Below are 72,089 nucleotides of genomic sequence, written 5' to 3'. Positions count from 1 at the left end.
TACCACGTGGATAGGTGAGAGCGGTCTCCCTGAAGATGTCAGACAAATCATAATTAATGAAAGATATCAAAGTACCCCAAAGACTCTTGATTGACAGGGCAATTATGATAAGTACTGAAGTAAGCACTTCGAGTTACTTCTATAATGAGGTTATTACTCATTATAATATCAAAGCCAACAGAACGTGTTTTATAACCCATCATATCATTAATGCTACACACGCTTTCTGGGTTTTTGTTTTAACTCCAAAAAGTTCTCTGTTTCACCAGTTCTATAATCCAAACTTGGCTGTGAGAAACGACACCATGGGTGGAAATAGGAGAAGATATGAGCCAAGCAATTGCAAGGAGTGGAAACAAAAAGATGAGGTGTGGGAAATTTTGAAGAAGGGTGGTCTTTCGAGCTTCATTGAGAGACTCCATGGTTGTGATGGAAAGATAACTAGCTTCTTCTGCAAAAATTGGAAGAAGGGCATGCTTAAAATGGGCAATCAACTGGTGGAAATTGACGAAGATTTAATAGCTAAAGCTATGGGTCTCAAAAGGGAGGGCTGCAACTTCTACAGAGACAAGAAGGTTAGCAGGGAAGCCATTGAAAGGTACTCGGTCACTGAGAAAGAGAAGAAAAGACTAGTAAAGTTGAGTAAAACCTATTACCCACCTAGGGCTTTTGCAAAACCCTAGCGGGAAATTCTCTTTGTTTTAATGAGGTATATAACTCTAGATGGTAGGTTTATGAAAGTATATGGGTATCATTTTGTCCTGTTAAATCATTTTAGGCATAATGATAAGGTGAATTTCCCTTACTTCTTGCTCTGTTCTATGAATGCCTCCCTAAAAGGCTATAAAGAAAATCCTCGGGGTGATACTACAATGCACCAGGGACTTATGGTCCTCATTTATGACCATTTAAAGGCCAGTAAAATCAATCGGATGCAGCTCTCTATGGATTCGGAAGAAGAAATGTTTGATTCTGATTTCTTAGAGGAGGAAGAATCAGACAATGATTCCTCGACTGATAATGAGGAAAGCTCTGATGACTCAGAGTATGAAAGTAGTAAGAAGAGGAAATCAAGACCCTCTTCTTCTAAGAGAAAAAAACCTCAAAGCAAACCCTTGATTAGTATTTCTTTAGAAGAAGAGTACTCTGATTTCCCTGAGGAGAAGAAGAACCCTAAGGGGGTGCTGAAGGAAAAAAGTAAGAACCAAGCCCAGACCAGGAAGAAGCAAAAGAAAATAGAGGAGACTGGCAAAGATTCGAAGGAGACTGGAAAGGAATCGAAAGATGACAAGCAAACAAGGACCTTGGAAGCTGAACACAGCCTAGAAATGGAGACAATTGAGGAGACTCTCAGGGCCGCCGACACTATTTTTGCCCTTCATATCTCTAAAGATGAACAGATAACCCCTAGAAAAGTGACTTCCTCTCCTAGCCCTCCTCCCGAGGGCTTGAATGGTTTTATGAAAACCATAGAATGGCTTATTGATGGGAATAAGAAAACTGCAGATGAGTACAAAAAACTCTGCAACAGAGTCCTGATCCTGGAGACCATTAACATTGGAGAGGGGAACACTATGGCCGATTATATCGAGGATCTGAAGAACACAATTGCTAAAGCGGAAGACGTGAGAGATGCCTTTAATCCCCGGTTTGAGAAAATTGAAAAGGAGATACAGGACAGAAAAAACCTGGAGGAAACTAGTGAAAAAACACTCTCGGACATAGTCGCCAAAGTGGACAAGATAGAGGAGTGTCTCAAGAACATTGTGGAGCAGAGCCTTAGCATTTTGAAAATCTCAGCCAACAACACCCATACCCTCATCAACAAGCTTGATGATGAAAAGGAAACCTAGGAAATTGATCTGGATGCAGAAGGAACATGGGAAGCCCAAGGTCCCAGAACCCGCACCCGTGGGAAGAGGAAGGAAAAGAAAGTGAATAAGGACCTGGAGGAGCTAAAAGTAGTTGGGGTGACATATGATGAGCTGGTGAGAAAGGCAAAGGATCTGCTAAAGAAAATTACTATGTAGTGTCAACTTCGATTCTTTGTTGTTTTTTGTTGTTTAGCTATTTTTTCTGTTCGCTAGTCTTTTGACTAGTCGCTTTGTATATGGACTCTATTTTCTCAGCTTTCTTTATAACTATGTTGTAATGGTTTCGGGTCCTTAAAACCTATTTTTCAATCAATCAGAACATCATTACTTAGATACAACAATAGTAAAGATATGTGCAACATTGGTTATTATTGATATATGTTATTCCCCTACTTATACTAATGTCCATTTTATTTCACATAACATAAGAAAGTAATCATTTCAATCCATAGAATATTAATCATGAATTATGGCATCTTTAACACTTATAACATATTAGGTCCATTTTAATACCCAAATATCAAATGTTCCTAAGAAAATAATCATAACACATATAATATTTAACACATCCCTAAAATATAGCTGGTACCATTTAAATTATATAAATAACATAAATCACCTTTACATTTCAAGTGCATCCCATACAAAGTTCACAATACAAATATATGTTATCCACTACAACTAGAATGTCATGAATAATATCTAGTTTACACATTACAATGTTGATATCTCATGAACATAAAGAATAGATCACATCTGGTCCAAGAATTTATAGCACAAGAATTGAGAAGATGAAGAAACATCCTTCATGCACGCGAACAACAATGAGACATCAATCTCATGACAATCTGTATCAATTTTCTCCTACCAATTGATACACATTACAAGTTTGTAGTATTATTTTGGGATATTTTAGGTTTGATTTGAATAATGTGGACATTTGTTCTATGGTTAAATTTTAATTATGATTATGATGCTTATGTGGATTGGTCTCATGTTGAGAATATTTTATTTGGAAAGAAAAATAAATAGAAATACAATGTAGTTTAGTCGATATTCAGTATCAGCAGGTAGAATGAACAATGGCTTGTGCAAGGATGAAGTGTGTTGTTTTTTTTAATAAATGGGGGATGAGGCAAATGTAATTACCTTTGCATCTTATGATGATTATAAGTCCATGATACCTCAATTACAAAGCTAATATTTTATACTAATGGTTTCGATTGAGTGTGATTTGATCTTAGATTTGAAAGAAGCAGGCAACTCAAAATTAAACTCATAACCAAGAGGTAAGTACTTCAATTACATGATATGGAAATAGTTGACATTTAGTTCATTCTTTCTATTATAATTGTAGTTGCTTCTATATGTGCATCATATGGTATAAAAATTCTCTTAATGTGAGTAAAGATAAGAAATTTAGGTGAAAAATGTAAATCAAATACTTGATGCTACTTCCAAGGTTCAAATGGATTTTGTGAATGAGGATGTATAATTTTAATAACATTGCATGAAAGATTATTTAATTATTCTTCTAAAGTCTAATATAACCTAAGGTGGAAGTGAAAAATGCAACATGGGCTAATTTCTATACAATATTAATATGGAATGAACAAATATTTCTTTTTTTGAATGGATAGAGTATAGTGATTTATCTATGATAAACGAAGTAGATGGAATAGTATTTTCTTTACATGATGATTATGAATTTATTTTGATTTGCTATGGTATGATCTTAGACCCAGAAGAGTCAAATGGTAGGAAATATACTTTATGATCATGAGGTAATACAATATGCACACTTTAACATTCATGAAATCTCCCATGTATGGTTCAATGCAATTCCTTACAAGCTTTGAAAAGAGACTAAGATAAATTCACTAGAATATAATTCTAGGAACCAATTTGTATGTACATCTCAAAAATATAGGTATTTCAAGCATTATTGTGTTGTGTCGTAATTTAGGAATTCATGAGCCCAACCACAAATTTATTCACCTTTCATTGAATGCCAAGTTGTAGTAAGTAAATTTTCTAAACGCTTACTTGGTTGTGTGTGTTTGTGTGTGTGTTGGGTAGAGTAGTGCATAATAATAGCATTTAGAGATGTTCAAATATTTTTAGAAATTTCCACACTAATGCTATTCGGTAGTTACAATAGTTAACACTGGAAGTTATACAAAAGATTCAGGGCATGCAAATGGGAGAGGGGGCTAAGAAAGAAGACGCATGAAGGGTTCTGTAGAGTCATCTCAGAGTTGTTTTGAAACCAAGAAATAAAAAAAAAATCCATTTATAAGAAGGAGATTGCATTTTTTTTTGCAGGGGTGGAGGGACACAAACATTCGATCGAAGGAAGGAAGGCTGAATGGAGAGTGATCAAGCACACCCTTGATTGGAATTCCGATTTGGTTCAAAGGAGACACCAATTTAGGCAACCAGTTTTGTTAAAGGCATTGAATTGTTGGATAGAAAAGAGGCGTACCTTTTAGGGCTTTCGCTGCTCTATTGCGAAGAACACAGGAAGTTGTAGCTAAGGAGTTAACTTACCCTGCCATAGCCAGACTAAGAGGAAGTAGCAAAAGAATTGGGAAAAGTAGCTTTAAAAGCAGTAAAACTGGTGGGAGAGTCATACTGGATATTCTTGGGATTGTCTATGGTAGCGTATGCCCTGGAGAGATGTGTAACGATAACTTCCAATCTGTTGGAGTGTAAGGAGTGATTGGAGAAATTGTTCATCTAGCAAAAGATGTGGAGAAGCTGTGACAAACAATTCCTCCCGACAATGAATGAATATGTTGTGTCGTACAAGTAATAGTAGAGGGTACATTCTTGTGTTGTGATTACAACACTCAATGAAAGCTATCAAGGTTGGTAAATCTTTCTTACTTTCTCTCACCTCTTACACTTCCACAGAGATTTGATCTTTGTAGTAGTCAATTTCTATAAATGGTTTACGTTTTTTTTTTGTTCACTGATTGCGTACTTGGTATGCTTTCTTTCAAAAGAGACTGAAAAACTATCTTAAGGGAGAATGTTCTATGTCAATTGATTGCTTCATGGTATTAACCAATTGATTTTATGAATTAATCAATCAACATAAATTGACTTGTTCCTTTGTTAATTGATCATTGAAATCGATATGTAAACCATTTTAATGTTATCCCTTTTTAATTGCTAAACATTCTTTAGTTACTGTTTATTGCATCGGATTTCATTAACCGATTGGTGCTCTAGTAAACCTACTCTTTACTTGGTCTCTTTTAGTTGTTTAGCGTTTGTGCTAGCTCAGCCGATTGTTCTTCTACCCATATGCTTCTTAGTATGGTCGGTAAGTTTTCCTTTTTGTTGATCGATTGAATTATCAGCATACGTCCTATGTACCTTGTTGTTTTACCCTTTTTCGGTGTTCTACTATTTTCTATTTTTTGTTGCGTATCTCTATGGGAATGTATTCATTTCTTTCGATACTGCAGTTGTCTCCCCTAATTGCACTGCAAATTTCATTGGTTAATATCTCAATTTTCATAGTTCTTTCCTCACTGTCTTATTGGCATGTTTTCTTGCTTCGTTTTAGTCAGACTCTTTTACCTATGTGCATTCTTGTTTAATCGATGGGTATGATCGATATGTAATGATCGACGAATACCATCGATTTTCTTTGATTGACTGACTATTGATTTGGTGTGAAATGTCATGTTCACTGACTTGTGTATTTTGACACCAAACCTTATTCAAGTCTGGCCTACATTCTTGTTTCTTAGGTGGCCAAAATTAAGGAACTTATGGGATAGATGAATTAGGGGAATCTTATATGATTGATAGTTATTTTAAGAAATCTTGAGAGCTAATGTTAATAAGCAAAGGTTGATGTATTAGTTGTGTTAATGCTTTAAGGTAAAGTAAAAGTGCCAATGAAAGGATGAATGAATGGTCAAAGTGTTAATGTAAGGGATTAGTGTATTAATGCACATGATATATCGACCTTAGGAAGCTATGTGAAGCTGTCATGCCCAAAATTTATGGCAAAAACGGAACAATTTTTTTTTAAAACATACTAATTTAATTAACAAGTTCACTCTCGTGACAAGCGTTAATGAAATTTCCATTATTAAATTCGAGCTAATTCTGAAACGAACTAAGCATCGATAAAATTGTTTAATTTTAATTGCGGAAAAACTAACTGGTATAATTCTATCTCCAAGAGATACCTAGTCATTAGGTTTATTAAATTAATCATGCTAAAGGAAAATAGGAGGGGAAATTTAATTTAACCTCCAATATGTCTATATAGCCTAATCAACCATTTATAATTTCTCTTTATTATTTATTCCAAATAAAAACCAGGATTTTATAAATATATATATATATATATATATATTTGTATATACATATATATATATATTTATAATTTAAATACTTACCCAAAATTATGATCAAAATTCATATATATACATATATATATACCCATATATATATATGGATACATATATAAATATATATTTTACATAAATGACAAATATTTTAATTCTAATTCAAAGGCCATTTTAACTTCCTAAATACTATTCTATATTTTTTTTCCCAACCCTAATTAGGGTTCTAATTTCTCACATATATATTATCTAAACTAATTAACATATTTATTTTTAAAACCAAAACTGCCCTAGCCCCATCCGGGCTAGGGTTTAACCCATATATTTTTTTTTTTAACAGTCAATATTCTTGCTGGGCTGAGAACCCCAAAGTCGGCCATGTTTTTTTTTGTTGTAGGCTGCGGAGGAAAGGGAGGCGGGTTGGCCGCGCGCCACTGTGTGAGCGCACAGTGGGCGCTGCGGCTCCACTGTGTGCCCACATAGTGGGTGCCGCTAGCGGCTCCCCACTGTGTGGCCACACAGTGGCGCCCGTGGCTGTCCACTGTGTGCCCACACAGTGGGAGCCGAAAGCGGCTCCACTGTGTGTGTACACAGTGGGAGCCGAAAGCGGCTCCACTATGTGTGCACACAGTGGGCGCCGCGTGGCCCTCCACTGTGCGTACACACAGTGGGGTCCGCGAGGGCACAAACACATTCTCCCTTTTTTTTTAATTTAATTTTTTTTTTAAATATATAATATATAAATATATATATATATATATATAAATATAAATTTATATATATCTATATATATATATATTTATATTTATATAAATTTATATCCACAGTTAAAAATGGTGAAAATATTTCAATATGAATATATATATTTTTTTAAAAGAGATTTACATGCGAATTTTTTTTAAAACTATTATAATAAAGGGAAAAACATTAAGTTTAATAAAATATATATATATATATATATAAAATAAGCTTTTTAAATCAATGATAACTGAAAAAACAATTTAGAATACTTTTTAAAAAAGATACAATATACTTTTCTGGAAATAAAAGAATTTCATTGATTTTTTTTTTTTCTAATAAAATATTTACATAAAACATTTTTTTCTTCCACTAAATTACTTAAAATCTTTCAGCATAAATAAACTTCTATGTTGCCACAAGTAAAAATACAGATAAAATTTAGTTGAAATCTATTCTTATATTTCTTTCCATAATACAAGAAGCTTTTGCATGCAACACAAATTAGCTTTTCTTTTATCTAAAACCAGAAGTAGAAATAACAAGCTTTTCTATTTTTTTTTAAAACAACTCTAAGAAATTCTACCAATTTTCAGGATGTTTCTCTGAATAGTCACAACAATAAAACTTCAAATCTACTTTCACAAATTACAACTTGCTTCTCTTTACTATGAATGAGGCATATTTCTATAACAACTTTAAACAAACATCTGCAACTGAATTTAAGTATCTTCCATAATAATCTTCAGTGTCTTTTCATGGTTCCTATTCTCTTTCCTCTGATTTTCCTGCATAATCGAACACACAAATATGACCACGGAGTGCTCACCTCCCAGCCTAGGCTAACTGGTAGCCACCCCCAAGCTCGGAGAACCAATTCCTAGACGGGTAACAAACAGGCAAACACATAGAAAGCATTGCATACAGATTCTTTTCAGACACATTCCCAACTTGGCTTTCACAGCACCACACTTTGGTGATGAACATTTTCAAAGGGTGGTAGTGGACCAATACCCTGAGGAGAACTGCAAGTATGAAATAAACAAGAAGCCACCTCATGGCACAATAAAAATATCAAGAATCTCAACCCCTTATTCCTTATGCCCCCCAAAGGCATTCTAGCCTTATATCCCTCCTTATGACCCCCATTGCACAAACAGGCCATGCAGCAAGGGTCACACAAAGATCCCTTGTGATCGCTCTCAAAAGAGAGTCTCTCTCTCGAGGGCTGTCACTGCTACCACCCTCAAGATCCTCTTCTCTCCCAAGAGTAAGAGATCTTGAGAAAACTCCCAAAACACAACATTTTCATAAAGCAAAAATACCAAGAGATTTTCAGATATAAACTTTCAAGAACATAGATTTCTTGTACAAACAACTTCCATACATAAACAAGAAGAAGACATTACAAATAATAATTGAAACCAACCTTAATTTGCCCAAAGGTTATTATGATATCTGATGAAGAGCTGCCCAATCCACAAATCTTTTTCCTTCTACCCTTATTCAATTTCTCTATTCCATAACATTATTTTCTTTCCAAATTTTCATCTGTCTCCAAAAATGGGGAGTGGGTGATTACCCTGCTATTCCCAAAAATCCTCCTTAAGAAGCTCACTCTCTGAGTTCTCACAGGATTCTAAAAAAAACAAAAAGAAGAAAGAAAGCAAAAATGCAAAAAGACTCTCCTTCCAAAAGGAAAAATCTTGATTTGATTTAACTTCAATTTTCAATTTTCGCTCAACTCAAAAAAACCAATTTTTAAAGCGTTAAAAACATCATTATAAAGTAGAAACTTGCCTAAAATTACCCCTAACCCCTAGGTATACCTTATGGGCTTTAGGAAACCCTATTAAACTACCCCTAGGTGTTCATTTAACCCATTTTAAACCCCTCTGAAGTTTATTTTCGGGTCAAACATAAGTTGACCACTCCAAATATTATATTCCCAAAGTATTTATGACAACACATTAATTTATTAAGAAAACTATAATTAAACACTTTCCCACCAAGAGACAAAATAAAACATTTAAATTAAATACACACGTGTCAAGTGACACAAATTAAACACTTTTACAAAAAATAAAACATGAAATTGTCTCTTGAGGTTTTTACACATTAAATTTAATTAACCCTTAACACTCATGCAGCATATACTGATACGAATAAAATACAACACAAACGGGGTGTTGTCTCTCCAAATAGACAAACCCTGGCTTACGAACATACATAAGTCTAGGTTTGATTCTCCGTAATTTTCCATGGTCACATGGTAAATTTCCTGCGCATCTCAATTTACACATTAGTACTTCCAAATATCCAAATATAATATAATTCAATAATATAACACTACACATCATTACTTGCATACAATTTTCATCTGCACAGATTGAATACATCTTTATCAAGCAAATTCACATAAGCAAATTTCATCCCAATTCACAAAAACTAAACATACATCATAGTTCTATATTCAGAGTAAAGGCCTGCAAATTCAATAATGACATCTATCATTGCAATATCATTCTATCTAATAATCATGTAGTGTTCTATCTCATAAAGCATGTAAGTAAATCATCAAATCATAGAAATGTTATCCAAATCCTGAAATCATATAAGTTCTAAGTCTCAAAATGCATCAAAATAAAGTATCCATAATAATCTAAAATATAAAATCCACTGAATGTCAGACTGAGTCGAGGTGAGGCCTCACAAAAGCTATCATGTTGAAGTAATAGAGTTAACATTAACTATAAATCGAGAGATGTGAAGTGAATGGTTATCAAGTTGAATGTCTCTACATTCTCTTTATTGATGTGATGTGTTCTCTGTATGTTAAGGTTAACTTGTATGATATGGAACTAAGGGGACTATTGATGGGTGACTAGTGTGTTTAAATTGAAAGTTGACTAATATTGAAATATATATGAACTTAACGCAATCTTCTTATTGTGGATTATATTATTGTTTGGTTGGAATAAATATTCTTGCCTTGGATAAAATGATAGAACATATAGAATGCTTGAGTTGAGATAATTACAAGGTTCTTGGAAGGCATTTATTGATTTTCATTGTGTTGTGCATTCTAGCTTGGCTTAAGTGGACACTTGTGCAAAATTTTGAGGAGTATTTGATATAATTTTCTTTTATGTATATATTATAGATTTGTTAATATTCATTAAGTATCGCATAGTAGTTCCTTCTAATTTCCACCAAAGTCGACTAGATATTGGTTGGGAGCATGTTAGTATTTTCACAATATCTTGATGTGCAAATGGGTCCTTTGATGATGCAATAGAGCCCAATGGAATGGGAAGCATCTAGTGGATTAGTATCCTTGTGATCTTTTTAAATATTGATTTTAGAACACATTATTTCTTACCCTCATTTAAAAATTGTAAATTGTATTAACACATTGATCTTACTCAATCTATTCTTTCACATACAATGTTTGGGAAGGTAAATGTTATGGCATCGTCTTATATGAGTAAATCACCCAAACTTGGTAGAGGAATCATATAGTCATTTTATTTATGTCCGTATAAAGTTCATGTCAAAACAAGTAGGAGGACATTAGTTTTCATGAGGATTATGGTCATTAGAGAATGTTATGGATCCCATTGAGTAACAATTAGGATATTGTGGTCGGGTGGTTAAGCAAGTAGGGATTTTTAACTGAAACTGTAATTCTTTCAAATAATTGTAAGGGATAGTAGAGATCTACTTATAATGTAATAGGGATGCTTGCATCTTGGTTATAAGAAGTTGTTATGTCATAGATGTTTTGATGGTATAATAACAAATTTAAAATATACATTGGCATATATTTTCTTTGTAGTCTTAAACAATTCATTGGTGGTTTGTTTTTAGCATATCGATTGATATTATATTAATGCATAGTCCTTGGATTAATTAACTTTGGTCATCGATTAGAAGTGCACTAGACTATAGGAAATCATGAACTCTATGATAGGGTTTCAGTATGGTCAGCAACTTGATGTTTAATAGTATTGCATGCTCGACATTACGTATTCTCAGTTGTTTTGTTGAGCACTGCATCCCATTGAACTTGCGGAGAACCCACACCAAATAGTCTCTTGTAAAGAATGATTCAAATTCCAAGCAATTATTATAATACTATTAGCAGTAACAATTATCATGAATAGTAATGATTTTATGGTGAATAATAAGACTTGAATAGTTGTAAAATGAGCCAAACCCTTGTTTATATCTAGGTATTCATCTCTATCTCACCTTAGTGGGTGGCAGACGATGAGAGATCTGTTTGGGGAAACTGAACCCTAGAAAGGGTTGCGTACCCACTCTTATTCCATCATATTAGATGGGTTTTTAGTTGTTTTCATGAACTACGATGTCTCTGCGCATTCACATAGGCAAGGCCATCTGTGATGAGCCCCTGAGACATTAGGTCTAACCCTTAGGTCATGCTCCTTTTGGGTCTCCATTGATCTGACTGTCCCTTTCCATTTGTACATATATCTTAATTGTCGTTATAAAATCAATAATCATCTATTGTATGATTGAATTGGTTAAAGTATTAGTATGATTTGTGGTGGAAATCACCTATTCTAATATATGCTATTGTGTATCTAGAAAAGTGGACAAATTTGTGGATGCAGGTCTTAGGAGTAAAGGAGTTGGATGATGATGGACTGGTGAGAGAAACTCGTGAACGAAGAAGGTAAGGAATTAGATACTTGCTATAATATACCCGTGTTGAATTTTTTTTACAAATGTGTTATGTGGTTCAAAATTCTAAAAAAAATATTAATAAGTTGAATCCATAAGTTGGACTGGGTTATTACATGTGGTATCAAAGCGAAGGTTCAAGTCTAGGCCTTGAGCTCACTTCAACTTAAGAAATTTTGGAGAGTTATTCAGGATAGTAGTTGGAAGTAGTAGGGATAAATTGCTATATTTTAAGGATTGAATGATAAATTCAAAACTTTGAGAAGACCTAGATGGTAATTAAAAAAAAATGGAAGAGGGAAGAGTACCACCACTACAAGGCGTCATAGGGAAAGTAGCAGTAAATAAGACCAAAGAGACTAATGAGTCAAGAGATAAAGCAGTAGTCAACATATGGTACCAACTCCATGGAACAACAAATGCAAGACCTTAGAGGAAAACAAAAAAAAAAATGAGTAATTAAAAGCAGGAACTTGGAAAGCGATTAAGTAAATGAAGATAATGATACCTATCTAAGAATTCAAAGAAAACACTCGAGAAATACTTATAATGGAGAAAGGGAAATTCATATAGCACGAATGTGATTTCAAGGAGAAACAATAACTCTAACAAGAATCACAACATAGTTCATTTAACCAAATCAAGAGGATAGACAATGCTAATTAGAAGATTAAGATTAATTTAATGCATACTCAGAAGGAATCCCGTATGGATTCACTTGAATTCTCGAGGCTTTAGGCCAAATTCCGAGGCAGAACTCAAGTTTTCTTAAATATACTCCTAAAGACGGCAACCTCGGTGCATTCCTAGTAGGGGAGTGTATTCTTTAGAGAGTGGCTCAGGACCCGGATGGTCCCGATGAGTCTAAAGTCTCTGGCCAGAGCATATCCTATTCTTATGAATAGATGCCTACCCTATTTGGGTAGATGCCTATCCTAAATTGGATAGATGAAACCCCTATCCCATATGGACAGATGCCTAACTCACATGGTTAGATGCTCATCTCGGTTGGATGGATGCGTATCCTATTTGGATAGATGTTCCTGAGTATACGATTGAATCAAACACAATTGGAAGTAAGTGAGAATAAGAGATCAATGTTGTTTAATTTTGGATTAAGATAAGCAGTTATTTCAAAGAGATTGACTATTGCAAGGAGACAAAATAGATTCAAACAATTTCATGATAGACTTGTTCTTTTCATGGCTACATTAGATAGGTGCATCGGGATGATGCATAATTTAAGGGGGGGAGTATGTCACGACCATCTATATCAAGTTTCGCCTACCAATTGATATGCATTACAAGTTTGTAGTATTATTTTGGGATATTTTAGGTTTGATTTGAATAATGTGGACATTTGTTCTATGGTTAAATTTTAATTATGATTATGATGCTTATGTGGATTGGTCTCATGTTGAGAATATTTTATTTGGAAAGAAAAATAAATAGAAATACAATGTAGTTTAGTTGATATTCAGTATCAGCAGGTAGAATGAACAATGGCTTGTGCAAGGATGAAGTGTGTTGTTTTTTTTAATAAATGGGGGATGAGGCAAATGTAATTACCTTTGCATCTTATGATGATTATAAGTCCATGATACCTCAATTACAAAGCTAATATTTTATACTAATGGTTTCGATTGAGTGTGATTTGATCTTAGATTTGAAAGAAGCAGGCGACTCAAAATTAAACTCATAACCAAGAGGTAAGTAATTCAATTACATGATATGGACATAGTTGACATTTAGTTCATTCTTTCTATTATAATTGTAGTTGCTTCTATATGTGCATCATATGGTATTAAAATTCTCTTAATGTGAGTAAAGATAAGAAATTTAGGTGAAATTTGTAAATCAAATACTTGATGCTACTTCCAAGGCTCAAATGGATTCTGTGAATGAGGATGTATAATTTTAATAACATTGCATGAAAGATTATTTAATTATTCTTCTAAAGTCTAATATAACCTAAGGTGGAAGTGAAAAATGCAACATGGGCTAATTTCTATACAATATTAATATGGAATGAAAAAATATTTCTTTTTTTGAATGGATAGAGTATAGTGATTTATCTATGATAAACGAAGTAGATGGAATATTATTTTCTTTACATGATGATTATGAGTCTATTTTGATTTGCTATGGTATGATCTTAGACCCGAAAGAGTCAAGTGGTAGGAAATACACTTTATGATAATGAGGTAATACGATATGCACACTTTAACATTGATGAAATCTCCCATGTATGGTTCAATGCAATTCTTTACAAGCTTTGCAAAGAGACTAAGATAAATTCACTAGAATATAATTCCAGGAACCAATTTGTATGTACATCTCAAAAATATAGGTATTTCAAGCATTATTGTGTTGTATCATAATTTAGGAATTCATGAGCCCAACCGCAAATTTATTCACCTTTCATTGAATGCCAAGTTGTAGTAAGTAAATTGTCTAAACGCTTACTTGGTTGTGTGTGTTTGTGTGTGTTGGGTAGAGTAGTGCATAATAATAGCATTTAGAGATGTTCAAATATTGTTAGAAATTTCCACACTAATGCTATTTGGTGGTTACAATACTTAACACTGGAAGTTATAGAAAAGATTCAGGGCATGCAAATGGGAGAGGGGGCTATGAAAGAAGATGCATGAAGGGTGCTGTAGAGTCATCTCAGAGTTGTTTTGAAACCAAGAAATAAAAAATAAATCTATTTTTAAGAAGCAGTTTGCATTTTTTTTGCAGGGGGGGAGGGACACAAACATTCAATTGAACGAAGGAAGGCTGAATGGAGAGTGATCAAGTGCACCCTTAATTGGGCTTCCGATTTGGTTCAAAGGAGACACCAATTTAGGCAACCAGTTTTGTTAAAGGCGTCGACTTGTTGGATAGAAAAGAGGCGTACCTTTTAGGCCTTTTTCTGCTCTGTTGCGAAGAACACAAGAAGCTATAGCTAAGGAGTTAACTTACCCTACCATAGCCGGAATAAGAGGAAGTAGCGAAAGAATTGGGAAAAGTAACTTTAAAAGCAGTAAAACTAGTGGGAGAGTCTTACTGGATATTCCTGGGATTGTCTATGGCAGCATATGCCCTGGAGAGATGTGTAATAGTGACTTCCAATCTATTGGAGTGCAAGGAGCAATTGGAGAAATTGTTCAACTAGCAAAAGACGTGGAGAAGCTAGGATGAACAATTCCTCGCGACAATGAAAGAATATGTTGTGTCGTGCAAGTAATAGTAGAGGGTATAGTATTGTGTTGTGATTACAGCACTCAAGGAAAGCTATCAAGGTTTGTAAATCTTTCTTACTTTCTCTCGCCTCTTACACTTCCACAAAGATTTGATCTTTGTAGGAGTCGATTTCTATAAATGGTTTACTTTTTTTTTTTTTGTTTACTGATTGCGTATTCGGTATGCTTTCTTTCAAAAGAGACTGAAATACTGTCTTAAGGGAGAATGTTCTGTGTCAATCGATTGCTTCATGGTATTAACCAATTGATTTTATGAATTAATCAATCAACATAAATTGACTTGTTCCTTTGTTAATTGATCATTGAAATCGATATGTAAACCATTTTAATGTTATCCCTTTTTAATTGTTAAACATTCTTTAGTTACTATTTATTGCATCGGATTTCATTAACCGATTGGTACTCAAGTAAACCCACTCTTTACTTGGTCTCTTTTAGTTGTTTAGCATTTGTGCTAGCTCAACCGATTGTTCTTCTACCTATATGCTTCTTAGTATGGTCGGTAAGTTTTCCTTTTTGTTGATCGATTGAATTATCAGCATACGTCCTATGTACCTTGTTGTTTTACCCTTTTTTGGTGTTCTACTATTTTCTATTTTCTGTTGCGTATCTCTATGGGAATGTATTCATTTCTTCCGATACTACAGTTGTCTCCCTTAATCGCTCTGCGAATTTCATTGGTTAATATCTCAAATTTCATAGTGCTTTCCTCACTGTCTTATTGGCATGTTTTCTTGCTTTGTTGTAGTCAGACTCTTTTACCTATGCGCATTCTTGTTTAATCGATGGGTATGATTGATATGTAATGATCGACCAAAACCATCAATTTTCTTTGGTTGACTGACTATTGATTCGGTGTGAAATGTCATGTTCGCTGACTTGTGTATTTTGACACCAAACCTTGTTCGGGTCTGGCCTACATTCTTGTTTCTTAGGTGGCCAAAATTAAGGAACTTATGGGATAGATGAATTAGGGGAATCTTTTATGATTGATAGTTATTTTAAGAAATCTCGAGAGCTAATGTTAATAAGAAAAGGTTGATGTATTAGTTGTGTTAATGCTTTAAGGTAAAGTAAAAGTGTCAATGAAAGGATGAATGAATGGTCAAAGTGTTAATGTAAGGGATTAGTGTATTAATTCACATGATATAACGACCTTAGGAAGCTATGTGAAGCTATCATGTTGAAGTAATAGAGTTAACATTAACTACAGACTGAGGGACATGAAGTGAATGGTTATCAAGTTGAATGTGTCTGCATTCTCTTTATTGATGTGATGTGTTCTCTGTATGCTAAGGTTAACTTGTATGATATGGAACTAAGGGGACTATTGATGGGTGACTAGTGTGTTTAAATTCAAAGTTGACTAATATTGAAATATAGATGAACTTAACACAATCTTCTTATTGTGGATTATATTATTGTTTGGTTTGAATAAATATTCTTGCCTTGGATAAAATGATAGAACATATAGAATGCTTGAGTTGAGATAATTACAAGGTTCTTGGAAGGTATTTATTGATTTTCATTGTGTTGTGCAATTTAGCTTGGCTTAAGTGGACACTTGTGCAAAATTTTGAGGAGTATTTGATATAATTTTCTTTTATGTATATATTATAGATTTGTTAATATTCATTAAGTATCGCATAGTAGTTCCTTCTAATTTCCACCAAAGTCGACTAGATATTGGTTGGGTGAATGTTAGTATTTTCACAATATCTTGATGTGCAAATGGGTCCTTTGATGATGCAATAGAGCCCAATGGAATGGGAAGTATATAGTGGATTAGTATCCTTATGATCTTTTTAAATATTTATTTTAGAACATATTATTTCTTACCCTCATTTAAAAATTGTAAATTGTATTAACACTTTGATCTTACTCAGTCTATTCTTTCACATACAATGTTTGGGAAGGTAAATGTTATGGCATTGTCTTATATGAGTTAATCACCCAAACTTGGTAGAGGAATCATATAGTCATTTTATTTATGTCCGTATAAATTTCATGTCGAAACAATTAGGAGGACATTAGTTTTCATGAGGATTATGGTCATTAGAGAATGTTATGGATCCCATTGAGTAACAATTAGGATATTGTGGTTGGGTGGTTAAGCAAGTAGGGATTTTTAACTGAAACTACAATGCTTTCAAATAATTGTAAGGGATAGTAGAGATCTACTTATAATGTAATAGGGATGCTTGTATCTTGGTTATAAGAAGTTGTTATGTCATAGATGTTTTGATGGTATACTAACCAATTTAAAATATACATTGGCAAATATTTTCTTTGTAGTCTTAAACAATTAATTGGTGGTTTGTTTTAGCATATCGATTGATATTATATTAATGCATAGTCCTTGGATTAATTAACTTTGGTCATCAATTAGAAGTGCACTAGACTATAGGAAATCATGAACTCTATGATAGGGTCTCCGTATGGTCAGAAACTTGATGTTTACTAGTATTGCATGCTCGACATGTACGTATTCTTAGTTGTTTTTTTGATCACTACATCCCATTGAACTTGTGGAGAACCCACACCAAATAGTCTCTTGTAAAGAATGATTCAAATTCCAAGCAATTATTATAATATTATTAGTAGTAACAATTATCATGAATAGTAATGATTTTATGGTGAGTAATAAGACTTGAATAGTTGTAAAATGAGCCAAACCCTTGTCTATATCTAGGTATTCATCTCTGTCTCACCCTAGTGGGTGGCAACCGATGAGAGATCTGTCTGGGGAAACTGAACCCTAGAAAGGGTTGCGTACCCACTCTTATTCCATCATATTAGATGGGTTTTTAGTTGTTTTCATGAACTATGATGTCTCTGCGCATTCATGTAGGCAAGGCCATCTGTGATGAGCCCTCGAGACATTAGGTCTAACCCTTAGGTCATGCTCCTTTTGGGTCTCCATTGATTTGACTGTACCTTTCCATTTGTACATATATCTTAATTGTCGTTATAAAATCAATAATCATCTATTGTATGATTGAATTGGTTAAATTATTATTATGATTTGTTGTGGAAATCATGTATTCTAATATATGCTATTATGTATCTAGACAAGTACACAAATTTGTGGATGCAGGTCTTAGGAGTAAAGGAGTTGCATGATGATGGATTGGTGAGAGAAAATCATGAACAAAGAAGGTATGGAATTAGATACTTGCTATAATATACCAGTGCTAAATTTTTTTTACAAATTTGTTGTGGTTCAAAATTCTAAACAAAATATTAATATGTTGAATCCATAAGTTGGACTGGGTTATTACAATCAACCACCCGACCATGTGGAACCAAAATGTCCACCCCTCATGCACCAAAAAATGACATAAAGCCCCACACACACACTTGACCCAGGTTGACACCTAATCATCCAAGGGAATACAAATATACATAAGGGATAGACACATATAGGAACTGAAGCACAACAAGGCATAGGCTTAATTACAAAATATAAACTCACCAAAGGCTTCTATACAAAATAGATTTTAAGGCCCTAGGAAAAACATAGGAAAGAGTGTCATCACATGCCATCAATATTGGTTTCCTTCGTAGTCTATCCCCTCTTTGAACTCCAGATCTCGATTCCCATTTGATGCACATGCAAAAATGAACAATCCTTCCATGGAGGCAAGGAAGTCAATCTTCCATATAGGCCTTCCCAATCTCATCCTAAGTCTAAACAAGCACTCCAGGCCATGAGATCCCATCCTCTATCTATATGAGCACATGAGGTATGTCTGAGGCACCAACAACTATCTTATTAATGTGTGTAAAACCCAACCAAATTATTTTAATTTAATATTATCACTTGATTAACCAACTCTCAAACAGATTCCCTGGCACCCACTTGAGAGCCCCAACACCCACTTGAGATCCACTCCCCCTAATATGCTTCTAAAACTTAGGGTACAACAAGAGGACCACAAAAATATATAAATAATCATTAGATAACTATCGCATGAAACAAAGATCTCATAAACTAAAATAGGACTTACATAAGAGCCCAATCAACATAAGAGTTAAGTCTCGTATCAACATCATAAGCATAGCCACTGATCCATTATAGTCAAACATGGGATTGGGCCTATATAAACTAATCTAGTTAAAAAACACATACATGATAATATGAAACATCATATAATCATAAACCATTGGTTCCATCACATAAATTGAACCATAGGATCACTTCTGACCCACAAATCTTCCCTTTAACCAATGGCTCACAAAGCATCATCATGAAATCAAAATAAATGAAAAATCACATGCAAAAAAAATGAGACACATGAATCCATAAAAAATAATAATTAATTCTCTGGAAATGTACAACGGAGAGTTACAAACCCAAAACCAAGCCTTTAGACCAACTTGGACACTCAAATTGATCAGAAGAGCAAAAATAGTGTACTTTTGCCACATGAACTGGTGCATAAGTTAAGTAATTTTATTCTTTTGAAACTTTCCTTAGTGAATTTTCAACTTATTTTGGGATTTTTCACTCTTTATTAGCACATGTTTCAGACAAAATTAGGACTGCAAACTTGGGTTGACTTAGGGCTCAAATCCCGACACCTAGATGTCCAAAAGTGCAAAATATAATGAAGACCCATTTGAGATGGGTGAGTTTACTACTAAAAAATGTAATAATATCACACTAATGACAAAAAATTAATTCAGAACACATCAAACACTGAAAATATCCCCTTAAATTAGTGAAACTGGAGCACCTAAAATAACCATTCTACAAAACGCAAAATGGAAACCCAAAATATTTCCAAAGCACTTAAAACATTATAAAAGAATAGAATAAATATTTATTTTCCTTTTCTTGAAGAAAAATTACATTTTTAGTGGTAAAATCAAGAACTTGAACCTAGAAAATGAAGAATAGGACTTTGAAGACAAAGTTGAGCAAGCTTCACATGAACAAAAATACAACATGAACTAGAAAGCCTCCCAAATAAAATTCCACATGAAATAAAAGCATTCAAAAATAAATCCATGAAACCTCCTTATAATTTCTTCACCGATTCCCATCTCCAATTTTCATCATTATTCACTTTCAAAACACATTCAAATCGAAACCTCTCTCCAAAAATCTAGAATTTTCTAAAAACCACTCTCCTAAAACAAACCATATGTCTAATTTCCCAAAAACTACTCTCAAAATCACCAAAAATACATGCAAAACCAAAAAACCATCATTTTCTCTCGAATGAGAACCCAAATAGCAACTTCCCATGCAAACACAACACCAGTCTCCTAATCCACATTTGAAAGAAAAAGATAATAATAATTAATTACCAAAACACAACTCCAAATAACCAATAAAAATAATAATAATAATTAAATCCATAAATAAATAAGAATGCAATAATAATATAATTTCATAAGATAATACCAATACAATTATTATAAATCATTATAATAAATAAACATGAACCGCATCTCCTAAATAGTGAATAATTACAAAGCTAATCATAAACCTAACTTAAATAATTAATCCAGAGTATAGAATCAACATCATCATAATAATCATAATCAATTTGTTGGCAAGAGACATTGTAAAAGTCATCCGGTGTTGTCATTGATGGCAACTCATGTTAGTAATTCCATTTGTAGTTCATGATTTGCTTCTATCGAAAGTCAAATTGAGTTTTGGATAGGTCCACTGAGATAGAACAAGACATCCAATAGAGTACAGTATTTTGGTTGGCGTTTCATTTCAGTTAAATATTTTGTGTTGCGGAGCTAGAGGATGTTAGTCATATGTTTGGAGTACATTATTACAGGACCCTAGCCTCTGGTGTTGATTCTTGACTAAGTTGGAAGATCTGATGTACAAGTTTTCAGGATGAATAGTATGGTATGACCGACATGTATGGAAAATCATTGTGTGGATTATGTGGATTGATTTTGGTGATCATTTCTATGTTTGAGGATGTTTTTCCAACATCTGAGAAGTGTGTGGACAATTTTTTTTGGTCCACATATGTTTTGGAGTTCAAATTGAGCTAACTATGTATGCATGTTTCATTTGTATGTTATGCATTCTTGAAGCCGACATGTAGAATACCTACTTTGATTTTGCAGATATTAAAGATCGATGGATATGATCATTTTTTGTATTTGTGGATGTGTGGAAAGTGTTAGTGATCAACTTTGCATAGTTTCACATGCACAAATGGAATATTTCTACTTTGGAATAAAGCAAAACAACAAAACATAGCAGTGTAGCAGAGCAACAAGAGAATAAGTGTTTAGTGCTTAACTGGAACCATACCCTAGCTTTTGTAGATGCTATTTTTTAGTTAAGACATTCCAATTATCTTTTGTAAAATATTTTGTAAGGCAGTGAGCCTTCTGGGGTTGTTTCCCTTCTTTATTTTGAGCAGTGAGATCTAGGCAGTGTGCCTGAATGCATGTGCATTCCTATTGTAATATTTATATACTTCTAACAAGGTATATTTATATTGTGGGTCTCAATTCCATTGTGGTTTTTCCCTTAACCAGGTTTTCTTCGTATAAATCTTGGTGTTTGGTGTTGTTGTTGATTGCTTTGTGTTTTTGCATTTCTCTTTTGTTCATTTACATTAAGTGGTTGAAAGAACATGTTAAGAATGTTAAAAATTGCATGACACTTATTCACCCTCCCCTCTAAGTGTTACTTGATTCCAAAAATTGGTATTAGAGCCTAGCCCCTCAAAAGAAGCCTAATAGCTTGAGGAGGATCTAGGAAGGTGACTCAATGGATTCTCGTAGTCTTCAACATCAGCTTATTATGGCACTTGAGGATCTTGGTTAATCCCAAGCAAAGGTCCGACAGATGAAAGAAAATCTTAGAGATGATGAAAACTTCATCCAGTCATTGAAAGATCAATTGAACAAGTCAAGAGAGAAGAGAAAGGAACTTATTGATAAGCTAAGGGTAAAAGTACAAAGCTATGTCACACTTTTATAAACGAAATGGTCAATGCTGATTCAAATTTTTATAGTAAATCAATAGAAATTGAAATATATGTTTTGAATTTTGAAATGATGTAAACTAATAAAATTTATATTCTTTTATCTATTTTATGTTTGTAATTTTAACAAAATTTTAAAAAATTATTTGAATGTAGTTTTTTATAAGTAAACACCATAATTTAGTTGCTGATAAAATGTGGAAATTGAAGTTACACAAGCCACCACACTTTAATTAGTAATTTTACTTTTTTTTAATCAATTTTTTTTTGTATATTGATAACTTGAAACTTTAGTGCATGGATATATTTTTTACTATTTTTTATAAATATATTTTTTAATAAATTTGAAAAGTTGCATGTGCTAAAATATAACTCTTTCCAATTACCACCAGCTTTTTTCTTAATAATTTATTCAAATTAGAAAATAATTATATCATTTTGACATAGATTTCTTTCTCTACTACATCATATTTTTTTCACAATTTTAAAACAAATTTTAGTATTTTTCCTTGACAAGATAATCAACCTTATATTTTAGTGTTGATGGCCTACTTTCAATAAAAATATACTATAAAATATAAAAAGTAATTAAAATATTAAAAGATATATATTTTTGAAAAATTCACTTATAGATCTATAAAAGCGTATTTTTACATTTCAAAAAAAATATTATTTTTAAGAGTAAGAGTTGTTAAAACATCGAGTTTTTTAATTTTTAATTTTTTTTGTAGTTAGACCCAAAGTGGTATAAAATATACATTTAGTACACACTTCCAATTGGAAAAGTTGTGTTCCACATATAACTTAGCTATAATGAATCTATATAGTGATGAAATTATAAGCCACTGAGAGGGGGGTGAATCAGTGAAAGTAAAAACAATACAAATCTGATTATCAATTTCACCAACTTAAAACTCAATAGGCATATAAGAAATAACACCAACTATGCAATCACCACATAAAGAATAAACCACATGACACAAGAGTTTATACGTGGAAAGCCCAAATGGGAAAAACCATGGTGGGAGTTAGTACCCAGAAAGATCCACTATCTACAGTATAGAGATCTTATTGGTTAAGGTCTACAACACTCGGTTAGGGGAACACCCTATTATAAGCGTCTAAGCTCGGTTAAAAGCTTTACAATAAGGCCTATGAGGACCAACCCTATTAGGAGCTACCTAGGTTACTGGTATTTTTAAACACAAGTTAATGTGTCACCTGGTTAAAGGATTTAATGATCAAACTTGTTAGGATCCGACTGCACCCTATTAGGAGTGACCTTGTAAGAGGATTTTCTTGCTGCAACTATTAGGGAGACAAAAAGTACAAATAATCTTAGTATAACACCTTCAGTGTCTGATAAGATCCGCTTCAAAATATTAAAACATCACATAAACTTCATCTCTCAACTCCTCTGATCACCACACTATTAGAAATACAAAATTTGTTATATGAATCTCTCAAACTTTCAAGCTCATACTCATATATCCCTTCATACCTCATCACACATCTTAAAAAAATTATTAGGTCGACTAGAACCTTGAAACAGTTCCCTAGGTTCAATGTAACTATACATTATTGCAATACATGCCTTAGTTATGTCGCCCACTGACATAACAAAACAAATTTTGTGTCGTTTTACCGATCTGAGTGATTTTCATCACTAACGGTTAAGTCTCACTCAGAATACCTACTTTTTCAATCAAATCATGTTCACCTGATCAAATTAGCACTTGCAGTCACAAACATAACTTCATTTACCAGTCTTCATTGCTATTGTAAAACCGCATCATCTCATTCTTCATAGATTTCTTATACTGGTTGTCTGAATAAAATAGTATCTGTCTTTTACTGGTTAAAGTCCTAATTACCGATTCTGATAAAACTGTCTCTACTTACCAAGTAAGCCTTATTGGTTGACCTATAGGACTTATGACTGTAAAAACATAGTTTCCATCAATGAAAACATACAACATAGTTATCATACAACATTCTAATCAAACATGTACTGGTTGCATCAAGCAAACAAACAATTACCGGTTAAGATCAAATGATCAAAGGCCAACAATATCCCCCTTTGGCATTGATGGCAACACTTAGAGAAAACAAAATAAAATTTGTCAACTAAGTGTGCAATACAAAAACTGACTATATGACATGTACTCCCCCTTTGCATTGCATACAAAATTTTGACTAGCTCTTAACTATTAACTATTACTCCCCCTTTACATTGCATACAAAATTTTCACTGATTCTTAACTATTAACTATTACTCCCCCTTTGACAACAATGCCAAATAAAGAAGTAAAATACATGAAAGATATATACATTACATCAAAATTTACATCAGAGCATATATATATAAGAGTCAAAGTTTTTACAAAGCAATTTTAGAAAAAGTGTCACTGAAATGAAACTTCAACTGTTTGAGATCATTATCCCATGTCTCTAACAGTGTTCTGGTAATCTCAACATGTGTCTTTATCTGCCCAGCTAATTCCTCCATTGCATCAACTGTGCTCATCTTAGGTGTATCCAAAATAGCCTTTGACTCCTTGTATGCTCGTTGTAAAATTTCCACTTTAGGAACTAGTTGAGTCTGGAGCTCCTTCAATGATCTAACCCGTTTGACCTGCTCATGTTCATACATCTCCAGTTTGTGATGTAAGTCTACAACGATTCTACCAAAATGAATAAATGAGTTGTTTAGGGGTCTAAAAGTTTCACTCAAGATTTCAAGTTCTTTCTCAGCATCTTCCCTTTTCTCCTTCAAGTTAGCACAAAACAGTGAAAATTTGAAATAGTAGCCAAAATATTTCCTCTGGTTTCTAGTGCATTCTTCAACAAGTCTTTATTAACCATGAGTGCTACCTTACCTTTATCTATCTTAGACATCATATGTTTTATCCTTTTCTTCTTGTAATCCTTTTCAACTAATATGTATGTTGCATCTTCAAAAGTCTTGAGTTGATCTCCGACATCGGTAACTAACTATCCAAGTTTGTCAATGGGAGTGACAAAAATTTTAGTATTAGTCTCTGGTAGGAGACTAGACAAAATATCAACTACTATCTTGATTGTCTTTGCCTCTCTCTGATGTTCCTTCATTCTCTTCTTTTGAGCTCTAGATTACATTGCTATTGCAATCTCCATCAATTGAGAAGATCTCATATTGTCCATATCAATAGGTCCTTTAATGCTCACCGAGTCATCATCATCATCATCAATTATTTTCTTCTCTTGTCTCCTTTTTCTCTACCTTTTCTTTCTCTATTTTCTCCTTCTCGGTCTTATCTTCTTCTGTCTTCTCTTCCTTAGTGGTGTCCTTGACCGGTGGTGGTTGTGTTTCCACATTTTGTTCATTCAATGGTATTTCCTTATCAGTCTTTTCCTTTTGACTGTCATCAACATTTATGCTTACCAATGGAATTTGACTATTAGTAGGCTGTGTGTTCACCGCTGGCTCATCAGAGCTCTTTTCTTCAGTTTGCTTCTCCACTTGTTCCTCTTGTTGCTCATGTTGTTCAAACATTTGAACATCAACATCAAATACATCTATATTATCAATAATATTATCAACATTATCTCCGGTGTTATCATTAGGAATGAATATTAGTTCAATATCAATCAGATCATCTTGCATATACTTGTTATCCAGTTCAAAATATGTGATCTTAACACCTTTAGGAAGTTCTTCTAATTTAACTTTATAGAACTACCTTCCTCAACTTGTTCATCTTTTTCTTCATCTAGGATGAGACCTAAAGCCTTCTTGATCAAAATCTCAGTCTCCTTCTGGACTGATTTGGTCTCTCTATTAACATTCTTGTTAATCTCTTTTTGCATCTTAATGATGCCTTTGCATTAACCTTTATCTATTCAATTTCTTCTTCACTTGCTTCTAGTTGCAGGTACTAAAAGATATAATCAAAGAATTCTTTGTCTTGGCTAATGGAAGCCTACCACCTTGCATCAATAAGACTATACAAAGAATTTGGAATCTACCCTTGTATCTCAATAAGGGCTCTTCTAAATTTATTCATATTGAAGATGACTGCATCTTCAATCTCTCTTTGTTGACTTTTAGATAAATGAATAAACAATGTTTTCAAACCTTTTTATATTCCATAAACCTTAATTATTTGAACCATTCTATTGAAAGAGTCTTCTAATTAAATGGTTTCTTAGGTGACTTGTCCTTACTGGTTTCCTTAAGCTTCTTAACACTTGTTCTAAGTGCTCTTTTGTCCTCATATAATTTAGTAGGCTCTTCATCATTTGTTGGTTTGTGGGCTTGTTGCTTCTTCCTCTTTCTAGTTTGAACTGGTGCAACATGTGGATCAACAACTTTCTTCTTTGTCCAGAACTAAATTTTACAAGGTTTACCTCTTTGTGATTCAATCAGTTTGTCTTCTTCCATCTTCTTCTTTGTTGCCTTGGCTTTTGCAGCTCTAGTCTTACCGGTAGGGTTACTGGTAGGGGTACTGGTAGGTACACTAGACGCTTCACCTTTCTCTGTTGTGTACTTTTCCCTAGATGATTCTATCTTCTCTTTTGTAAATCCTTCCTACTCAACAAATGCTTCCACCTCCTTCCTTATTTTCTTAGTAATCACTAGTCTCTACAACTCAAAGTAGACTTGTAGTGATTTTTCTTTGTAAGTCCAAAATCTCTCTGCAGTGGTATCCGTTGGTTGTTCTAACATATGGTTAACATAAGCAATGACTAGATCCTTGTCTACCTCATATCCCATAGGTAATACCATTGTGGTTCTAGGGATAACTTCTTCCATCATACAGGTGTTTGTATCTACCATAAAACATATTGTCTTCTCATACCGGTTGACTAATTCTGCCGGTATATGCTCTCTAGCATGCATTTTTCTTGAAATTCCTTGAACTAACCCCATGAAATATTATCAAAATTGTCCTTCAACATCCTAATGTTGTTCAATCCCAAAATAAATTGTCCAAATTTGAATCTCAGCTTCTTATCTTTCTTCACAGCTTCTAGATTCACCATCAGTTGACTTCTTAGTGCCTCAACCAAATCATAGTCAACGTTCTATTTTACCATCCGGTAGGCAGTATGAATAGCTGTTGTCGGTATGTTGTTCATTATGCTTAAATAATAAATCCTGTACCCGATTAGTATAGAGGTATATTTCATAGCTGGATCATTGATGTTGTTTACTGTCATGGCTCTACCATCCCATCTTGATCCTATCAACTTCTCAACATCATTCTTGGGTATTGATCTAAGTAAGGGTACTTCACCTGTTGAGCATAATCTGGTTACTTCATGAATGAATTCCTTGGTTATTTTATGCGGTCAATCCAACCACATAAATTGATCATGAATGCGACTCAAAACAAATCTGACTAACTCATTATCAAAATCATTAATCAAGTTAACTGCATGATGAAACCCTTTCTAGATGACACTCTTAAAGTATTCTTTTAGTATGCCCTTGTTATCACACAATGATATATATTGTTCAGAAATAACTGATACACCCATGTCCTCTAGTTTGCAGTGATAAAAAGATCTGACATCTTTGACATGCAAAACTCCATACGATACACTAGATAGGGCATCGACAGGGTTTGTTTCCTTTGATTTGAAAGGATGTCATTTAAACTCTGGTCATGGCCTCTCGGTCGCATCAACAAGTTGTAGAGTATCCATACTAAAATATGTGAAAATTTAAATAAAAGAGTAAGATTCACTGATAAATACCTTTCCTGCTTCTAAGCTAGGGTTTCACATTGTCAAAACCTTCAATACTCAATCACCGATACAAAATGCACTTCTGATCACCTCTGGTCTCTTCTAAACATGTTGAATGTTGCAATCACAAACTTTCCTCTGCTCTGTTCACTTGCCAAATTCTCTCAAGATCACAGTGAGAGAAATGAAATTCAAAATGTTCTTTTTATTTGCTTTCAAACTACTACATTAAATGCTTTAACCGACAAAACCTTAAAATGCCTTAAACCACTCTTAAGCATATTACCGGTTGCTAAAACTTAATGATATTTACCTGTTATGAATCTAAAAGACAAAAAAATCAAAATGCATCAAAATATGCAGATTTAACTTATGGTACTTCATCCAGGGGTTCATCTCAAGATTTGGCAATAAGCTTACCCCAAGTTGTAGAAACAACTTAGTTTGTCAGCGATGGATTCTTCATACTAGGTGAAGAATTTGATTCCTTAGATGGTTTGTCATCACTCTTCTTGTTCTAGGTTCTATTCATCTCAGCTCTAGTTTCTTCAATATCAACTTTCTGCTTTCCTTTCTAGTCTGCAGGATGATTCACTGGTTGATTCTTCTGTCCTTATTCTATAGTTCATTGCCACATGTTCAAAGTTGTTGCAGATTGAACAAATCACATTTATTCTTTTCTCCATCTCATAAGGACTAGACCGATTAACATGGGGTCTTTGCCAATTTGTGTTTCTTGTTGGCAACTGACACTCTATTGGTTGGTTTCACTATATTGTCATTGATGGAAACATGGCATTGTGTTCTGGCTTCATGTTTTGATTATATGGTGTACCGGTAGGCACTACACAGATACTACACCGGCACCAGCAGGACAAAAAGATTTCTTTTGTCATAGGCAATGCAGGTCGACATGGTTTAGTAAAGTTTATTGGTATTAGAGGCCAACATATCTTGGATCTGGCATCGACAATTGATTTTAATGTTTATGCATTTATGTTACTTGGCCGACATGTAATTTGATATTGTATATATCTTTGTAAGCCAGCATAAGGCATGTAAAGTTGTATAGGGTATATAGGTCAGTTTGATAGATCATTTTGATATAACAAAATTGAGAGATATGAGATAGGAGATTATAGATATGTGAATGTAATATGATGCAAAATATATCAGAGAGATCATATATGTGAGGAAATTCTTGTAAGGGTTATTGAAGAGACAAAGACTGATTAGAGATTCTAGTGGACTTGAATTTGAGCAAGGACAAAGTTCTGGTACTGCTAATGAAGATCAAAACCATAAGGCACCGGTATGGCAATTTAATACTTATAAATTCAATGGTAGATGTTTTGTTTGCAATAGATTTGGTCACATGGCTAGGCAATGTAGAAACTGTCATGCTCTGTGATGTGTACCTGTACCTACAAACACAATGCACTCAATAAATCATTACAAGCAATGGTTAGTGAATTAAATCAATGAAAGATAAAACCATAGCTAAGCGATCTATCACCTCCTACTAAATGCGAGTATGAATTTTGCTCTCTGATCTGGTTATGCAAATTCCAGTGACTTGACAACACTTAAATGGAGGATTTAAATGATGAAAATGCATGATCTAGCAAGAATAGCATGATTAAGCTATATGATTTCATGATTATTCTAGAAGATAAGCTAGAATGAAGATGAAATTAAGCTAAAATTGAACATGATAACAATGCTTGAAATGATAAACTATAAGCTAGATGCCTATAGTAACAATGCTTAAGATGAGATGAAATTGGGACCCAAACATGATATGAATTTTTGGTACCCTTTGTGCTCCAAAATGAGGTCTATTTATAGGATTTCCCAAGGCTAGGGGTGAGGTGGCAGGAATCAATGGTCAATGTCACAACCCTCCTTTATCACCTTTTGATTTAAATACAAACTCTATTATATTTCTTTTGGATAAACTATTGAATGAATATTGTAAAGGAATAAAAATAATAAATCACACACACACATGGAAAATATATATATATATTTTTAATTGGTTATTTAAATTTCCTCATCCAAATTAAGGCACATGTTGTAGGAAGAATAAGAAGCTTCTAGAGGCTTCTCCACCACCTTGCATGTAACCCCTCCCACTAAGTCTAATCAATTTGCATGAAGGCCAAATTGGGAGAGAATCTCTTTTTTTTAATTAAAAATTAGGTAGTGGAATTTCGAATTTTTTTTCTTATAAAAGATGTACAAGCTTCAAAAAGAGGTGTTGGCTATTCCATAAGAAATTCTTCAAGTAAAATTTTCCTTTGTAGTCAATTTTCATTTTCAGCTAAGATTTTTGTTTGGGAGGACTTCTCTTCAAGTTTGGAGGATCAAGGAAGATTCATAGAGGATTCTACACCATTTTCAATCACCCAGGTTCTTTCAAATTTAGTTTTCGTGCATCTTATTTTTGTTGCAAATTAGATTTGATTAAATTGTTTAGGAAATTAGAATCATTTGATGAGAATGAGATTCAATTGTTTTCAGATTCTTGATAAGAAATTAGATCCATTAGTTTTAAATTTTTGATAGGAATTAGATTCATTTGTAAAAAGAAAAAAAATTTAGATCAAAGTTAATATATTGTTGAAATTAGTTGAAATCTGTTTGTAGTGGATGAGTTGAAGAATTAAAATATTGTCTTTCAATTTCTTGCTGTAGATTGGATACTGTTAATTAAAATATAGTCCTTCAATTTCTTGCTGTAGATTGGATACTGTTAGTTTGAAGATTTAAATATTGTCTTTCAATTTCTTGCTGTAGATTGGATACTGTTAATTAAAATATTGTCTTTCAATTTCTTGCTGTAGTTTGGATATTGTCAGTTTGAAGAATTCTTGCTGTAGAATTAAAATATTGTCTTCCAATTCCTTGCTATGAATAAAATCTTGTTTTTTTTTCTTCTTATTTCCTTTTCAATGAATTAAATCTTCCTATAGGAATAAATTTATCTCTGTAAATTTTAGATTGAAATCAGATTAATGAAATACAATCATAAGCCTGCATAAATCATCTACCTTTCATGGCTGGAAACGATTTACTTCTCTGGATTATTTATCTCTAAGAATAATCTCTGTGTGGAAAAAAAATATAAGTTACCTTTAGATACGCATCTGGCTTTCAATCATCTGCACTATGCTGGGGTCTAGTTATTCTCCTTGGATTGTTTATCCCTCTGGGTTATTTACTCCTGAAAATGAACCCTATTATTACTTAATATTTTAATTTATTTTTATCCTTAAAGTTTAAAATCTACTCTCTATCTATTTAAATTAACCTGGAAAAATAAATAAATAAATAAATAAAACCATATATATATATATATATATATATATATACGGAGTGTTTAAAACCATCGCATGAGAAATTATGATTGCAACGCAGTACGTAGAAGTACCGTGACTGGTTGCATGGGACTTCGGCCGCAGGCGGAGTTAATAGCTCTGCAGGGGGGGAGCGGTACTGTTACGGTACCCTCCACTAACCTGCGGTCACTGCTACGGCAATGGCCGCAGGGTAGTGGAGGGGACCGTGGGGTCCCCCCCTCCCACTAAATGCTCTGGGCACACAATACCACGACCTTCATATTTCAAATCCCCCTTTTTTTTTATGGAATTTAATTGTTAATAGTTGGTAATAAAGTTTTAGTTGTTAATAATTGATAAACTTTAGATCATTCTTTTTATATAGTTATTAATTAGTAATAATTATTAATAACCTATTAATAATTATTATTAATGTAATTGGTAATAATTATTAATAAATTATTGATAATTATTATTAATAGTGAAGTAAATTTGGAAAAATTTAATAATTAATAGAGATTATCGTATGGTAGATTATTGTAAAAGAATGGGACCTCCCAATCCATTGAGGATCTAATTGATTCTTGGGCGATAAATTTAAGCTTACTTAAATCTTTAAGTCTTATGATTAATCCCAAAAGTGTAAACTAATTGCTAGTAACTCTATATTTAATTGTTCTTACAATAAGAGTAAACACTTCTTCATTTTGTATGCAATGACATTATTTTACCTTGCTTTTATTCCGCATTCATTATCTACATGCAATTGCTCATAAGTTCACAATTATCATGCCAATTGTAGAATAATGATATTTCTCTTTTTTCAATAGTATTTAAAGTTTAAATTGTGTACATCCATTTCATAATTATATTTTCAAGCATGATGTTAGTTTAGAAAACTAAACAAAGGAAGTTGGAAAACCAAAACTAGCAGCGTTCGGTATATACGGTGCCTCTGGGTCACGCTTACGGGTAATGCCGTCGTGTTGAACTACTGCACTTAACACCTAATAAAGCTGCATTAACGACGTCTGTGGCATCGTCCCTATAAATCGTCAGGGAGTAATAAGGGACATTTGGAAGTTAAAATCCAAGGGGCGGGTAATCCCCCTTGGATCGATAATTTAATAAGATAACTTTTAAATGATTTTCACATCCGTTGAGATAAACCATAGTAAACCCTTTCTTAGGGATGGTCAAGTTAAAAGCTCTCATGAAATTGATTTCTTTTTTTTTGAAGGGATATTGGCATTTTGCAATTGGGTGACGTTCATGATAAGTATTAGGATCTAGTTATTTTCTTTTTTTTTTTAGGCCACAAGCAATAGGCCATCTTGAGCCTTCGCTTAAGTGCTACCATCGTGGGTAGCAACCACAGAGAAACTGTCTGGGACACTGACCCTAGAAAGGGTTGCATACCCACAAATCAGTTTACATCAAACCATAGATTAGAAAATAGAACTACATACTTTATGCCTTGATCCCGTGCCGAAGCGGGTATGTAGGCAGTCTTGGGACGGAGTTGTCCCTCACACTCAGGCATTCGTGGGTGGGGTCTAGGCTTGGTTGAGTAAGAATCCTAATTTAAAGATAAGATAATCAATTTAATTCAATGCATGCTCGGAAGGAATCCCGTATGGATTCGCTTGACTTCCCGAGGCCTTAAGCCAAATTCCGAGGCAGAATTCAAGCTTGTATTATTTTTTGATTACTCCTAAGGACGGCGACCTCGGTGCATTCTTGTTAGAAGAGTGTAGTACTTAGTGAGTGGCTCAGGACCCGAATGGTACCGATGAGTCTAAGTCTCTGGCCAGAGCATCTCCTATCCCATTTGGATGGATCCTACCCCATATGGGTAGATGCCTATCCCGTATTGGATAGATGGAATTTTACGTCCCGTATGGACAATTGCCTAACCCGTATGGTTGGAAGCTCATCCCGGATGGATGAATGCCTAATCCTAATTGGATGGATGCCCAGAGTATGCAATTGAATAAAACATAATGAAAAAAAAAAAATAATACTCAATTTTTGTGGAATCAATTTTGGTGGGTTATTACATGTGGTATCAGAGCAAAGGTTCAAATCTAGGCCTTGTGCTCACTTCAATTTATTCAACTAAGGGAATGTTTTACAATAATGGAAATTAAATTTTATTCTATTTTTAAAGAGAAAAAAAAAAAAAAATGCTAAATCAAAAAAAAACTAACTACATAATTTAACTTTCAGGTAAAACCTAGAATGGCAAGAGGAAGAGGAAGAGGAAGAGGAAGAGGAAGATGAAGACGAAGAGGAAGGGGTAATGGAAGACGTACTAGGAGTCAAAGGGAGGAAAACCATGAGGAAAACCATGAGGAAGATCATGAAGAGGATCGACACAACCCAGGGAATAACGGAGATGGGGTCCAAGCTATAATCGACCTTCTAACCGAACAAAGAGATAAAATCAACTTCTTGGAACAATCACTGCAGGACCTTAGGGAAAGGCAGAATGACTATGAGAATAGAAGTGGTACCGAGAATGGAAACCCTGGTAGCAATCAAGGAAATGTGATGGGTAATGGAAAGGAAAATAACATATTGGAACTCTCCAAGGATTTAAAGAAAATCACCCCTCCTAAGTTCGATGGGAGGCAGATTGGTGAAGGGGCTGAGAATTGGCTAAATGAAATGGAAAAATATTTTGAGCTAAGAGATTTTAGCAAAACAACCAAGGCTTTATGGGGCTCCTATCAACTCACAGGGGAGGCGGCTAGTTGGTGGACCAACACCAAGGAACAAAATGGGTATAACAGGGATACGGTCACATGGGATCAATTTGTTCACCATTTCTGAGATAGGTGGCTCCCTCAATTGTTCTTTGATGAGAAAGTGACAGAATTCCATAATCTACGTCAAGGGCCCCTATCCATTCAACAATATTGGGATAAGTTCGCCAAGTTGCTTAAATATGTGCCTATGTACCAAAAGGATGAAGAAGGCCAAGCAAGGAAATTCATTTTGGGGCTGAATACCAACATAGGGGCAGAGGTTGACATGCATGGACCCAGAAATATGAATGAAGTACTTGAAAAGTCCCTAAGGCAAGAGAGGAAGATTCAAACACTAGCAGGGTGGAACTATAATGGGAGCCACTCATTTAAAAGGAAGCAAGAATTCAATGGAAACACTAATTTCAACAAGGGTCAAAGGAATAACTCTTCCGAAAGGAGACCACCGCCTAATCAATATCAGAGGAATGGAAATGATAATAACAGGGGTAATAATAATAGGGGCAATAATAACAGGGGCAACTATAACAGGAATGACCAGCAGAACAGGATAACTTATCCACCCAGGGGCAATGAAACAAGGAATGATCCCCCTAGAAATCAAGGTAGGAGGGGTCCTCCAGGCGGATGCTTTATGTGTGGGGAAAACCATTTTGCTAGAGAGTGCCCCAGGATGCAAGGACAAATTAGGGCCAATCAACCCCAACAAGGGCCCCAACAGAGGATTCATGCAGTGGTTAGGAACCAAAGAAGAAGATACTAGAATGTTCCCGTGGAAACTACAGGTACACTATTTGAACAACCAATATCAATTCTAATTGACACTGGATCATCTGAATGTTTCATCTCACCTGAATTAGTAAAAAAATATGCATTAAAAGTTAATCAAATGGAGTCATCATGGACGGTTCAATATGGGGATAAGGCAACTAGGGAAGTAACTAAGTGTTTACCGAGGGCAAGGGTACAATTCCCTGAGTTCGAAACAAGGGTAGATCTCTATGTGGCACCCCTAGGATTATATGATGTAATTATGGGAATGAGTTGGTTAGCAGACCATCAAGCTAATGTAGATTGCTATAACAAAGTTGTTGAATGTTTGGATGATGGGGGGAAAAGGGTCAAAATCCAAGGAAAGTTTAAACCCATTAATATAGAAACTATCTCAGCAATGCAATTAAAGAAGGAAAGGAGAAGAGGAGGACAAATCTTTATGGTTGAAATTGATGAAGGAAAGGAGGAAAATACACCAACATTTGAAAATACCCCTTTCTTAAAGGAGTTTAAGGATGTTTTTCCAGAAGAATTACCCGGTTTACCCCCTAAGAGGAAGTTTGACTTTTCTATCGAAGTACTCCCAGGAGCTGAACCAGTATCAAGGGCACCTTACCGGATGAACACAACCGAATTACAAGAGCTCAAAATGCAATTAGAGGAACTCTTAACTAAGGGATTAATAAGGCCAAGTGTATCACCATGGGGAGCGCCAATTTTATTTGTTAAGAAGAAGGATGGAACCTTAAGGCTATGCATCAACTATAGGATGTTGAACAAAGTCGCCATAAAGAATAGGTATCCCTTACCTCGCATAGAGGACCTTTTTGACCAAATGAAAGGAGCAGCAGTTTTCTCAAAGATAGATCTCCGGTCAAGGTATCATCAACTCAGAATTAAGGAAGAAGACATTCCGAAGACAGCTTTCAGGATGAGGTATGGACATTATGAATTCACAGTAGTTCCTTTTGGTGTAACTAATGCCCCAGCTGCATTCATGAACCTAATGAATAGTGTACTCCATGACTACTTGGATAAATTTGTTTTGGTATTTTTGGATGACATATTGATTTACTCTAGAAATGAAGAGGAGCATTTAGTGCACCTACAAATTGTTTTACAAAGGTTGAGAGAACATAAGTTATATGGGAAATTGTCCAAATGTGCCTTCTTTGAGGAAAAGATTCACTATCTTGGGCATATAATATCAAAAGAAGGAATAGCAGTCGACCCAAATAAAATAAAGGCGATAGTAGAATGGCCAATCCCTAAGAATGTTTCAGAGGTAAGAAGCTTTATGGGGCTAGCAGGTTACTATAGGAGGTTTGTGGAAGGATTCTCTAAGATAGCAAACCCCATCACCTCGTTGCAAAGGAAGGGCAAAAGGTTTGTGTGGACCGAGCAAAGTGATAAGGCATTTCAAATCTTGAAGGGAAAACTAACTTCAGCGCCCATTCTAAGGGTACCAGATCCAAATGGACACTTCACAGTCATAACAGATGCTTCTATTGAAGGGTTAGGAGGAGTACTTGTCCAAGATGAGGGGGTAGTAGCTTATGAATCTAGGAAGCTAAAGACTCATGAAGTCAATTATGCACCCCACGACTTAGAGTTGGCAGCAATTGTGCATGCCCTGCAAAAATGGAGACACTTCTTACTAGGGAAGCCCTTTGAGCTTAAGTCAGATAACCAAGGACTAAAATACATCTTTACCCAACCTCACTTAAATGCCAGACAAAGAAGGTGGTTAGAGTTTCTAAGTGAATATGATTTTGAAATTGGATATATTAAGGGAAAAGAAAATAGGGTGGCAGATGCCTTAAGTAGGAGGAGACACTTGATGACTATAGCAACATTCAAAACCTCTTTCAAAAGGCAAGTAATGGATGAACAAGGACATGACCCATGGTATGAGCAGGTCAAATTAACTTTAAGACACAACCCGACCAATCCTAAGGTTGAAGGGTATACATTAGATGAAGATGGGTTGCTCAGATACAATAATAGAATCTATATTCCTAATTCAGGGAGCTTAAGGGAAGTAGTCTTGTCGGAGGCTCACGATGCCCCTTATTCAGGCCACCCAGGAGTTAACAAACTTTATGCAGATCTAAAGAAGTTATACTTTTGGCAAGGGTTGAAGAATGATATTGTCAAGTATGTAGCTAAATGTTTGGAGTGTCAAAGAGTAAAGGCAGAACATAGACACCCAGCTGGATTGTTACAATTGCACGATGTACCTCAACACAAGTGGCAAGTTATTAGCATGGATTTTGTGCAAGGGTTACCCATGTCACCTTCTAGGCATGATGCAATAATGGTGGTAATTGACAAACTCACTAAGGTGGCACACTTTATATCAAGAAATCTGACGGATGATGCACCCACCTTGGCTAGACGCTTTGTGAAGGAAATATTTAGGTTGCATGGAATACCAGAGAAAATCATATCAGACAGAGATGCTAGATTCACTTCAAGGTTTTGGACCACTCTTCAATCAGCTCTAGGAACTCAACTAAATTTTAGCACCGCATACCATCCTGAAACCGACGGTCAGACAGAAAGGACAAATCAGATTATGGAAGACCTGCTTCGCATGTACTGCATGGACCAACAGAGGAAATGGGAAGAGTACCTACCTTTGGTAGAGTTTGCTTACAATAATACATATCAAACATCTTTGGGAATGGCGCCTTTTGAAGCTTTGTATGGTAGACCATGTCGAACACCTTTGAGTTGGGATAGTCTTGAAGATAGAGTGATTATTGGACCAGATATGTTGAAAGAAATGGAAAGGAAAACTAAGGAAATTAGGAAAAGATTGAAGGAAGCCTCAGATAGGTAGAAAAGTTATGCAGACAAAAATAGAACACCAAGGGAGTTTGAGGTAGGAGAGAAAGTCTTCCTAAGGGTTAGGCCACACAAGAGTTCCATAAGATTTGGGAAAAAGACTAAGCTTGCACCTCGTTATGTCAGACCTTTTGAAATATTGGGAAGAATTAATCCAGTTGCATACCGGTTGGCCTTACCTCCCCAATTGAGCCGAATCCATGATGTCTTCCATGTATCTCTTCTTAAAAAGTATGTACCTGATGAGAAACACATTTTGAATTGGGATGCTTTACAGGTCCAAGAAATGGGAGGAATAATGATAGAGCCATTCAGAATCTTGGAGAGGCGCCAGTGCCAGTTGCGCAACAGAGAGGTTGATCAGTGCAAAGTGCAATGGGACCAGTATGACGAAAAGAATGCCACGTGGGAGGATACTAAGGAGATGCAGCAGTTGTTTCCTTTTTTGTTTTGAACATGAACTATAAACTCTTTTGAATGCATTTAATAAGTGCATCGGGACGATGCACAGATTAAGGGGGGGAGGATGTCACAACCCTCCTTTATCACCTTTTGATTTAAATACAAACTCTATTATATTTCTTTTGGATAAACTATTGAATGAATATTGTAAAGGAATAAAAATAATAAATCACACACACAAATGGAAAATATATATATATATTTTTAATTGGTTATTTAAATTCCCTCACCCAAATTAAGGCACATGTTGTAGGAAGAATAAGAAGCTTCTAGAGGCTTCTCCACCACCTTGCATGTAACCCCTCCCACTAAGTCTAATCAATTTGCATGAAGGCCAAATTGGGAGAGAATCTCTTTTTTTTAATTAAAAATTAGGTAGTGGAATTTCGAATTTTTTTTCTTATAAAAGATGTACAAGCTTCAAAAAGAGGTGTTGGCTATTCCATAAGAAATTCTTCAAGTAAAATTTTCCTTTGTAGTCAATTTTCATTTTCAGCTAAGATTTTTGTTTGGGAGGACTTCTCTTCAAGTTTGGAGGATCAAGGAAGATTCATAGAGGATTCTACACCATTTTCAAGCAACCAGGTTCTTTCAAATTTAGTTTTCGTGCATCTTATTTTTGTTGCAAATTAGATTTGATTAAATTGTTTAGGAAATTAGAATCATTTGATGAGAATGAGATTCAATTGTTTTCAGATTCTTGATAAGAAATTAGATCCATTAGTTTTAAATTTTTGATAGGAATTAGATTCATTTGTAAAAAGAAAAAAAATTTACATCAAAGTTAATATATTGTTGAAATTAGTTGAAATCTGTTTGTAGTGGATGAGTTGAAGAATTAAAATATTGTCTTTCAATTTCTTGCTGTAGATTGGATACTGTTAATTAAAATATAGTCCTTCAATTTCTTGTTGTAGATTGGATACTGTTAGTTTGAAGATTTAAATATTGTCTTTCAATTTCTTGCTGTAGATTGGATACTGTTAATTAAAATATTGTCTTTCAATTTCTTGCTGTAGTTTGGATATTGTCAGTTTGAAGAATTCTTGCTGTAGAATTAAAATATTGTCTTCCAATTCCTTGCTATGAATAAAATCTTGCTTTTTTTTCTTCTTATTTCCTTTTCAATGAATTAAATCTTCCTCTAGGAATAAATTTATCTCTGTAAATTTTAGATTGAAATCAGATTAACGAAATACAATCATAAGCCTGCATAAATCATCTACCTTTCATGGCTGGAAACGATTTACTTCTCTGGATTACTTATCTCTAGGAATAATCTCTGCGTGGAAACAAAATATAAGTTACCTTTAGATATGCATCTGGCTTTCAATCATCTGCACTATGCTGGGATCTAGTTATTCTCCCTGGATTGTTTATCCCTCTGGGTTATTTACTCCTGAAAATGAACCCTATTATTACTTAATATTTTAATTTATTTTTATCCTTAAAGTTTAAAATCTACTCTCTATCTATTTAAATTAACCTAGAAAATAAATAAATAAATAAATAAAACCATATATATATATATATATACGGAGTGTTTAAAACCATCGCATGAGAAATTATGATTGCAATGCAGTACGTAGAAGTACCATGACTGGTTGCATGGGACTTCGGCCGCAGGTGGAGTTAATAGCTCTGCAGGGGGGGAGCGGTACTGTTACGGTACCCTCCACTAACCTGCGGTCACTGCTACGGCAGTGGCCCCAGGGTAGTGGAGGGGACCGTGGGGTCCCCCCCTCCCACTAAATGCTCTGGGCACACAATACCACGACCTTCATATTTCAAATCCCCCTTTTTTTTTATGGAATTTAATTGTTAATAGTTGGTAATAAAGTTTTAGTTGTTAATAATTGATAAACTTTAGATCATTCTTTTTATATAGTTATTAATTAGTAATAATTATTAATAACTTATTAATAATTATTATTAATGTAATTGGTAATAATTATTAATAAATTATTGATAATTATTATTAATAGTGAAGTAAATTTGGAAAAATTTAATAATTAATAGAGATTATCGTATGGTAGATTATTGTAAAAGAATGGGACCTCCCAATCCATTGAGGATCTAATTGATTCTTGGGCGATAAATTTAAGCTTACTTAAATCTTTAAGTCTTATGATTAATCCCAAAAGTGTAAACTAATTGCTAGTAACTCTATATTTAATTGTTCTTACAATAAGAGTAAACACTTCTTCATTTTGTATGCAATGACATTATTTTACCTTGCTTTTATTCCGCATTCATTATCTACATGCAATTGCTCATAAGTTCACAATTATCATGCCAATTGTAGAATAATGATATTTCTCTTTTTTCAATAGTATTTAAAGTTTAAATTGTGTACATCCATTTCATAATTATATTTTCAAGCATGATGTTAGTTTAGAAAATTAAACAAAGGAAGTTGGAAAACCAAAACTAGCAGCGTTCGGTATATACGGTGCCTCTAGGTCACGCTTAGGGGTAATGCCGTCGTGTTGAACTACTGCACTTAACGCCTAATAAAGCTGCATTAACGACGTCTATGGCATCGTCCCTATAAATCGTCGGGGAGTAATAAGGGACATTTGGAAGTTAAAATCCAAGGGGCGGGTAATCCCCCTTGGATCGATAATTTAATAAGATAACTTTTAAATGATTTTCACATCCATTGAGATAAACCATAGTAAACCCCTTCTTAGGGATGGTCAAGTTAAAATCTCTCATGAAATTGATTTCTTTTTTTTTGAAGGGATATTGGCGTTTTGCAATTGGGTGACATTCATGATAAGTATTAGGATCTAGTTATTTTCTTTTTTTTTTTAGGCCACAAGCAATAGGCCATCTTGAGCCTTCCCTTAAGTGCTACCATCATGGGTAGCAACGGCAGAGAAACTGTCTGGGACACTGACCCTAGAAAGGGTTGCGTACCCACAAATCAGTTTACATCAAACCATAGATTAGAAAATAGAACTACATACTTTACGCCTTGATCACGTGCCGAAGCGGGTATGTAGGCAGTCTTGGGACGGAGTTGTCCCTCGCACTCAGGCGTTCGTGGGTGGGGTCTAGGCTTGGTTGAGTAAGAATCCTAATTGAAAGATAAGATAATCAATTTAATTCAATGCATACTCGGAAGGAATCCCGTATGGATTCGCTTGACTTCCCGAGGCCTTAAGCCAAATTTCGAGGCGGAATTCAAGCTTGTATTATTTTTTAATTACTCCTAAGGACGGCGACCTCGGTGCATTCTTGTTAGAAGAGTGTAGTACTTAGTGAGTGGCTCAGGACCCGGACGGTCTCGATGAGTCTAAGTCTGTGGCCAGAGCATCTGCTATCTCGTTTGGATGGATGCCTACCCCGTATGGGTAGATGCCTATCCTGTATTGGATAGATGGAATTTTACATCCCGTATGGACAATTGCCTAACCCGTATGGTTGGAAGCTCATCCCGGATGGATGAATGCCTAATCCTAATTGGATGGATGCCCAGAGTATGCAATTGAATAAAACATAATGAAAAAAAAAAAATAATACTCAAATTTTGTGGAATCAATTTTGGTGGGTTATTACAGTCAAGATTGATTTGAAGATATCAATGGTTAAATTGGAGGAAGTTGGCAAAGGGGTTGGACTAAAGGGAACATTTGTCATCTCTATGGTGACAAGTGTCAAGAGGCTTGTAGAAGAGGTTGGATGAAAGGGAACACTTAGTGACAAGTGTCACAAAGCTTCTAGAAGAGGTTGGATGAAAGGGAACATGGTGGTAGGTATAATGGGTTAAGTTTAGGAGTGGTAGAAGTTAGGAGAATTTGAATTTAAAAATTCAAATAATGGGAAAAGGATAATTAATCTTAACAACTCATGAATTCGATTTGTTTTAATTAATTAAAGGATTTATAAGAAATGATTTTGATGGGGAAGAATTAAATAATTTGAATTAATTAATCAAAAGGGATTATTGAAATGAACCTATTAAGTAAATCCTTAAATTTATTAATAAGTAGATGAATGTGGAGGATTTAGTCAAATTGTTGATGAGTTCAATTAAATTGGGGAGGAGGATTAATGAAATAATTTCTTATTCAATTAATTATCTTCAGACCATTTTTAGGTGTATACATTTTGCCCCTCTTTGAAGTGAGGTGTGATGATGCGTTGATTCAAAGAATAATCTCATTTTTATGCTGATATTGGTTTGATAGGAAGCCCCAGCTTTTGTTTGCTAAATTCTGGTATGATGATGCCCCCTCGGGAGATCAATTGAGATAATTGATCTTTGGAGTTTTTGTGAAATTGATATCCCGATAAATTTGATTTGATTTCTACAACTGTGTTTTGATGATAATGTGAGTTCTTCTATTACCTTGATTGCTTAGATTAGTAAGATTGATAAGATTGAGCTTCAGCCTGGTTTCAGTAAGGATTCATCCTATATAAAGACAACAATGATCAAAGAGTCTGGTTTCAGGAAGGATTCATCCTGTATAAGACATGATTAGAACATCTAGTTTCAGGAAGGATACATCCTGTATAAGACATGATAGAAAATCGATTAGGTTTGATTTATTGATTTGATTTGATAAGGTTGATTAGATAAAGAACTGACAGTTTGTTGATATCAAGTTGCAAAAATATTTGGATATGCTGATGTTGATTCTATTGAGAGAGATAGCATAAGATTTGGTTGGGTTGATAATATCATGAGAGAGATGAGTCATCATTCTGATTGGGTATACACTTGTGATGATGCCTTGATGATTCCTATGATAGATATAACCTTGGATAAAAGGAGCATGTGGGATCCCATGTAATAATGAAATGCAAGCTAAAATGTAAATGAAATGCAATGGATCGACTGGACCAGTCACTAGATTATTTTGCATTTTTGTCATCATTGAGATTTTGAAATGTGGGAAGTGAGTGCAAACATCGATGGTATAATTAAACCATGATGACCTGAGCACTTCTTTCCTGTATTTTGATATAGCAAGTTAGCACAAGCATCGAGGTATAATTGAACCGAGATGACCTGAGTGTTGCTTGCGTAAAACAAGCAGTATTAATCATTTCAATACACAAATCGGAAATGTCTTCAATGATACTCCAATGATAATGTCTTGAGACAAATTTGCACATATTAATGATTAATTTTTAGACAGTAGACAAGAAAAATATCATGTTTCTTCCTTGTTCCTCTAGTCAAAGACATCCTGGAGTCACTCAAAAATCATGATAGCGAAAAGCAATATAGAAAAGTTGAACAATCATGTTACAATCATTATCCAAAAAATATCATCCACTAAAAAGTGTGTGATGCACTTAGATTGATTTTGTGATAGCTTGATGGTTGATAGTTTGATCTTGTGTTCAATGTTGGATGTGTCTCAATTTTCGCTTGATAAGATTTGTCTAACTGTTTGTTCTACCTGTTTGATTAAGCTCAAAATGATCTAGAATTTACCCCCAGCTAAGTGTAGGATTTTGCCCCAAGCCTAGAAACAAAGTTGTTATGATATATCTAATGATCCAAACCATGGTGAGAGAGCAGCTACAATGCTTGCGTATGTACAAATGCTTATGATGGATATGGATAGTGTTGATGGAGGATGAATGCAAGCGGAAAGATACATGAACTAATAGATGGAAGAGCTTGCGGACAGATAGCGGCTATTTTCCAGGTTTTCACCATCTTTTTTTATTGCACTTTTTCTCATATTTGATTTTTTTTTTTTTTTGGATTTTCTGATTTTTCAGTGTTTTTTATTTTTTCTGATTTTCAGTGTTTTTTTTTTTTTTTTTTCAGACATAAAATTTCTTCAGATGCCTGCTATTGATAGGTTCCTCTAGTTGATCCCCATTTTGTGTTGATAGCTGATATGCTCTTGACCCAAATACTACTGTGACCACAAACGGACCTAACCAGTTTGGTTCAAATTTTCCTTTCTTTTCTTGATCTGCCTGGTTGCGTGGATTTTCCTTCAGCATTAGTTCTCCCACTTGAAATACTTGTGGTTTGACCTTATGATTATAGCTCTGACACATTCTTTGTTGATATACCTTTAAATGGTCAAATGCATTTTGTCTTCGTTCATGAATCAATTCTAACTCTTGCAGTCTAGATACTTGTTGTTCTTCATCTGGGATGAGACCTTCTAGTGATACACGTAGAGAGGGTATCTCTACTTCGATTGGCAATATGGATTCTGATCCATATACAAGAGAGAAAGGTGTGGCACCTATCGGTGTGCGGATACTGGTGTGATAGGCCCAAAGAGCAGGGTTTAGTTGAATATGCCAATCTTTCCCAGCATCATTCACTGTCTTTTTAAGGATTTTTAGAATAGTTTTGCTAGATGCTTCTGCCTGCCCATTTCCCTGTGGATAATATGGTGTGGATAATTTGTGCTAGATTTTGAACTTCTCACATAGCTCTTGTACATCTTGATTCTTGAATGGTCGCCCATTATCAATGATAATGGTCATTGGTATTCCATAGTGACAGATGATATCATTCAAGATAAATGCAACAATTTGTTCTTCTGTGATGTTTGCGAGAGGTACAACCTCAATCCATTTTGTAAAATATTCTATAGCTACTAGGATGAATTTGTGTCCATTAGATGAAGAAGGATTTATCTTTCCTACCAGATCCAGACCGCATTGACAAAAAGGCCAAGATTTTGCTAAAGCATGAAGTTCTTGTGTTGGTGCATGGATCAAATTCCCATGGATCTAACATTGTTTGCATGTTCTTGCTATTTAAAAAGAATCTCGTTCCATAGTTGGCCAATAATAGCCCAAGCGTATGAGTTTCTGCAAAAGGGTAAGACCACTTGAATGAGTGCGACAAATGCTGTTATGGACTACATGTAAGGCCTTCTCAAATTCTTCTTGTTCAAGACATCTTAAGAGAGTACCATCTAGACCTCGTTTAAATAGGGTATCCACGACGAGAGTAAAATGGGAGGATTGGCGAATAAAGTTTCTCTTTTGGTTCTTCGATAAATCTGGAGTTAATCTGGAGGTAAGATGTTATCTTTCAGGTATGTGTAAGTTTAGCCATAGCGGGAGGAATCATGTCCAATAAGTTGATAGATGGTTTGGGAATTAGGACAATTAAAGGTAGGATGAAACAACTCTTCTACTAGGAATTCATAACGTTGTTTATTTTTCTATGTCTACAATAGAGAAGCAAGTGTAGCCATGGCGTCTGTTGCTTTGTTGTCATTTCTTGGAATCTGTTCAAAAGTTATTTCTACAAAGTACTTCTTGAAATCATCCACCATCTTTTTGTAAGGCATGAGTTTTTCATCTTTTGTTTGATAGTCATCATTAATTTGATTAATGACGAGCTGAGAGTCTACGAAGACTTGAAGTTGTTTAATGTTCCATTCTATAGCCATTTTGATACCTATTACCAATTCTTCATACTCTGCGGTATTATTGGTGCATGGAAAGCTTAATTTATATGCTTTTGGGATTGTATGACCTTGTGGTGTGATAAATAGAATGCCTGCTCCCGATCCATGTTGTGTCTGTATATGAATAGGTAAAATTGACTTGCCATCTTTTGAATGGTTTCAAGTATATTTGTCTTGCTAGTTCTGATAGAGAGATTGTTGGATGTAGATCAGTTGTGCCAATGATAGTTGCCTTTGTTGGTGCTATTAAAATGGATGACCTTTCTTGATAAAATTCAGGTAAGGTGTCAAATCTCCCACCTTCCGGTGCCTCGAGGAGGTTTTCACCATTAGATGCGTCCTTTATTTTTTACTTTTTCTCAGTCCAATGTTGCCAATAAATGGTTTTCAGCATTAGAATTGATATTGTTTTCTTGATTTTCACTTTTGCTACTAGGAGATTTAACACCCACTTGGTTGGAAGATACGTTAGCGAAATCCCTGGTGAAAGTTGTTGCGGGTTTGATTTCATCAAGATATAAGGATATGGCATGGTCATTAGGTAAGGTATCAATGTTAGTATGTTCTTCATTTTTCCAATCCATAGGTTTAGGATAGCTTAAGAATAAAGGATCTTTAGGTTGAATAGTTTCAAAGATATTAGGGGTCATGATAGAGATGTCAGATCTTTCAGTATGTATGTCAATGTCTAGAACTATACTCTCATCAAAATGACCTCATATAAGAAAATCATGATCGTCCTCGGTTAAGTCCATGTCAGTTGAATGTGATTTTGATTCAAGTAGGCTAGTTCCTAACATTTGTCCTACATACATGTGAACTACATCGACATCTATATCTGCTTCTTCCCTTTCAATTTCAAGTTTCAAATATTCTTTGTTTCCTCGATCTTTTAGTTGCATTTGTTTTTCCATTTTTGACAAAATTGATGCAAATGATTGTTCTTTGGATTGTGTTCTTGAAGATTCTGCCTATTTGTTATGTAGAACAATGACCTCTTGAACTAATTTCAGATTACTACAATACTACACTAGATTTGAGTCTACTGATATTTTGATTTCCTGCCATTATCGGGAAACTTTAAGCACTAATGACATGTTGATGGAATAGCCTGTATATCATGTATCCATGGTCCTCCCAAGAGTATGTTATATGGTAGGTCCAAGTCTAGAACTTGGCATGCTATGTCCTTCTGCAAAGGTCCCACTATGATGGGTAATATCACCATTCCTTTAGATGAATGCTCTTCTTCATTATGTGCTTTAAGTTTTATCTTTTGTCGGGGATCAACTGCATCTTTTGAATAGCCTAGAGCACAGACAAGATTCATAGAGAAAATGTTCAAGCCAACTCCCCCATCTATTAATACATGTTTAACAAGCATTCTATGAATGAGGAATTCAATTTGCAAGGGAATGCTATGGGGATTTTTGTTGGCAAATTTTGCATTATAACAGACAATGAAAGATTGTTGGCATTTCTTAAGGATATTGAGAAGGTTGTTGATGATTATGGATATAACTGATTAAAGATGTTTTAATTTCTTGATATTATTATTTTGTCATTGATGTCAAGAAATTGATTTTCTAATTCAGTATGATGTTGCCATATCTTGAGAAGTATGATATGAAGATTATAAAGAAGTCGGTAAACGACACGGGAAAGAATGTGATGAATAAAGGGATGAATAAGGTATTCAATGGGAAACTACTACCGAGTCAGACAATGATGAGATCATGATGTTTTAGATTGTTTTAACATCATACATATGTTGTAAAGTGTAAAGGTTAATACTATACTATGTTATCAGGCAAAGAACCTAGTCGGTAAACCCTAAGGTTATCGCTATTGATTAATGAAGGCTGAATGTCTACCGAGTGAAGTTTAGTATTCACCAAGTTGTTACTAAGTTGTAACCAAGCTATAACAGAATGTATTAAATGTTTGCATGCAGTATTTAATGAAAAAAGCTGATGAGCTGGAGTGGATCAATGATTGGTAAGCCGTGGAAGAAGTTTGTTAATGAATCTAAGACAATGGAAAGTTGACATGAAAATCTATAGCTCAGATTGAACCGTAATACCCTGACACAAGTTCCAAGACTATTATGCAAGTTCCAAGGCGAGGTAAAACATTTTCAGATAGAAAGATGCATTGAACCTGGACAAGATTGAAGATCTGATGGCAAACTGTTTATAAATAGGAAACTATTGGTAAACAATGTATGCGGGCAAGTGTATGCATAGGGATGCTACATAGTGATTACCGAGCATAGAAGCTTGAAGACCTGTTAGAATAACAGAGTATAGAAGCCCAGTAGATAGACAAGATTAGTTCTATGTCTAGATTGTATTGAACAAATAGGAATCTGCTTTAGCATTTTAGATGCGAAGTTGCAGATAGATTTTTATTACTGTTATTTTATGAAAGTGACAGAAAATCTCTTAACCGAGTAGACTTAACAATCTTATATGTAAATCCTCTAGCAAGGTGACATTCTAATTGAGTGTTTGAAATCCTTTGACAAGGTCACTTCTAACAAAGTGAAGATCCTAACAAATCTAAGGGAAATCCCTTAACCGGGTCACATCTAGCAATGTGTTTGTAATATTTAACAGGATTTGCTTTTAACTGAGCATACTCTAGAAGAGTATATTTCTTAGTGGGTCCGAAATCCCACAGTGGTTTTTCCCTATTTGGGTTTCCAAGTTAAATCTGGTGTTATGAGGTTTATATTGTTCATATGCTTCTGAGTTTGCATGTTTGACAGTTTAGGTTATATGACTGATATATATGTTACCGAGGTTGAATCTAATATTTTTATGGATGATTAAGTTTGTATGATTCACCCCCCCCCTCTCATCTTGTTGGCTATTGGATCTATACTTATATTAAGTATCAGAACTATCAATTGGTATCAGAGCTATGGACTCTAAAAGGAAAGTTTAAAGGCACTTGAGTTAAAGATCCAAAGATGTATAAGAGGTATGCACCGAAGCTGAACAAGTCAAGTTTCTCTACATGGCAAAAAAGGATGAAGCTACATCTATTAGGAGTTGAAGAATATGTTGTATACTATCTGGAGAATTATTTTGTCACACCGAGCACCTATCCATCAACTATGAAAGAGATAAAGGCAAAGCAAGAACATATTCAAGCAATTATTGAAATAACATCTGCATTGACCGATTCAGAGTTTAATGATCTAGAAGGCTGCAATGATGCAAAGGCAATGTGGAATAAGCTCATATCAGTATATGGAGGAGATGAACATGTTCAAAGAGGAAAAGTAGACAGTTTAAGAGGACAACTTGAATCTATGAGGATCAATGAAGGTGAGAACATAACTCAGTACAGTACAAGACTAAAGGAGATTGTCAATCAAATCAAAGGAGCAGGTGGAACCATTGAAGAAAAAGATATAGCAAGTAAGTTGTTAAGAACCCTTCTACCAGCTTATGCAATCTAAGTCTCAACAATCAATGAATTAAGGTTTGTACCTAATATGCCAGTTTCCTTGGATAATACTATTGGTAAGCTACATGCATTTGAGTTAAGTAATTTTGATAACAGTGGATCTTCGGTAAATAAACTTGAATCTACATTTAGTTCTTTTCATCTTGATGAATCTAATGATTACAATGAAAGAAAGTATAAGTACTTTGAAGGAGATCACAGTGGAGCAAGTGAAAGATTTTGAAAGAACATGGAAGCAGTACACAAACTGTATGAAGAAATTAGAAAGCAAGAAGAGTTTGAAGCACTATGGGCCAAAAGGTTACCGAGAGGCAAAGGTAAGTATAAAGGAAAACTACCTTTGAAATGTTTCAATTGTGATAAGTTTGGACATATGGCTTCTAACTATCTTGACAAATATTTTACTGAAAAGAGAGATTACTGAGATGACAGACAGAAAGATAACTATTACAAAGGACACCGAGACTTCAGAAGAAGAGATAAAAAGACATGCTTAATAGCTGATGAGGAATCTAATGATGATAAATCAGATGAGACTGATACAGAGGAAGTTGTTTATGTGGCTATCAATGATGGATCAGATGAAGAAAGGTATGAAGAAAAAGCCCTAATATCTCACATAAACACAAATGATTCTTGGATTATAGATAGTGGATGCTCACATCATATGACAGGAGATAAACACAAGTTTGTTATGTTAGAAGATTATGATGGAGGCTATGTTAGATTTGGTAATGATGCACCATGTCTAGTAAGAGGTAAAGGATCTATAACACTTCTTGATAATGCAAGATGCAATGATGTCTATTGGGTTGAAGGTTTGAAATACAAATTGTTGAGTGTAGCACAGCTAAACAACATAGGTTACCGAATAGACTTTCAGAAAGGAATTGTCAAAGTTCATGACAAGAATGGAAAGTTAGTTGCTACTAGGACACAAACAAAAGGTAATACATTTCACCTTGACTCAACTTGAAATAAGTGTTTGCATGCAAAGATTGATGATACCTGGCTATGGCATAAGAGTTTTTGTCATGTAAATTTTGATAGCCTGATCAAGATAAGTAAGAAGCACAGAGTAAGAGGTCTACCAAGTCTTGAAAAACCTGAGAATGCTATGTGTCGAGGATGCTAGATGGGTAAGATGACAAGATCAAGCTTTACAAGTAAGTCTTACACTTCTAAGGGAATTTTAGATCTAGTGCACACTGATCTTTGTGGTCCTATGAAAGGTCAAAGTTATTATGGTGATAAATATTTCATATTATTTGTGGATGACTATTCAAGGATGATGTCAGTAATGTTTTTATAAGAAAAATCAGAAGCTTTTCAAATGTTTAAATGGTACAAGGCAAGAGTTGAAAATGAAATAGGAAGACAACTGAAATGTCTTAGATCAGATAGAGGAGGAGAGTTCACATCTAATGAATTCAACTTATTCTGCAATGATCATGGTATTAAAATACAAGTCTACACTGAGAACTCCACAACAGAATGGAATAGCTGAAAGAAGAAACAGATCTATTGTGGATTGTGCTAGAACATTGATGATTGAGAAGAAGGTGCCACAAACATTTTGGAGAGAAGCAATAAGTGCAACTATTTACACCTTGAACCAAGTTCAATTGAATAAAGGTACTTTGAAGACACCATATGAGTTCTGGTATGATAAGAAACCTAATGTTAGTTATTTTAAAATCTTTGGAAGTAGATGCTATGTTCATAAAGATGATAGAAATGGCAAGTTTGATCAGAAAAGTGAAGAAGGAACATTTCTTGGCTACTCTTCTAGAAGCAAAGCATTTAAATGTCTGATCAAATCATCTAACAAAATAGTAGAAAGTGCAAATGTGAAAATTGATGAATTTGTAGAAAGAAATGATGAAGGAAATTCCAAAGAACCAGAAGACTATGATGAATTTGTCTATGTGCAATGGAGAAGTCCTACCGAGAAAACTGTTGAAGATAATGAAGAAAATATCCAGTTACTGAGTGATGAAGAAGATCATACAGAGCCTACCAAGCCTATATTAGCCAAGTATGTCAGAAGACATCATGCACCAAGTCAGATTATAGGAGATAAGGATGATCCAGTGATGACAAGGAACAAACTAAGATAGAACACATGTTTGATATCTAAATTTGAACCAAGAATAGTAAAAGAGGCATTTAACAGTGAAGATTGGGTAAATGCTATGACAAAAGAGATTGATCAAATAAAGAAGAATGATACATGGACACTAATCCCAAGACCGAAGGACAAAAATGTAATCGGTACAAAGTGGATTTTAAGAAACAAGCTAAATGAAAAAGGGGAGGTCATTCAAAACAAAGCAAGATTAGTTTGCAAAGGTTATGCACAAGAAGAAGGAATTGATTATGGTGAAACTTTTGCACCTATTGCTAGACTACATTGTTGGCCTATGTTGCTTTCAAGAGCTTCAAGATATATCAAATGGATGTCAAATCTGCATTTCTGAATGGAATATTAGAAGAAGAAGTTTTCATTGAACAACCTGAAGGATTTGTTGAAGACAAAAATAAAGAGCAGGTGTGTAAGTTGAACAAAGCTTTATATGGTTTGAAACAAGCACCAAGAGCATGGTATGAAAGATTGCACTCTTATTTGATTAAGATTGGTTTTATAAGGACAAGTGAGAACAACAACATGTACATGAAGAATGATGAAAATGGAATACTGATCTCAGCCATATTTGTTGATGATATTATATTTTGTGGAAATGACTCTTTATGCAAGAACTTTGGAAATGAAATGAGCAAAGAATTTGAGATGTCATTAATCGGTGAGATAAAGTATTTTATAGGTTTATAGATACTGCAAATGAAAAATGAGATTTTCATTAATCAATCCAAATACATAAAGGAAATCTTGAAGAAATTTGGAATTGATGATTCAAAACCAGTAAGTACTCCTATGACTACCAACTATAAATTATCAAAGAATGATGAATCTGCATCTATTGATGAGACACTCTACCGATCCATGATTGGAAAACTACAATATGTTGTTCATAGTAGACTAGACATAGCACATGCAGTAGGTATAGTTGCAAGATTCTCTGCAGATCCTATGGAAACACACATGACAACAGTCAAAAGAATTTTTAGATACTTGAAAGGCACAGAGGATTATGGCTTAGTATATCTAAAAGGAAATGATTTTGATTTAAAAGTTTATACTGATGCTGATTGGGCATGCAACATTGATGACAGAAAAAGCACAAGTGGTGGAGCTTTCTTTTTAGAAGAAAGACTAGTGATTTGGCTTAGCAAGAAACAAGGATGTGTTTCACAGTCAACAGCAGAAGCTGAATACGTTGCTACAACATTGAATTGTACCAACATTACATGGACCAAACAACTATTGGAAGGCATAAATGAGAAAGTTACTGAGCCAGTAACTATATTCTGTGACAATACTAGTGCCATTAATATTTCAAAAAATCCTATTATGCACTCTAAGACAAAGCACATATCTATCAAATATCATTATCTTAGAGAAGAAGCTCAAGAGAAGAAAGTGATGTTGGAATATGTTAGCACAAAGGAGAAAATAGAAGATATCTTCACCAAGCCACTACCAAAGGACACTTTTGAATATCTCAGAAGTAAGTTAGGGGTCCTACCCCTATCTTCTACTCATTGACCAAGTTCGGTGAAAGCATCAATATGATGACTCTATTGAATATCTTTTGGGAGTTGATGCTAGAGTTATACACTTTAGGATGTTTTCTAAAATTGTACTGGAATTAATACTGGAAATAATATAGAGAATATTATAGGGAATAGGAATTGAAGACAAATGCTCTGACGGAGACTCAGTTGATACACAACAGTAGGAAATAACTTCTTACAGAAACAAATTATGTTTTAGTTCTTTTCTTTTTGGCATTGTTGTCAAAGGGGGAGAATACCTATGAAAGGGGGAGAATACCTATGAAAGAAGAGAAGAGTAGAATACAGATTGGAAAGAAGATTGAGAAAATGGGAGAAGTCTAATGTATGGGGGAGAGCATTTCAGCATTTCAGAATCACACAGCAATCCGAATCTATTCAGGTCAAATCAATTGGTTTTGCCATCAATGCCAAAGGGGGAGATTGTTGGCAATATTGCATTATAATAGACAATGAAAGATTGTTGGAATTTCTTAAGGATATTGAGAAGGTTGTTGATGATTATGGATATAACTGATTAAAGATGTTTTACTATCTTGATATTATTATTTTGTCATTGATGTCATGAAATTGATTTTCTAATTTAGTATGATGTTGCCATATCTTGAGAAGTATGATATGAAGATTATAAAGAAGTCGGTAAAAGACACAGGAAAGAATATGATGACTAAAGGGATGAATAAGTTATTCAATGGGCAACTACTACCAAGTTATACAATGATGAGATCATGATGTTTTAGATTGTTTTAACATCATACATATGTTGTAAAATGTAAAGGTTAATACTATACTATTTTATCAGGCAAAGAACCTAGTTGGTAAACCCTAAGGTTATCGCTATCGGTTAATGAAGGCTGAATGTCTACCAACTGAAGTTTAGTATTCACCGAGTTGTTACTGAGTTGTAACCAAGCTATAACAGAATGCATTAAATGTTTGCATGTGGTATTTAATGAAAGAAGCTGATGAGTTGGAGCGGATCAATGATTGGTAAGCCGTGGAAGAAGTTTGTTAACGAATCTAAGGCAATGGAAAGTCAGCATGAAAATCTACAACTTAGATTGAACCGCAATACCCTAGCACAAGTTCCAAGACTATTATGCAAGTTCCAAGGTGGGGTAAAACATTTTCAGATAGAAAGATGCATTGAACCTGGACAAGATTGAAGATCTGATGGCTATGATTGATCATGGGAAATGTGATCAAGGAGATTAAGCGGTTACCTAATTGTTTATAAATAGGAAATTGTTGATAAACAATGTATGCAGGAAAGTGTATGCATAGGGATGCTACATAGTGATTACCGAGCACATAAGCTTGAAGACCTGTTAGAATAACAGAGTATAGAAGCCTAGCAGATAGACAAGATTAGTTCTATGTCTAGATTGTATTGAACAAATAGGAATCTGCTTTAGCATTTTAGATGTGAAGTTGTAGATAGATTTTTATTACTATTATTTTGTGAAAGTGACAGAAAATCTCTTAACCGAGTGGACTTAACAGTCTTATATGTAAATCCTCTAGCAAGGTGACATTCTAATTGAGTGTTTGAAATCCTTTGACAAGGTCACTTCTAACAAAGTGAAGATCCTAACAAATCTGAGGGAAATCCGTTAACCGAGTCACATCTAGCAATGTGTTTGTAATATTTAATAGGATTTTCTTTTAACCGAGCATACTCTAGAAGAGTATATTTCTTAGTGGGTCCGAAATCCCACAGTGGTTTTTCTCTATTTGGGTTTCCACGTTAAATTTGGTGTTATGAGGTTTATATTGTTCATATGCTTTTGAGTTTGCATGTTTGATAGTTTTGGTTATATGACTAATATATATGTTATCGAGGTTGAATCTGATGTTTTTATGGATGATTAAGTTTGTATGATTCACCCCCCCCTCTCATCTTGTTGGCTATTGGATCTGTACTTATATTAAGTATCAGAACTATCAATTTTGCAATGAATTAATGCTTGGATATGAAGGAGATGAGATTTGAATAGGATCCTCTGAAATAGGCTTGATGGGTGATGATGCTATGGAAGGTTCTTGCAAGCTTTCAAGAGGTTTAGGAATAGATGGCTTTGGATAATCAATTTTCTTATAGATGGATAAGCCATTGCTAGACATAGGTGCACAATTTTGATCTTCTTTAGCCAAATCCTTTAGGGACATTTTTAAGAGTTGCATAAAAGAGCCACCTTTCTTTGGAGATGTGTTTGAATCTTTATGAGGTTTTAACATAGTTGGATTTTGATTTTGAACTTGTTTGATTGCTCTCATATGTTGGCTTGTTACTTGTATTTTTCTTTGGTATTCCATGTTGATATGATCTTCAACTATTTCAAATGTTTCTGTTTCTGTTTCGGGGGTTTTATTGTCTAAAAGTTGTTTTGATAAGTGATCAATGGTCAATGTCAAGGCAATAGAGTGATATGACACTAAAAGAGGATTCAAGTGTTTAGAGGTTTGCAAGTTTTTTGATCTTCGGTTAAGGAGTGTAATGATGATGATTTGATAAGAACCAAGTCCAGTAGGAACGATATATCCTACGATGTGGGACGAGATTATCCTGACCAAATGTTTCAGTTTCGTGATAAAGGATGATTGATCCTAATGAGAAAATATATTTGAGTGATCAGTTTACCAAAGAGGGTGATAATGCACTTTAAGATGTTTAGATTTTGAACTTGTTGAGGGCGAGCACTTGAAAATCTTGAGGTGTTTATCTTCAGAGTCTAATTTTGATGGATGATAACTTGACCAAGTGAACCAAGATGATAATATAAGCACAAAATAATAGATAATAGGGGTTTATGTTTACTGCAAATTGATCAGGCAAAAATGACAAATATGAAATAGGCATGCAGGACACAACTCTAGACTGACAAATGCAGAGTTTCATATGACAAGATATGCAGCTTAGAATGACACAAGAAATGAGTTTGTACGACAAAGCAGTTTTCATGTGAAAAGAAAAGGCTCGTACGACACACTTTTCTGAACCATATGGCAAAACAACTGACTCGTACGACACACAATGTTGTGTAGTATGACACAAGATTTTATGCAAACAGGTTCGTATGATAGAGATCCTAACTCATACGATAGATAACAGAGCAGAGATAAAAATGTTTGTTTGGTTGAATTTTGATAACTGAAGTTTAATGTTTTGTTTATGTCTTCCCATTTTTGGATGTCTGATTTGTCAATTTAGTGATGAATACACAAAAAACACATGATATGATAAGTGACTCCAAGCATGCTAAACCCTAAGGAAGTTGGCTAAGAATGAAAACCTTTTCTTAATGACTTAGGTACACACCTAATAGCTAATCAGAATATGGCTGCTGAGTCTCACGCAATGGATTCTCAAAGCCGTATTATCAGACTCCAAATGCTAATGGGGGCATGATATGGCAAGTGTCTTGGGAGAGTTACTATCTCTCTTGCACAAATATTATCACCCTTTCGGAGGTGAATCGGGTAGCGTCTATCTTAACTGGTACTGGTAAGGGCTGTGTTCGGTGCATTGGGGTATAAAATTAATATGAGGTCTCCCAGCCTTGAAAACCAAGGTTTGATATACCTGAAGATATGAAGGAGAGCTATTCCCGAGCACTGTCGTTGCTTTGATTTTCATCAAAAACACATTTATTTTATAGTGGGTTGGATTACTTGGCATTAGCCATTCCCACTTAGGTCATTGGTTCAGGAGCACCCTTCAAAGGGCTCCCACCATTTTCTTTTGATTGTGTTCTTGCTTCTTTATGAAGCCATTGTATACAAAATAAAGAGCCATGTGCTCATTGGTCCTAGTTAGGGTCCTAGTTGAGGTCTTAGGATCATAAGTCAAGATTGAGATTTTCTTGAAAATAGAGGGTATGTGTGCCTTTGAGGTGTTTAGGGGTCCTTCATAGCATGGTGGTGTCCTTAGGTTAGTCCAATGTGGGTCTAGGAGTCAAGGAAAGCAACATTGAGAAAGTTGCAAAAGTTGCATGACAACTTTTCAAAGTTGTCAAGCAACTTTTCCACCTAGAGGTCAAAATCTTTAGGTTAGCGTGGAAAACCCTAATATGGGCACATAGATTGAGGAAAGGGTAGTATAATTACTTGAAACCCTAAATTAATGGGTTGGATGTAAGATATTGTATGGCCCAAGCAAAGTGACTTGACTGTGACTACAATTTTGTTGCCAGTCGGCACAAATGGAGTAAAAGAAGATTGTTAATGGATTGATTTTCAAGAAAAACTGTGTGGAGTATCTTGTATGGTGTATACACTCTCATTTTGAGAAATTAAATTAGGTTTTTTTTTGCAGGTTGTGTGTGTTTGTAAATATTTTGTAAATTACTTCCTCACTGTCCAGTTTTGGGCTGGTTTGTGTCAATGGGTTCATAACTCCATTCCCCATTGTGGAGTCACCATGAAACCATGGGGAATGAGAGTATAGACCCTATACTATACTTCAAAACAAGCAAGCCCTTGAAAATTATAGGAGGCCATTTAAAGACCCACTCCTAGGCGAGACTGGACAGTGCCTGACTAGGAAGGGTTAAGTTGCAGAGGAGGAGGCACCCTTTGGAGGAGTTGTAGAGGGGTGAGTGGAGCACCATTGGTGTGAAGGAGGAGCTTCCACCAATCCAGACAAGGTGGCAAGAGCACCAAACCCACACTGTGACCCTGGCAGACCCAAAAACCCTCTTAAAAACCCTTAAAAACCTTAAAATCCACCTAGGGCAGTGTACAGACACTTGGAGGCCTAAAACCTGGAAAATCCTTGAGCCCTTACCTAATGAATAGCAGGTCTTTCAGGAAGTTTCACAAGAAAGTGAATCATTTTTAAGAGGGAGCCCTAAAGGACCGGGTAGGAGCCCTAATTGGTCACAATCCTTGTAGCCCTATTTTGTAGGCAAAAAGACAAAATTGTGAAATCGGTAAGGGGTAGGAAGCTTGAAACCTCTATGGGGCACATGAATGGGTGGAAAAACTATGTATTAGACTTGACCTATCCTTGCTAAGACCTAGGAAGGTGTGGAACAAGCCAAACCCTTATTAGCCTAAGTAAGGGGTCCTTGAAACTCATGAGTAGGTGAGACCTTAGGAGTGAGAATTCAAACTGTTGGTGGGTGGATTGTGCAAGGTCAAGGGATTCCACAAGTAGAGGGAGTCCTAGAGACCCTAGGGTGTGGTTAGAACACCTTGTGATCCAAGGAAAGGATCCAAGAGCATAGACTAGGCTAGTCTATCCTAAACCCCATCCCATCAAATTGGTATCAAAGCAAGTTAAAGATTTGGTGGACCGTGTATGTCTTTGTACTCTGGTGAATTAGTAGGGGAAAACACAATGGTCACCAATGCAGAGCTAGCTAGGGGGGTAGAAGAGCAGAAGGAGAAGAATAGACTCCTTGAAGAAGCTATGAGTGAGATAAGGGATAAGCTGTAGGAAGTGGTGGATCAGAGGACACAAGGACCTTGGGGTGAAGACACCAAGGATAAAGGCAAGAAAACTATAGACATAGATGACATTATACCTGAACCAGATCCCTTGTTCAATGAAGAACCATTTGTAAAGGCTATTAAGGCTTTGAACACCAAAGCTTTTGAAGGATTGCCACATTTCAGTGGAAGGATGGACATTGACACTGTTATGGAATGGATTGAGGGTATGGAAAACCACTTTGATTGTGAGGGAGTGACAGAGGCTCAAAAGGTTAAGGTTGCCAAATCAAGATTAAGGGGAGCAGCTTTGACATGGTGGAAGTACCTGCAAGAAGAGAGAGTTAGCATGGGGAAGCTACCTATTGCTAATTAGAAGGCCATGGTGAGTAAGATCAAGGAGAACTACTTACTAGAGGATTATGAAGTCTAACTTCATAAGAAGAGATAGGGATTGAGGAAAAAAGACCTTGATGTGACCTCCTACACCAAGGAATTTCAAAAGCTTTGCCTTAGATCCAAAGTCAAAGAAGATGAATCTATTAAGGTGGCTAGGTATCTAAGTGGCCTAAAGTGGAACATTCAAGAGGAGATAAGCCTATGGACTCCTACTACCGTTCAAAAATGTCATCAGCTTGCAACCAAGGTGGAAGAGAGGAACAAAAGGAAAGGAGACTCTAATAATAGGGGTAGAGGCAGAGGTAGAGAACAAGTGAATCACCGAGGTGGTTACCAAAGCAAGGCAAATGAGCAGAGGAACCAAGGAGAAGCCAAGTTGACTAAACATGGTAGTGAAACCAATTTCAGAGGGGGCCATTCTAGAGGAAGAGGTGCACAAGGTGGTCCAAGTAGGGGTAGAGGTACTGGCAGGGGTAACTCCTACTTTGCAACTATGAAATGTTACAACTATGGACAATTGGGACACTTGGCCTATAGATGCCCTGATAAGCCTACCTCATCAAATAGTGGAAAGAGGGTTGCTTATGCACATGAATACTCTTCAAGAAGCAAGACAGCTGAGGTGGACCATATTGAATCAAAGATTGGAGAAAATCTAATGTTCAATAGGGTCCTGATAAGATAGCCAGTCAAGAATGAACCTAAGCATAAGAGAGCATTGTTTAGGGTGAGATGCAAGATCCTTGGTAAATTTTGCAAGGTGATAGTTGATTTAGGGTCAACTGATAACATAATATTAGAGGAGGCAACCAAGAAGTTGAAACTCACAAGGATACCCCACACTAACCCATATAAGGTGACATGGTTGAATCATGAGCAGAGTGTGCTTGTCAATGAACAGACTTGAGTAGAGTTCTCTATTGGATGATAAAAGGATAAGATCCTTTGTGATGTGTTACCCATGGATGCCTATCACTTATTACTAGGTAGACCTTGGCAATTTGATAGGAAGGTGATCTATGATGGAGAGGAGGACTCCATTTCCTTCAAGAAGGATAGCAAGACCTTTAAGATTCAGTCTTTGACAGAGAATGAAGAGGGAACTTCAAGAACACCTTGTGTCTTATTGGCTATTGGTAAAGAGTTCTTACACTTGCTACATGAGGAGGAGATAGTGAAGTGTGCCATCTTTGTCAATCCAAAGGAGGAAGAAGACAAGTTGCAGGAAGAGGTACCCAAGGAGGTGAAGTAAATGTTACAAGAGTATAAGGACATAGTGAGTGATGGAGCACCTGCAACACTCCCACCAAGAAGGTCTATAAGACATCAAATAGAATTTGTTCCTGGAGCATCCCTACCTAACAAAGTTGCATATAAGCTCACACCTGACCAGAACAAGGAGGTAACAAGGCAAGTGCAGGAGTTGTTGGAACAAGGACTGATTAAGAAGAGCATTAGCCCATGTGCAGTCCTGGTAGTGCTAGCATCAAAGAAGGGAGGCAAGTGGAGACTTTGCACAAACTCAAGGGCAATCAATAGGATCACCATAAGGTATAGGTTTCCTATTCCTAGAATAGAGGATTTGATTGACTATTTAGGAGGTGCTATGTATTTTACCAAGTTGGACCTTAAAAGTGGTTATCACCAAATTAGAATTAAGGAGGGGGATGAGTGGAAGACTACTTTCAAGACCACATAAGGATTGTATGAATGGCTTGTGATGCCATTTGGACTCACCAATGCCCCAAGCACCTTCATGAGGTTGATGAATGAGGTGTTAAAAGACTTCACAGACAGGTTTGTGGTGGTGTACCTAGATGACATTCTCATCTATAGCAAAACCAAAGAGGAGAACCTTGAGCATTTGAGGTTAGTCTTAGAGAGTTTGCATGAGAAGTTATCCATCAACCTAGAGAAGTGTGACTTCTTGAAGCAAGAGCTGGTCTAATTAGGATTTGTGGTGTCTAAGGGAACCTTGAAGATGGATCCAAGCAAAGTTGAGGCAATCTTGAATTGACCTGCACCTAGAACAGGGACTGAAGTTAGGAGTTTCCATGGTTTAGCTTAATTCTATAGGAAGTTTGTGAGGAACTTCAGTGGCATATGTGCACTAGTCCTTGACACCATAAAAGGAGGCCTTAAAACTAAGTTTAAATGGACTGAGTAGGCTGACAAGGAATTTCAATTGTTGAAGCAAGAAGTAGCCACAAAACCTATCCTACTCCTACCTACTTTTCAAAAGCTATTCACATTGGAGTGTGATGCAAGTGGAATTGCAGTAGGGGGTGTATTGAGTCAAGAGGGAAGACCTATGGCATTTTTCAATGAGAAGCTTAGTGAAGCAAAGAAGAAGTACTCAGCCTATGACCTAAAGTTGTATGCATTAGTGCAGTCTCTTAAAAAATGGAGGCATTACCTACTTCCAAAGGAATTTGTGGTGTTCACAGACAACCAGGCTTTGAGTTACATTAACACTCAAGAGAAGCTTAGAAATAGACATCTGAAATGGATGGAATACCTCCAATCCTTCACCTTCACCATCAAGCATAATAAGGGGCAACTCAACAAGGTGGCAGATGCTTTAAGCAGGAAGTTGTTGACAGTTCAAGAGTTACAATTGCAGAGCATAGGAATAGAAGGTTTCAAGGACCTCTATGAAGGAGATGAAGACTTCTCAATAGCTTACAAGGTTTGCAAGGAGTTTGAGAACCATTTCCATGGTGAGCATGCAGATTACACTCTCCAAAATGGTCTCTTGTTCAAAGGTAATCAGTTGTGTGTGCCAAGAGGATCCATGAGGGAAAACCTCATCCAAGAGAAACACAATGGCAGTTTAAGTGGATACTTTGGAGTCAACAAAATCTTGGATCTTGTATAGAGGTACTACTATTGGCCAAAGTTGCCAAGAGATGTGAAGAGGTATGTGGAGCAATGTGGTGTGTGTCAAAGAGAAAAAGGAGGATCAAGCAATGTTGGTCTCTATCAACCATTGTCGGTCCCAAATAGGCCTTGGGAATGTTTAAGCATGGACTTTGTAGTAGGACTTCCCAAGAAAAAGACAGGTATGGACAGCATCTATGTGGTAGTAGATAGATTTTTCAAGATGAGCCATTTCATTCCATGTAAAACTACACATGATGCTAGCTATGTTGCACATCTCTTCTTTAAGAAGATTCTTAGGATTCATGGACTCTCTTTAAGAATTGTTTCAGATAGGGACAACAAGTTCATGGGCCATTTTTGGCAAACTTTGTGGAGGAGACATGGAACTAATCTCTCATTTAGCTCAACTTACCATCCACAAACTGATGGTCAGACTGAAGTCATCAAAAGGGTGTTAGGCAACTTGTTGAGGTGTTTAACTAAGGAGTATGGGTAGACATGGGATCTAATCATTCCTCAAGAAGAGTATGCATATAATGACAATGTAAATAGGACCACTGGAAGAAGTCCTTTTGAGGTTGTCTATGGTAGACATCCAAGAGGAGTGTGTGAACTCAAGGAACTTGGTTCCATGTAGATGAAGAATGGGCAAGCAGAGTACTTCACTCAAACCATCAAGGAAGTCCAAGAGCAAGTCGAGGAAGCCATCCTTGAATCCACTCAAAAACTGAAGGCCAAAATGGATGAGAAAAGGAGAGAGGTTCAATTCAAGGTGGGTGACTATGTGATGGTCCATTTGAGCAAAGCTAGAATGGAAAGTGGTAAGCCTACCAAACTACAAATGAAGAAGGTAGGACCTTGTATAATTCTAGCAAAATATGGTGAGAATGCCTATAAGGTTGAACTTCCTTTAGACTTAGCCATTTCACTAGTCTTCAACGTTGCTGATCTGATCAGGTACAAGGGTGAGATAGAAAGGCAGACTGAGAACCAAGCCAAGGTACTACAAGACTTGGATGTGAATGCCTTACCCCAAGTGAAGCAACCTATAGAAGAAGAGATCTTAGAGTCAAGGGTGAAGAAGTTTACTAGACACCAGGTCTACATGGAGCACTTAGTGAAGTGGGCAGATCAACCTGTGTCTGAAGCTACTTGGGTGGAGGAGAGAAAGTTCAAGAAGCTTGGCATTGATCCAGCTCTTCTCACTCCCCTAATTTCTTAGTTTGTTGCAGAGAGGGAGTATGGTGTAGGAGCACCCTTCAAAGGGCTCCCACCATTTTCTTTTGATTGTGCTCTTGCTTCTTTATGAAGCCATTGTATATAAAATAAAGAGCCATGTGCTCATTGGTGCTAGTTAGGGTCCTAGTTGAGGTCTTAGGATCATAAGTCAAGATTGAGATTTTCTTGAAAATAGAGGGTATGTGTGCCTTTGAGGTGTTTAGGGGTCCTTCATAGCATGGTTGTGTCCTTAGGTTATCCCAATGTGGGTCTAGGAGTCAAGGAAAGCAACATTGAGAAAGTTGCTCAAAAGTTGTATGACAACTTTTCAAAGTTGCCAAGCAACTTTTCCACCTAGAGGTCAAAATATTTAGGTTAGCGTGGACAACCCTAATATGGGCACATAGACCAAGGAAAGGGTAGTATAAGTAGTTGAAAAGCCTAAATTAATGGGCTAGATGTCAGATATTGTATGACCCAAGAAAAGTGACTTGACTGTGACTGCAATTTTGTTCCTAGTCGACACAAATGGAGTAAAAGAAGATTGTTAATGGATTGATTTTTGAGAAAAACTATGTGGAGTATCTTCTATGGTGTATATACTCTCATTGTGAGAAATTAGATTAGGTTTTTTTTTGCAGGTTGTGTGTGTTTGTAAATATTTTGTAAATTACTTACTCACTATCCAGTTTTGGGCTGGTTTGTGTCAATGGGTTCATAACTCCATTCCCCATTGTGGAATCACCATAAAACCATGGGGAATGAGAGTACATACCCTGTACTATACTTCAAAACAAGTAGGGCCCTTGAAAATGTAAGGAGGCCATTTAAAGACCCACTGCTAGGTGAGACTGGACAGTGCCCGACTAGGAAGGGTTAAGTTGCAGAGGTCTTGGAGAGCAAGGAAGGTCAGAGGAGGAGGCACCCTTTGGAGGAGTTGTAGAGGGGTGAGTGGAGAACCATTGGTGTGAAGGATAGCATCCACCAATCTAGACAAGGTGGCAAGAGAACCAAACCCATAATGTGACCCTGGCAGGCCCAAAAACCCTCTTAAAAACCCTTAAAAACCTTAAAATCCACCTAGGGCAGTGTACGGACACTTGGAGGCCTAAAACCTGAAAAATCCTTGAGCCCTTTCCAAATGAATATCAGGTCTTTCAAGAAGTTTCACAAGCAAGTGCATCATTTGTAAGAGGGATCCCTAAAGGATCGGGTAGGAGGCCTAATTGGTCACAATCCTTGTAGCCCTATTTTGTAGGCAAAAAGACAAAATTGTGAAATCGGTAAGGGGTAGGAAGCTTGAAACCTCTTGGGGGAACATGAATGGGTGGAAAAACCATGTATTAGACCTGACCTATCCTTTCTAAGACCTAGGAAGGTGTGGAACAAGCCAAACCCTTATTAGTCTAAGTAAGGGTTTCTTGTAACTCATGAGTAGGTGAGATGTTAGGAGTGAGAATTCAAACTGTTGGTGGGTGGATTGGGAAAGGTCAGGGGATTCCACAAGAAGAGGAAGTCCTAGAGACCTTAGGGTGTGGTTAGAACACCTAGTGATCCAAGGAAAGGATCCAAGAGTAGAGACTAGGCTAGTCTATCCCAAACCCCATCCCATCAGTCATTCCCCTCTCACTGGCCTTAATGGCTAAGAGTTATTACTCCTCAGGAGGCCAGGCCTGCTAAAGAAATGTACTAATGAAAGTAAAAGATGAGTCTAGCTTTCTGATCACCTAAGAAAGGTGAGAGCATACACGCCTATCATCAAAGACACTAAATACATGATTGTTCATTTCCTTTAGCAAAATTAAAGTGTGCCTATAAAACTTTAATGAATACACAAAGTTTAGTCGGATTCATACGCAACCTACAAAATAGATCCATTAGTAGTCATTGATTGTTTTTTGAATTATGTCTTTGATAGCGTATCTTTGTCAATCATCCTACAAAAAAGAGTTAGGCTGCCAAAAAGCTCACAAACAAATCAGGGTTAGCATTAGTGAAGTTCGGATTGAAATCGGAAAACCCTAACATGCAGTCTGCTAAAAATTGCAGATACAGAGACTCATACGACACAATTTTCCACTTAGTATGATAGAACTTTAGATTTCACACAGAGACCAAAATGAACTCGTATGACATAGGATTATGCAGCCAGAAATTTGTACGACACAAAATTCACTGAGTCAAAATTTTGTACAACAAGGGAATTAGTTCGTACGACATAGTATGAGGTTTTGTACCAAACTAAAAGGTAGTTCATATGAGTTGGAAAATCAACTCGTACGACTAACTGATTCAGGTCCGATAGAGATAGATGTTTGTTGAAGCTTGAGAGGCCGAAAATGATGATTTCTGCACCACGGTGGGTGCCAAAATGTCGTGCTCTGTGATGTGTACTTGTACCTGCAAACATAATGCACTCAATAAATCATTACAAGCAATGGTTAGTGAATTAAATCATTGAAAGATAAAACCATAGCTAAGCAATCTATTGCCTCCTAGTAAATGCGAGTATGAATTTTTCTCTCAGATCTGGTTATGCAAATTCCAGTAACTTGACTACACTTAAATGCAGGATTTAAATGATGAAAATGCATGATCTAGCAAGAATAGCATGATTAAGCTATATGATTTCATGATTATTCTAGAAGATAAGCTAGAATGACGATGCAATTAAGCTAAAATTGAACATGATAACAATGCTTGAAATGATAAACTAGAAGCTAGATGCCTATAGTAACAATGCTTAAGATGAGATGAAATTGGGAACCAAACATGATATGAATTTTTGGTACCCTTTGTGCTCCAAAATGAGGTCTATTTATAGGATTTCCCAAGGCTAGGGGTGAGGTGGCAGGAATCAACAGTCAAGATTGATTTGAAGATATCAATGGTTAAATTGGAGGAAGTTGGCAAAGGGGTTGGACTAAAGGGAACATCTGTCATCTCTATGGTAACATGTGTCAAGAGGCTTCTAGATGAGGTTGGAAGAAAGGGAACACTTAGTGACAAGTGTCACAAAGCTTCTAGAAAAGGTTGGTTGAAAGGGAACATGGTGGTAGGTAGAATGGGTTAGGTTTAGGACTGGTTATGTTTAGGAGTGGTAGAAGCTAGGAGAATTTGAATTTAAAAATTCAAATAATGGGAAAAGGATAATTAATCTCAATAACTTATGAATTTGATTTGTTTTAATTAATTAAAGGATTTAGAAGAAATGATTTTGATGGGGAAGAATTAATTTATTTGAATTAATTAATCAAAGGGGACTATTGAAATGAACCTATTAAGTAAATCCTTAAATTTATTAATAAGTAGATGAATGTGGAGGATTTAATCAAATTGTTGATGAATTCAATTAAATTGGGGAGGAGGATTAATTAAATAATTGCTTATTCAATTAATTATCTTCAGACCATTTTTAGGTGTATACATAAACAGAGTAAATCTGAACCCTGATTCTACTCCTGATAAATGTTCTAAATGCAATAAGTTTGGTCATAAGACAGAAGATTACAGAATGAATATTAAATGTTATGCTTGTGGAAAATTTGGACATATGGCTAATCAGTGCAGGTCAGGAAATTTCACTAGTTTTAGCAAAGCAATTCAAAGGAACAATATTACATGTTATGCATGTAATGAGGTTGGACATATTGCTAAGTTTTGTAAAAGAAGAAATCCACTGATTAGTGCTGGAGGATCAAACAAGAAAGGAAAAGAGAAGGTTAGTGAAATCCATCAAGATCATACTTAGAGATGGGTTAGGAAGACTGAAGAACAATCATCAAATGGGAATGTCTAGGTTACTTATCTGATAGAAGAGGTTGCTCCTACACCGGTAGGGATCTCATCCAGTAATTAAGGCAGATGCCTTAGGGGTAGGCAAAATTCATGAAGATGCTACATATGCCCCAGGAAGAGGTTTTGGAAGATGTTCCAGATATTAGAGATGATTATCTAGCATGGAAGTTCTGAGCGAGATATGGTATCTTTCACTGGTAGTCATTTATGTCAATAAAAGATTAGATTTTTTCTCGAAGGTTAAAAGGTGAAATACACTTCATTATTAATCACCTTGCATTCATAGTGATTTCAGAGTGATTAAGAGTGACTAAGTGTGATCAAAGGAAATTCAGAGCAATCAGATTTCTTCTTGAGTGATCTCACCAGCGTCTGGAAAAATTTGTTGGAGGTTCTCACCAAGAACGATCAAAAGGTATTTATCTTTAAACATGGAAGCAAGATCATCATATATTACTATTTTTGTTGTGAACCTAACTGTAGTAGAAGTCGAGGACCGCCCTAGGTCAATTTTTAAGCGGTATCCACATGTGACTACCCTGGAAGATTTGGTTAGAGAATTTTCTTGTGTTTTAGAGGAAGTTGTCCATATAGAGGATGTTAGGGCATATATTCATTGTCATATCGAGGACTTGGGAACTTCAGAAATTAAAGGCATGTATATGAGTGAGCTGATGGGAGAATCAGGAAATATTAAACCAACATTCAAGCATATTGAAGAACTAGGGTTTACAGGCATTCTGGATATTCCAAAATTTAAGGATGAGATAATCCAATATGTCTTGAGCAGAGTACATGGGGTTATATGGCTGAGAAAACATTAAAAAATCACCAAGGAAGCCATTTGAGCAATCACTTGTTTACCATCAGTTGGGCAACATCCAAACAAGAAGGTTTCAAATGATTTTGTGAGGAAGATCACCAATGCAACATCTAACAAAAGATCCATGAAAGTGAGCACTATCACTGACACAAACATCAAATTTGGTAGCATGGTCATCGGGTATAAGGTAACTCAGTCAAACTAACTGAATTCTATTTCTAATTCATGCATTTTGGTTGTATACAAACTAATGAGAGAAAATATGAAACTAGATCTATGTTGTTGGATGCTTGATGAGTTGTTGATAAATATAGGGAAGATTAAGGGTGAAAATAAAGGTACATTCTGGTATGGAAACTTAATAGTTTTCCTGATGTTATATTTCCTCAATGATACACCTAGTTCTGGTGAGAGGCAATGGGCATTTGACATCTCGGTTGGAAGACAATTGAAATAGTCAATTGCTGCTTTAGGAAGTTAGAGATATGATAAGGTATGGGTGTATTATAAGGTATTCCAAAAATCTATGAGATCTAGGGTAAGGGTACCTGAGCATATTGTAGAATAATATTCAACTGACGTATGCTTCATGGTAAAGAAGGACGAGACACTCATGGAAGCAGTTATGCCCCAAAAGATTTGGATTGAAGAAATGGGCTATGAGGTGGATGCACAAATTCTTGATGCCTATGTAAAATTTTTGATTGATGTACCAATAGATGAGGCTGAGAAGCCCTATGGTATAACACAATAGAAAACTTAAGAGGTTGAAACATAGTTCAACTGGAAGAAAAGAGAGAAGAAGGAAGGGAAATCAACCAAATTTGTGGAGAAGGTCTCAAAGGATATTCAAGCATTAATTGATGTTGTCTCAGAGAAAGGAAAAAAGAGGAAGGATCTTGAGGTTCATATTGAGCCTGTTATTGTAGAATCAGAATCAGAGGATGACAGACCATTGACATTTAAGAGAGTTGCTAGGAAGAAACCAGAGGAACAAAGGCAGAAGCTAAGAAGCAACCGGTTAGGAAGGTCACAATCAAAATACCGACACAAAAGCAAGAACCTAAAGAAAAACTTTCAGATGCATCTGGTACTGCAAAGAGGAAGAAGAAGAATGACATTGATTCTGGTAAGGTTTGACCTAAAACTTATGCAGAATTAGTAGATGAAATCACTAAAGATGGCATGTTGAAGAATGTAAAATTTTACTATGATCACCTAGAGGAGGATGAACAAAGACAGATAGAGGAAGTAGTCCTATTATAACACGTTAGATGCTAGAAGACTGTCAGCTATGCAAGAGGATAAACACATTAAAATTAAAGAGATATTATCTATCTGTGTTACTATTTCTCTAGATGAAATGGAAAAGACACTTGAGGTGGCCGACATAACAATTTTCAATAGTAAACATAGGATCTGATGCTAGGAAGAGTAAATGAAATAATAAGGGAGACTTAGACAACATGGGTTAAATTTCTTGGAGAAAACACACAATTTTTTTACTTCACTGGAAACAAAGATAGGCACTATAGATACCTCGATTGAAGGAAAAGGAAAGGGGATTATGGGTACTTCACCCTCAGTTTTGAAAAATATTAAGATAGTGGAAATTGAGCCCTTGGTAAATATATATGTACAAAAAAATATTGAGATACCAGTTAATACAAAGAATGAACAAGCTAATATTGTACATGATACTAATATTGAGGATAATTGTCCTCTGGAAACAAATATATAGGTTGAGGTTACTATTCCTACAGAGGAACCGACAGTTACACAGACTGCACCAAGTGTTAAAGCCACCGGTGCAAGTGAGGAAGTTATAAAGGATAAATCTTCAGAGGAGAAAATAGGGGAATCCGGTAGGGAACTGGTTGTTGATCCATCATTATTGCCAATTGACACTTCTCAGGTAGAAAAGAAAAACATCACAGAGATGAGTCCCACTGAACTGATGATGATGGCAGCATAAAAACTAATGAAGGAGGGATCCACAAATAAAGGGATTATAGATCAATCAATCACCATTCTACACAAACTGGTCCCAGAGTGTAAGATTGAAAATGAAGCGAGCCCATCTGGCAAGCTTAAGATAATCACTGAGCATATTTCAAAGGACTTTCGATCCTTACAACAAATCTCAAACTGGCAAGCACTAGAAAGATTTACTCAAGCTAAGAGAGATGCATTTGATCAGGTAATTGATTCCGAGAAGAAAAAGATTGAGGAGAAGTTGATTCTAATAGAAAAATCCTTGAAATAATGTACAAATATATAGGGTATGTTGTAACACTGAAATACTTACAGCTAATGTGGATAAAAAGATAAAAGAGATTCAGGAGAAAATTGCAAGTATAGCTAACTCTTTTGACAGATTGATTTCATTGACTACATCAATTGATGGTCAAATTTTCATTTTGGAGAACCAAATTTCTATTCTTGAGAAGGATAGTGACAAAATAATTAGAAGAGATGGAAGTCTAAGAGGCTTGGTGAGTCCCCAGTTGGATTCACTCTGTGTACACAAGAAAGAATGCATGGATATGGTGGGAAAGCCCACACCAGTAGATGTAAATGAAAAAGTCTTTTGCACATTTATTGAGTGGACTTGTATCTATTTTCGAGACATTCAAAACTAGCTGAGATACTTATGTGAAGTTACTGGAGAAGGCTTATCCGGAAATTTTGAAGTTGGTCAAGCTCCGGTAAGACATTTTTGGGGATATTCATTGTATAGTTCTTATTCTTTGACATTCCTTTTTGAAATTTTTATGGCATTGATGTCAAAGGGGGAGTAGTATAGATGTGAAAAATAATAAAAATATTTGTATACATTAGGGGGAGTTTTGGAGATATGGAGTATTTTGCATATTCATCTCAGGGGGAGCAGGGCAGGATGAAACCGATAAATAAAACCTTGAGTATTTTTCACATGAGTGCTGCCATCAATGTGAAAGGGGGAGATTGTTGGAAATTAACACTCTATTGGTTGGTTTCACCATGTTGTCATTGATGGAAACATGGCATTATGTTCTAACTTCATGTTTTGATTCTATGGTGTACCGATAGACACTTCATTGGATACTACACTGGCACTAGCACCGGCAAGACAAAAAGATTTCTTTTGTCACTGACAATGCATGACGACATGGTTCAGTAAAGGTTATCGATATTAGAGGCTGGCATATCTTGGATCTAGCATTGATAATTGATTTTAATGTTTATGCATTTATGTTTTCTAGCTGGCATGTAATTTGATATTGTATATATCTTTGTAAGCCGACAGAAGGCATGTAAAGTTGTATAGGGTATATAGGTCAGTTTGATAGATCATTTTGATATAACAAAAGTGAGAGATATGAGATAGGAGATTATGGATATGTGAATGTAATATGATGTGAAATATATCAGAGAGTTCATATATGTGAGAAAATTATTGTAAGGGTTATTTTGGTAAAGGGTTTAGCGTTTCAGACCGAAATAGACAAAGCTTAAATCGGAATTGTATTCTCGCATAGAAGATGCTATCTTAGCAATTCACACTTCTCTGGATTGTAGTTTGTAATTTTATGTAGTCAGTGAGGCTCCTATTGTGATTGAGAGGTGTTCTCTAGGTTGTAAGCCTTCCTGGAAGTGTAGGCCCCTCATATTTTTTAATATCTCTTCATATGGCTAGTGGATTGATATTGTGGGTCACAAATCCCACCATGGTTTTTCCTCTTTGAGGTTTTCCATGTATAAGTATATGTGTTATGGTTCTCATTTATGCGATTGGCTTATTGGTTGCTTTACTTCTTTCAATTATGTAAGTACAGGTATACCGGTTGGTGTATGCATGTTTTAATAAGGCTAAAATTTACTATTCCAGTATAACACTAATTCACCCCCCCTCTCAGTGTTATTGGTTTCCAACATTTCTCTAGTCATTGAAATTCCTTCTCCAATCACCAACAGTTCTTGGATTCATATGAGGTGTTGATTATTAGCTCCATACCTGCATTCGATAGATCTATAACCATACATATTGCATATATAACAGTAACCTTCAAATTTTCTAGGCACATATCTAGTATTAGGTCTATAACCAGTATTAGCATCAGATTTGCTTCTACAAACATTAGCAGTATGACCTAGTTTATGACAATTAAAACAAACAGGTTTGTAAGATTTCTTACCAATAGGCTTCTGAGCCTTGGGAGTTGTTTTAGCTTCATGCATGTTAGTCTTGGTACCGGAAGGTTCTCCTTCCTCAAATGTATTGTATCCTAACCTAGATGTATCACCTTTCATCCTCTAAGATTGGATTTATTCATCCAGCATAGTAGAACTTTTGTTGAATTTTGCAAGCTTCTCATTAGCTTCTGCAAGCTCTTTAGTAAGATATTCATTTTTCTTCATAAGAGTCTCTCTAAGAGACATTGCCATATCAAGATCTATTTTGACTTCTTTCTCTTCTTTCTCTTCTTTCTCCTCAAGCCATTGTGCATATAGAATGCCATTTTCTTGATTTACTTTATAGATCTCATGATCTTTCTCTTTGATCTTGTCTTCAGCTACCCTCCTAGCTTCAAGTTCTTGACTCATACAGATTGTAAGGGCTCCAAGTTCTCTCCCCAGGTTAAGTTTCTCACCATTTAGTTTCTCCACTTCCTCAACCAATGCATCTATGTTTTCTCCATCAGAAGAGATGCTTGAACATTGATCTCCAATAATTGTTCGGTCAGTTCTTTCCTTTTATCTAGTGATGTCTTACACTTGCCTCTTAGGATTTTTAGCTCTTCCTTGGTTTCTACAAGTTCCTTAGCCATCTCTTGGTAAGTCATTCATTCCCCCATATTTTCCTTAGGATTAGTGATGCAGAGGAAAGAAAGTCTTCTTCCCTATCTGCATATTCAAATATCAATATCCATTTAAACTCATTCTTTAGAGGAAAAATAACAACTTCTTTCAATCATCTCTTCATTAATATCAACTTAATGCAATAACCCATATTCATGGTTCACACTTCAATCTTTAAAGTTCCCAGTCATAGACCTGTATTCTGTCATTCATAACTTTTGACCCCGATATTATTTCAAAACTCCCTTTGGTGA

This window comes from Cryptomeria japonica, chromosome 9 (genome assembly GCF_030272615.1).
Source record: "Cryptomeria japonica chromosome 9, Sugi_1.0, whole genome shotgun sequence".
Classification (NCBI taxonomy): Eukaryota; Viridiplantae; Streptophyta; class Pinopsida; order Cupressales; family Cupressaceae; genus Cryptomeria; species Cryptomeria japonica.
Note: the sequence above shows the minus strand (reverse complement) of the source record.